Source organism: Punica granatum, chromosome 5, assembly GCF_007655135.1.
Source record: "Punica granatum isolate Tunisia-2019 chromosome 5, ASM765513v2, whole genome shotgun sequence".
Classification (NCBI taxonomy): domain Eukaryota; kingdom Viridiplantae; phylum Streptophyta; class Magnoliopsida; order Myrtales; family Lythraceae; genus Punica; species Punica granatum.
In genome coordinates this window covers 13652319-13721557 of record NC_045131.1, presented here as the reverse complement: position 1 = coordinate 13721557, position 69239 = coordinate 13652319, and the positions used below count along the sequence as shown (strand labels likewise).

Sequence of the window (69239 nt, the reverse complement as noted above, 5' to 3'; positions counted from 1 at the left end):
ACAAACGCCCCAAAAGAATCATCCTATCAAACCATAATTTAAGTAAGAATAGAACATAATGGAGGAATAAATCTACCTCCCAAATGCTCCCTAATAAAATTTCATCATAAGAGATCCTAATATCGTAACTGGTAGAAATAATGTCGGGGAAGGGACATGAGTAACACCGGAAGCCGCCGGTGGATTCACCACTGGGCGGCTACCTGGGGTTGTCGAGGTCGCTGGAGGCGATGGTGGGGTCAGTACAGGTGGAGTGTCCGATACTGGTGGCAGAGCAGGCGGTGGCTCGACTTCGGGAACGGGAGCTGGTGCTGATGCTGTTCGGAGGCAAAGTATTGGAAGAAATTCATTAACTACACCTTAAGCCATATATTAATGCGACTAGTTTTCCAATTTCACTTTTGTAGGATAAGTATCAAGGCTTGAAGCAGTGTATAAATTATGATTACCAGTGGGACTAGCAGTTGGAGAAGCTCCCGGAGCGGAAGAAGTCGGACCAAGTGCCATAGGACCTGTCAATAGATGCGAAATTTAAGGCCATGTAAAATATTTACTCTGCGAATGGAATTAGAGGCAATTTATCATATGCATTAAAAGATACAAATTGTACCTGGAGCGGGAATTGGTGCACCAGAGGCTGCATAAACAAGACAAAGATGGTCGTATTATAAAATCGGACATAATAAAGCATAGGGAAACTGTGTGTCAGGCTAGTTTAGTGTTTAGATAGTTACCCTTGCATTGGACGGGCAAACCGGGCATGTTACAGGCACGGGGCAGGGAGATGGCGAGCGTCCGGTTGATGGGGAGTTGGATGGGCACGTTCGCAGTCATGATGAGGCACAGGCAGCTCACGCTGGTGTTGGCGAGCAACTTGAGGGAACTGCAGCAGTCAGTGGAGGGAGAGATGGTGCCATTGGCGCTGCTGTTGGTGATGAAGTTGAAGCAGGGAGTGAAGCTCGAGATCATTGCCGGGGAACACGGCGTGGAGACCTGGCCAAGGACTGGGAGGACCAGGGTTACGATGGCGATGGCGAGCCCCGAGAGAAACCGCGATGAAGGCATGTTTGGCTTCGATATTAACTTATTCGGGTTTGGTTTTCAGAGAGTAGGGATGATGAAGAATAGGGATGAAGGAATTTATAGGTGAGGGAATAAGGGTTGGTTGCCATGGAGGAGTATCGAAAGGAAATTGGTAGGTTAATCAGTTTTTTGGAGCTCAACTACCTTAACCAAACCGTTTGTAAAAGGATGACGTGTCAGCATTGATAATGTTGTCTTGTAATGTGGCGGCTTGTGGATGTGTCTAGGTGGTCCTGGACCCCACTTCAATTGGCCAACCAAATAAGGCTCAGGGCCAAGCCTGGTAGCTTGTAATGGGCCCCCCAGCCATGTGTCAGAAGATAATTGGTTGAACGTCAAAGGGAGTGTGATCGTTAATTAGAATGGTCAGGTGTTTTGTTTACAGCCGAGGAATTTGTTATAGGGTTCGTGTGCATTCTGCAACATATATCATTGGTTCCTCTGAACATATGTCGATGTTCGAGAAAATATAATAATAAAGGTTAAGGTCGTATTTGTACGGGTACAGTAATTTGTATATTCACGTTAATAACTTTTAGTGTCATGCAACTTTTCCGTATCCATTTATTTTTCCTTTAATTTTTCGCTTAAGTGATGAATGCCAGTTTGTATAATTTTGAGTGTTGCTGTGGAAGCTCATAAAGACTTGATGAGTATTCTTATATAGCAATTCATATAAAGAGTATCCTGTATCTACCCATGATAGTAGGAATCACGAAAATTTTGAAAATTGATAGAAGGTGGAAAAGAAAGGGCGAGCAATCCTGCTTATTTTTACAATCAATTAAGAAGGCTCGTGAAGGGAGTACGAGGTAAAGAGAGAAGAAGTAAAGGGCCACTTGAAGTTAATAAGAATCCAACTAGTACCTCTTAATACGACTCTGACTAAAATCTCTTGATTTCTAAGTGATGATAAATTTCACTTTGATAGACATTTGTGTTATCTACCTAGCTAGTTATTCTTTTACTAATTACATGGGCATGTTTGATTGCAAAATTATATTTCGTCTCCGACTCTCCATCTTTGGCATGAACCTGTAAAGGTTGCTGGAGTGAAATATTTGCGAGCCAATTGGCACAATTATTCTTGCTTTTCCTAGCTAGAAGCATGTTGGACTGATCAGAACATTTCATCTCCATCAGTTGAAATCGAGGCTACCCGTTGCAAAGCACAAATATATAGGTTAGTCCAGTTTTGACTCTCCGCATACCATCGAGGTTGAAATGCCGGTATTTTGCATTGAGCTGGCCTGCGATAAACCTTCCAAATTCACTTCTCAGTAAGGCCATTCCCGGTTTTCCCTTCGCCACCGGTCAGTATTGAACTTTTATCCTACCACTTCTGGGTTGAGACCGACGCACCAAAAGGACACATCTTGTACTTGATATGCTCATCTTCTTCGGAGCTCCTATCAACACCTCCCACATCCCACGAACTAGCAGTTGACAGTCCCTCAAAAGCATGAAGCGCCGTTCAATAATTTCTATCTTTAGATAATAAAATTAACCAAGTATTGACAGCTTCTTGAAATTCCTTGATTAGCTGCCACCACTGGATCTATTTACCTAGGGTCGCCCCATGTCAGCCACCTCTACCGGTACAACAACGTCGCCAGAGGAGGCTCACTCTTGCTGGCTGGTCTACCTCTTCTAGGGTCGTGGTGCGTAGTGTCAAGCCACTCCAATCCTAAACGCAGTGGCGTCCGTGATGGCAGGACTGAATGTTTGATGATTTTGTAAAAATAAGAAAAAGAAAAAATGTTTGTGATATATCGTAAAATTATTTACTGAGACAAAGTCATTTTTCTTTTCGTTCATGTAAAAATGGCACCTAAAAGCTCTTGCTGTTCTTAGGGACGGAGCCAAAATTCAAACTTATATAAGGCAAGGTACTTGAGGAGACGAATAAGAATATACCCTTTCAGAGTTAGGAGAATTTCAGAGTTTGCAAGAAATTGAATGGACAAAGTCGAATTGTATTATTCCATATACTCTGTCTATATAGAGACTGAGTACAACGATGGGATGGGTAAATCCCTCAAAATCAGTGGCTATCTAGCGAAATAGGGATACTATCCTAAGGTGTAACTAATTTACATAATTACAGAGATACACCGAGTATTCTAGAACCGTAATACTCCCCTCAAGTTGGAGCGTGAGAATTACGAACAACCAACTTGCTGAGGAGAAAACGGAATCTGTCCTGTCCTAACGCCTTAGTGAAAAGATCTGCAACTTGATTCTTCGTGGAGACATGAGAGGTCGCGATAACATTGGATTTAATCTCTTCACGGAGCGACGTTCCTTCGATCCAACTGTCTTGGACGATGTTTCAAATTATTGCGTTGATTCCATCCTTCGTGACTCAGTTGTCCATCGACGGTTGCAGAGGTGGGACGACCATTAAGTTTGTAGCACGTGCTTCTCGTGTGTCCGAGACTATTACAACCTCCTCCTTAGCGATTTACTGACTTGTTGTCAGTCGCCCCTTTGGCCAGGAAAGCCGCTACTCCGGTCCCATTTCCTGAGATCGGGCTACAATTCTTTGTCTTAATCACGAGTAATCATTTGGTAAACACGGTTAAGAGAAGGAAAAGGTTCCATATTCAGAATATTTGACCGAACCATCGAAAACTCGAGGTTTAGCCCCATAAGAAACTGATGTGCCTTCTCCTTTTCTCTTTGCTCAATACGATTGAGACAAGCTATCACGTACATGCGCAGGTACAGGTCACGGCCTCCAATAGATGATCAAGCTCATCCCATAGGCTTTTGAGCAGGCCATAATATTCGGACACCGACCATCCCTCCTGCCGCAAGAGGCAAATCTCGCTTTTGAGTTGATATATGCGGCTTTCGTTCCCTTGAGAAAAACTTTAATTCAGGTCGTCCAGAGGGTCTTTGCGTCCTCTATAGAAGCAATGCTCGGCTAGAGGACCTTATCTAACGTATTGGCTAGCCAAGTGACGACAGTGGAATTGACGGTGCCCCACAAAACAAGATTTGGATCTCCTTCTTATGGTTCCGGGAGAGTCCCTTCAACAAAACATAACTTGTCCCTGTTAGGTTTGCAGGAGATCAACTGAATGCCAGTACTGTCAGACGGGGTGACGAAATATGGGCTAGCAGGATTGATAGCAACACTAGTGCCTGTGACCCTAGTAGTCTGACTGCTACTGTCCGTCATGGTCAGAGATGAAGCTTGGCTGAATCAATCAACCAACAAGAGGATGTGGTGAAGCTCTGGTCCCTAGACCAATTGCTCTGATATCATTTGAGTTTGCAAGAGGGAACTGAATGGAAAAAGTCGAATTGCATTATTTCGTATACTCTGTACATATAGAGGCTGAGTACAACGATGAGATGAGTAAATCTCACAAAATCAGTGGCTATCTAAGGAAATAGGGATACTATCCTAAGGTGTAACTAATTTATATAATTACAGAGATATATCGAGTATTCTAGAATCGTAATAGAGAAAGCAAATATGTACAAAGAATTTTTTTGGGTTACAATGAATGTCATGGACTTAGTATAATGAAATGAAAATCTCTAATAAAGGGGCACGAGTAGTCCCACATGAGTATTGAACATAAGACCTCTAAGTCCCAAGGCGAGGACATGCATTGTTGCGTTACACACTGTTTGATAAATACAAAACGATTTCATCATAATTTGAAGAATATTATATAATTTTTCTTGAAAATGTTAAAATTTTAAGGGGTAACTGCCTGCTCAACTCCCGACTCAGTCCATCCCTGACTAAGCTGGTAGACTATGTACATTGTTCTTTGACGTATGCATAGAAGTAAACAAAGGGAATCTCCGATCTCTCTTTGATTGTTCTTCAATCTTGGTCAGCTTATTAACTTAGGATGCTCGCGAGTATGGACTTGGAAGTTGGAACCCATCAGAACTTGTCCACTCGCGGGTAGGGCATTCTAATTCGGTGTTCTCCTAATGTTGGTACGTTTTATTTCTTTATTTCTTTTTTCGATAGATCTGTAAGTTTTATTTCTTAAATAAGGGGGTATTTTGTTGAGGAATCCGCTGAGTGTGTCATTGCCATCCATGGTCTAAACTCTAAAGCATGATTAAAAAAAGGAGAGAATTGGAATAGTTTTCCAATTTCCCTCTCCGACTATGGAGTTAGCCGTTTTGTATATTATGTGCCTTATTATTGAGGGAGAGTCTAAGAGGACTTTTACATATATATATAACAAAAAGGGATAACTCTAATGTGGTTGTGGGGTGGCTCTTTTTTTTTTACAAACGAGATCCAAGGGTCTATTGAGGCTTGTTAAGGCTTAGTAGGCTCAATAACTTTATTTTCGGATCAAAATGGGTAGTGCAGTGGCGCACGCCCTAAACTGATAAACAAAAGGTTTCAGATTTGATACTTAGTGAGATTATCTGTACCTATTTATTAACTATTAAGACTTTTATTTTATTGTACTAGTCTCACGGGCCTTTTTTATAATCGAAAAAATAATTTTATTTTCGAGATCTTAGGCCTTGTTAGATTGTTACATAACATTCGGTAACAAAATTAAGTTTAATTTAATTTGATTTGAGAAAATGAAAGCAAAAGTAGTTGGAAAAAGTATATGAGATAATTTGAAAAAAAAAAGATAAAAAAAGTTATGATTGTGTTGTTAAATTGAGAATATTTTGTTGAAATTGAGGAAAAAAGTGTTGAATAGTTGAAAGAATTTAGTATTACAAATTAATTTAAATAATAGATAAGAAAAAGTATGAGAGAGAATTTGAAAAAAAATATAAAAAGGTAATAATTATGTTGTTGAATTAAGAAAAAAGTAGAGTTAAGTAAAGTTAAGTTAAATAAACATGAGTGTTTCATTTTCTAACATTAGAAACCGGAATTATACACACGGGGTACGACATCTTAAAATTTATCGGATACCCCAACCCCCTCACTCTATCATTCAAATGGGATTTCACTTTAGCTTTTCTTCTGAATAAACACAACGTGTTGTGGCATTCGCATCTATTATAGCATTGTCAAGGGGTAAACATATATAAATTTTCATCAAACTTTACGAAGAATAGAAAATTCTTAATTCCAGCAATATTAGGTGAACAAATACTTCATGATCACCTTGTTTTTCCGTAACCTTACGTTTCGATTGACTTGCGCTAGCTTCAGCCGCAAAATAAATAAAAATAACATAAGTAGATGAAAATAAACCGTACAAATAGATCGCACATATATTTTCTATATATAAGATTATAATATAAAGTTGGAACTTGGAAAGTCAGGCAATTGTTAACTGTGACGGCAGATATTTCATGTGTACGCACACAATAACATTAATAAAGATTATCCCTCTCCTGTTAGACTTACGTGAATTTCGGCCGTGTTCGTTTAATTAATTAATTGACATGGTCTGGCATAGCTGCTGAAGAAATTTGCATGCACTTGCAATATATTTATAGTTAAACTGGCATAAAATTGTCCTATGGAAGTTAGTAGTTACTGTGAGCTATTTAATGTATTTTACCCATTTTTTCAGTTACAAAGGAAATTTAAAGGCCTAACTATAGAGGGAAAAAGAAAAAGTAATTGGATTTATGGGAAATCTCATGAATGAGACTTGCTTTACCTCAAATTGAGGATAATTACCGTTTCACCGAATCCAGTACTCTAATAATTATTAATTATTATTGCACTACAAGAAACATCCTTTTTAGAGAGAAATAATGAGAGGCAGTTTTAACATTAGTCTCTAAAATTCTCATTTTGAGGCAAATACAATAAATGTCTCTTACGTGGATTTTATGTGCCTCTAAAAACACTTAAAGTTAATACTTAGTAAATTACAAATCTATATCAGAATTATTAGCAACAAATAAGTCTTTTGCCTCAAAAGAATAATACTTTTAGAAATATATTAGTAGAGGCATGTAGAAAATTTGTGACTAAATATTTTTTTAGAAAGCAAAAGTATTATTTGCCCCTAATATATTCTTTTAGAGGTAAAATACAATTGCCTCCAAATTTAATTCTCATTTCCCTCCAACTCATGAAATTTTATCTACAGAGTAAGTAGAAAAAAGTATTGGAAGTTTGATGGATTATTTTTGCTTAAACATAAATAATTTATTCAATATGAATTAAAGGATATTCAAATTACTCTCAACATTAGAAAATATATTTTATTTATTGATAAATGTAAATTATCTCATGCAGATTTTGGATTAAATAAAGTAGTAAACTAGTATTCTTTTTGTGTATTTTACTTCATCTATTGTGTTTCTATACGATTTATTACATAAATTTTTGGATAATTTAGCAATCTTCTACTTACCACCCGAGAAGTTAACGATATATATACCCACAATGTTTGATTTAATATTGTATGCATATTAATTATTTTCTTAATTTGAAATAATTATATGAATAAAAATTTTACATGTTTATTGAAGCTTGACAAAAATATTAAATATAAATTAAATGTAATTCAATTCAAAAATGCATTGATGGTGAAATGGTAAAGATGCGAGAATAAAAATACTATGCTAAAAGTCTAGGTTTCGAGACGGGTTCAAGGCACAATAAAAGTATATGAGAGAGATAATAGTCAAATGTAATTACAATCATTTATTTAAAAAAATTTGTTGTTATATCTCTTGATTGGAGGCAAATTAAATTACACTAACAGTACTAGTTAGTGACTTTTATTAATTGTTGTTAATTCGCCTCTATAGATTTAAAACGACAAAAGTAAATAAGGTAATTTACTCTTTTGTCTCTAATATCTTGGCAAATAAATAACTTTTGGAAGCAAATATCAGTGTTTCTAAAATGAGTTTTTCTTGCAGATGGACATGACAGCACTAAGTGTATCAATCAAGAAATCGCCACTAGCTCTTTAGGGAGTTCATGCCCAATCTTAGGTATATATGTATAAGATAAAACGGGACTCTATATATAATGATACTTATACTCGACCTGACATCAAAATATTTTTCCTACATGCTTTTATTTTTCACTCTGTAATTTATTCCTTTTAAAACCCATAAGCTGTTCTCTTGTAATCAAAGAGATTATTAACGCGGGACCCCTTGCAGGACGAGCCAATGGATTTATATGGACATTCAGTGAGTTGAATTATCCATCAGTCGAGGGTATGAACATGTTCCATATACAAAAGCCTGTTGCCGTAAAGATCAAAAGCATGTAACCTCCTTTTTCTCTTTTTCTTTTTCTTTTTTTCTTTTGGGTAGATAATATCCTTTTCTAGTGATAAAAATACATTTGATCTCACAATTTTAAGATTGAGTATTTAAAATTACTCTTCCCAACTTCCCAAGAATTAAACTTGTATTTTTTTCGTTACGGGTAAATTATACCCTTTTTCTTTGCCGAAACATATTGTTCTGGGGAAACTAAATTAAAATAAAGATATATATACCACAACGCTAGGTTAACTGCGGGGCTAATTTTTTTTTAAGGGTTAAAACGGCGGGGCTAATTATTAATATAATTTGCATGATGATAAGCACACGTCTGACCTCATTAAGCATTTTTTAGTTCACCGAAAAAGCAAATATTAAACTAATTGAGAAATATAATATGCCGAAAATCCAACAAAGAGTTGTATATAAATCGTCCATTCCCATGCAAGCTCTTTACTCCAAACTCACACTACAAGCAAAGTTAAAATTCCATACATATACATTACAATACACTACCATTCTTTTCAGGACAACCCAACTGTTCCATCCTAACCTCGATGGCTCCGATAACAAAGGTGGGTGCGGTAGCCCTCGCGGTAGCAGCCCTGCTGTGGGAGCAGGTCGCTGCCCAGTCGAACTGCATGAGCGTGCTCATCGGCCTGTCCCCATGTCTCAACTTTGTGACGGGGAGCTCCTCAACCCCGTCGTCTTCATGCTGCTCGCAGCTAGCCAGTGTGGTCCAGTCGCAGCCACAGTGCCTCTGCATGGTCCTCAACAATGGTGGGGCTTCGCTTGGAGTGACAATAAATCAAACCCAAGCTCTCGCGCTCCCCGGCGCCTGTAATGTGCAAACTCCACCCGTCAGCAGATGCAATGGTAAAATATGGAATCAACTCAATCCTTTACGTCGAGGATCATTGCTTTCTTATATTAATGTATCTTATCTCAGTGCAGTAAAATTCTCTTATATGACGGCCAACAATAAAACACTATAAGAAAAATCCGGATATCATTGAAAAAATTTGTTGGATTGAAAGTAATTATTGTGAGATGAAAAGGAAACTTTAAATTTGAATATTAGTTTGTAAATTGTCGAGGTTTTTGATGCTCATGTATTATTAGCTGGTGCTGGTGGTCCTGCAATGGCTCCTAATTTGGCTTCAGCGGGCTCTCCTCAAGCTTTGCCGGGGAACAATGACACTCCCTCCGACTCCTCCGTCACAGGTTGTGCGTGTACCCTCTTAATTATATGTTCGAGCTTTCTTCGGTTGTCGAAAACTCGGAAAGAAGTACCAGTAATCACATATCATCAGTACGAGATGATATAATAGATTTTCATTAAATCATAACATCTTGTATTTATTTGTTCATTCGTAGAAAGCAATGTTTCTTTCTTCTTCTTTTTTCCCGTTAATTGTAACTATTTTCTATGATCAAATCATATATATTATAAAAGTGTGCATGCGCATGGACGTCTGTTGATTATTGCTCGTGTCCCTACACTGAACTGTCCAAATTATTTAACAATCACACTTATTCATCCGGCATCCCGAATTTGCAGGGGGATCTAAAGCGACGAGCTCTTCAAGTTCAAATGCAAATCCCATGGCGATCTCAGTTCGGTTCATTTTGCTTTCGCTCTTCGTGGCCTCATGCGTGTCGGGTGTCAGTGCTGTCTGACTTGAACTTGGTGAATTTTTCTCGATTATATTTCATATGAAATCATACATTGTGTCGCATGTGCTCGTTCTATATGTAGCATCCTCGTCAATTTATATGCGTGTGGTTTGAAATGTATTGCTTGTGGGAGCAATTAATATCTCTGCTTGTTTCCTATTTGTCTATGATGTAAACCTTCTTGGTTCTATATCCCCTCTTGATACATGAATAAAAACATCCGGTCTTTGCATGTTATGCCAATTCCTTCCCTTAACGATGCTGCTTCATTTTACCGTGTGACTTGTATATATACATGAGCTAGGGATGTAAGTAATCTTATCTTAATCGATAAACTTAGACACATTTGATTTTACCTTGTAACGGCCTCGGTGATAACTCGCTTTGATCAGATGGGTGATCAGGCTGTCATATATAGTTATGTACATGTTAGTTTATTCTTCGACAATATTTGGAGCAATATAAGTTAACAACTACATGGAAAAAAGTGTGAAATCAATAAGTTGTGGGTACAGTTCGTGATACGATGCCCCTCAAAAGACTTTTTGTAGCCATGACATGAATGCGAGTATGTATGAGAAAATGGAATTTCAAAGGTTTTTAGTCTATATATTTCTCAAACGACTGACAGTGGTTATATATTTTGTGATAATTATTATTAGTAATCAATCGGTAAATGATTTAGAATGGATGATAAATAATATTCATAATATCATATATAAAGTATCCGGTCAATGGATTTGAGATATTCCACTGGAACGAAGTTAAAGGAAAATACTATATATATTTTAATTTTTTTTCTTTTTTCCTTTTTTATTTACTCGTACGGACTTTATTTGGAAGAAATTCAATTTCTCACCGTCCATCGAAATTTTCGAATGAATATTTCAAAATTGAGAAATTCGAAAAAATAATCGGCTCTATTAAAAATCCAATTTGCGTTCATGGAGACCGAATCTCGATAAGATTCAATATTGAACCTACGAAACGCGTTTGATCATAACTACTCGATTATTTCCTAACGAAAGGTAATTCGGGACCACTGTTTTGCTCAGAAAAATACGAGGATCAATATTATGTAGAAATATGTTTTTCAGTCCCAAGCATCGTTTCGAATCTCAAAAATAGAAATTGGCGCGTAAAGCCGGAAAATGTATGTCTTACTATGTAAGTTTGATGACTGTTTTGGTTGTTAATACATTTTGGTAGATTAGAGAATATATGCAAAATATGTGAATTTTTGAAGTTTTTGACGTTTTGGTAAATCATGAAAAATTAGCAAACTATCTGATTTTTTAACTTAAAGGATAACCCTAATTTTCCACGTGTGTCGTCATCTCCCACATAGATAGATTTGATGGGCACATCAGCGCCGTTAATGCATAAACTAACGGGTTGGTAGATGGGGAAAACAGAGGGAAATATTTTGATTTTTCGGGTCAAAATTTGAAAATTTGATAGATTCGGGAATTTAAGTAAACTATTTGAATTTTAGGCTATTTCCCCTTTTAAAATCTCTAAAACGTATAATTATTTCTCATAATTTTCTAATATGTGTAGATTTTCTATGAATTGGTTCAAGTGGCTCGACTTTTATTCCACTCATACAAAATCTTGGGTTCGAGCCTCGTGAATAAAAAAAAATTATACTATGAGAGTTTTTACCCCTTAGTAGGCCACCCGACTCAAAATGGATGAGTTGGGCTCCATCAAGTTTCCAAATATCAGAGTGCACACCGAAAGAAAAAGGTTTTCATTAATTAATATATCAGCAAATGAAATTTAGCTAAGAAAGCAAAGAAATGGTGAGATGGAAGAGAGAAATGTGGAGAAATTCGGAACATGAGGGAAGAAAGAGAACGTAAAAGCTAAATAAAGGAATATAAGTAGTTATACTAATAAGAATCAAATCCTGAACTCTTGATTTTTAGTTGATGGCGCATGCCACCGGACTAAATCCCTTTACTCCAACTATCATTATTAATCGAAATTATGTACCGAGGATATTTTGAGAGATCCAAAATTACATCATTAAGGATATCTCCGGTATACATATAGATAGATGTGCTATTGCACAATTTTCTTTCCTAGTGACATACAGGGCCAAAAGCAAAATGCTTAAAGAAAAGTTAGGTAATGCAATGGAGAGCATGAAGATCCCTACAATATCCCCAAATGACAGAAGATCAAGTTCACGAGGCAGTTACTAAGCAGGTGAACACCAACATCACTGGCCAGTATCCTCGGAGCAAATCTCGTGTGTCTTTGACAAGAGCATAATTGCAACCTGCAAATTCTCAGTTCAAGCAAAGGATACCTCGGAGTAGGCTTCGAAGATTAGCTTTCTCTTTCCCAGTTGCCAAGTCGCTTCGAGTCCCTTCTTTACCACCCAAAGCTCAGCTATAGTAGAAGTTACAAACCGGCGATTGATTATTAGTGTTGAAGTGTTCCACCAAATTTCTTCTTTTGACCTGTTCCGTGAACTTTCAAAGTGATCAGGTGGAACGTGGGATTAATCAGGCGAAATCCAAACACTTTAGTTATCGAAAAGGAAAAAAAAATTAATATTGTTATAAAAGATGTCTAATGGTCTAGTAAAAGAATAAGGGAATGGAGATGATGGGGCATGCACGGAAAATCCCAATCGGGAGAATTGAGTCCCTTTTATCCAAACAAAAATAACTATGGGCAATACAATACGCACGTACTCTCTCTTTTCTGCCAATAATTCGCTCCATGAAACTTGTATAGTTATTCCATCATATCTGGCTCCGGTTTACAGTGTTCAACACAGGAATACGATTGGGTCAAAAGTGTTTATTGGCCGGCAGCATGTTACGTTGTGTTACACCAAACTTAACATCACCGAGAACACACATTAACGATCCGCTCATCGAAGAGAATGGGGAAGAAGTTCAAGGGTCCAGGGATTAGCGTAAGGTATGGATGAACTTCACCTCCTCCGGGGTGCCGGTCGCTAGTAGTGCGATCCACGCACATCAACAGATTTGAGAAGGGTGAGACAAAACGGAAGATGCACGGGGTATAGAGACTGTCGTGTTAAGGTCCTCTCATGCACGTATATACAATGATTTTGCCGTCCTTGCATTATAAGAAAATTTGTTACTTAAAGTGGCCTTATATATACGCCCATAAAAGGGTATGTGTGACTCTTAGAGTAGTCACACCTAATACTATTAGAAAAGTTGTGACCTTTCTTACGTGCCTATTGGATTCCTATAAATAAATGAGTTCTCCTAAAGGCAAAACTTATGAATGAAGAAATTCAATGTCCTACCCTACCTTATCACGTGAGAGAGAATGTGTTTCGGTTACAGTAATCGGATTCCCGACTAGTTTTTTACTAAGAATATTCTCAAAGAAGGAAAACTGTGCAAGAGTTCAAAGTACGTGTTTCCGACCGAATATCCTATGGAATTTAATTTATCTCCAAAGGTACGCCACTATCTATCTCATATCGTGCGGGCATTGACCAAAAGACTCTTGTTTTCGAGTATTCTCTAACACAAAGAATTCAATTTTAATTTTAAATTTTTCAATCTTACAAATAAATACTTTGAAACTTGTGAGAGGATTAATGGAAGCTCATCATGAGATTGCGCTCTGAAGTTTATGGCATGCTCTTCCATTTTCCTTTTTCTTTTTACTATTTGTTTGTCGTTAGATTTTTGTTTAACATCTATATATGCTAACAGTATCCTTTTCATGTTTGGAAATTTTTTTTAATAATTCCGTATCATACATGAGTAGGTTTTATCTTTTTAAATTATAGATTTACAGTCAAAAGAGGAATGTAACGCAGTAGCTCACGCTCTAATCTGGTAATCAAAAACTTTGATGTTCGATACTCAATGGAACTACATGTGCCATTTTTTTCGTAACGGAAAAAAAAATTATAGATTTACAAATTTTTGCTTGTGGTCAAGCTTTGAATAGAAACTCGTCATTTCTATTTGGGCTCTTAAGTTTTTTTTTTTAGGTAGGAGGTTTTTAAGTATTTTAATTCGTGGATTGGAGTTTAAATAATGCGACGACCAATGCGAGTTAATCAATTCAAGTGGTTCGCCACATTTTATTTTTTAAGTAAGATTTTTACTTCGAATTTTTTAATAGAAAAAATTTATGATTCTGAGAGGCGGAAGGAGGAGACCAGGGGGTGGTCCCACTGGCGGGATCCCCCTCCCCCCTTCTTTCTGCAATAAGCCTCCTCCCCACGGTGATTTTGCTGGAGATTGCAAACGCTTCCGGCGACCTCCCCAGGGGGCGAGGTGGCCTTCGAGGGAGACCTGTCGACGGGACTCTCCTCCCCTACTTTTCTTTTTCACTTTTTTTAGATTTTTAAAATATTTTTTAATAAATAAAAATTTTAATTGACCAATCAGAAACGATCACGTGGACCCGCTTAACAGTATTATTTTTTTTATTACGGTTTAGGACTGAAAGTATTCAATGGACTAAACAGTTAGGAGTTCTTGAGCCAAACTGATAGATTTAAACTTAAGTTTAACTTTTTGTATTGTTTTAGAATTTTCGCGTTTATTTTTCCAATGGCATATACAGTTGGTCACACAAAGTCAAGAAGACAATGGCATATATAGTTGGTCACACGAGGCCAAGAAGGCAATCGGGGAATCCTACGCGGAGTCAACCTTCCAATCCCCCCAATATACACGTCGAAGCCACAGAGGAGGTCGGCTCATACGTAAAGGAACTTTGCTTATTTTGATTGGACATCGGGTTCTAATATTGCCGGATGGCCATGAGAAGTAATTCCCGTTTACGTGCTTGCCCCGGTGTAGAAGATGCACCACTTTAATGGGTCCGGATAGTAATTTGACTAAACTAAGCCCAAACACAGCAATCCTTATGATGACAAATACGCATTTGAATCTGATTCTTCAGCCCTTTCTACCTTAACAGGAGGAACTCAATTTAGTCGTTCACCAAACTAAAACTGCAGATGCTGCTGTCAAACTCCCATGGACTCGAACTGCCTTATTCAAAGGGCAATTTCGAGCTTTCTAGGCAATTCGAGCTTTCGATTATTTCCTGCAGGAAAAGAAGGAAAAAGGCAACAGCACGGCAACATGGAAAGTTCGGAAAAGAGCAACGGAGAAGACACGTTGAGTTGAGCACTTTCGTCTTTGCTTCTTTGCTTCCCACTGCCGGCTCCTCAAAGAAGTCTCCACCATTGAAACCGTCCAATGAACCACAAAACAAATCCTCTTTTACTTTAATCAGATTCAACAAATTAGATAAATAGATGTGCTGAGGTAGCTCACCTGCAAATACCAACTCAACGGAAGTTTGGTCACCAATAGAATATTTACTTCTCGTCACTTCTTCTACCGTCTCGGCTACTTAAGAGCCCGAACTCCCCGCTCTCCCTCCCCACACTCCACGGTTGCAGGAAAATAAACAACTCCGAATCCAAATACTTCATTCCTTGTCAGTTAAGCAAACTTACAACACTAAACCCCCTGAAATGGCCGGAAGGAGAATGGAGATTGGCCTCGTTGCCGTCCTGGTTGTGGCAGCGGCTACCCTCTGGGCCGGTGCAGTGGCGCAGTCAAGCTCGGACTGTACCAACGTGCTCATCAGCATGTCCCCGTGCCTCAACTACATCAGTGGAAACTCGTCCACCCCGTCCACCAACTGCTGCTCACAGCTCGCCAGCGTCGTCCGGTCACAGCCCCAGTGCCTCTGCCAGGTCCTCAATGGGGGCGCCTCCTCCCTCGGCATCACCATTAATCAGACCCAGGCCATGGCCCTCCCTGGCGCCTGCAACGTTCAGACCCCATCTGTCAGCCTCTGCAATGGTGAGTGAATTGACTGAAAAGGGGCGAGTTCAATTTACCTTCCCTAATAGGTTGCTCCGTCTCCCGTTCTGGCCCGTGAAGCTTAGAACTAGAAAGTACTGTACTTACAAATTTCATATCATGAAGTATTCCTCGTCCCTTTATCCGCTTCCTGACTGAGGTCGTGCTTTTGGATGAACAGGTGCTTCTCCGGCAGGTTCGCCTACTGGAACTCCTTCCACTGTTCCTTCAGGTAAAGAACATCTGTTCTAACCGTTCCCACCCTTTACTACTACTCCAAACTCAAAACAATCTTCTTTACTATCCATAGTGAAATTAAAAAACTTAATAGAGAAACCATATGTAGCTTCTGCCACTAATGACTGTTTTTCTGTGAATATAGGAACTGGATCGAATACTGTACCATCAACGGAAGGCAATGGCTCGTCAGACGGAACCTCTCTTAGGCTCTCAGTTCCACTGTTCTTCGTTCTGCTCTTTGCAGCTTCCTATGGCTCCACCTGGTCGACCTACTAAAATTACACGCACGCACACAGACAGATTATGTCTATGTATTCTTTATTTATTGTTATTAGTTTGAGTTTTGAACCTTTTTACTAGAGTGGTTCATGTATACGTACAATTTTTGGTCAGCCCTTCGAGGGCTGATAAATACACCATATTGTATTGCTTAAGAGAATTTCTTCTCTTCCCATTGCTCAATAAAAGTTTATCTATGGCCATCTGAATACAAATTTTGCAACATGAATTCTACATACAGAGGCTTGAGCAATTGAGGCTTGTACGATAATCAGGTATCCATAGAAGAACGACCGAAATAAAGAGGAGCCTTCTCCTGATCATACATATCAAGGAGTAAAATCACCCACTATGTGCTTGATCAGAGAAGATCATTGGATATGATAAGGAGAATAATGAGCTCCTTTCAGACATGATCAGAACTCATATCATTAATTGAAAGAATCAAAGTTCGCCTCAAGCTCAACCCAACCCAACCCTATCATGCTCGGATTCCAACAGCCTTTACGGTATTAAGACCATTATCACGATTAAACCTTCCTGAGGAGAGCCTAAATCAAAGACTAAGAACATTATTCAACCTTCGGTGAAAGTTTGTCAGAGACTACATCTGAAAACCATTCGGGATATAGCAAGATAAACACCAACAACTTCAGTACTTCTGAGATGTCGAACAGTTTTATTGTTCTCGAGTAACTGTGGGTTAGTCTTAATCTTCAAGCAATTATATATTGTCATTGTCGTTTGGTTAGCACTGATGAACCATTCTTCTTAAGACCAGAACTGGGAGATTGAGGGACACATAGATGATGAAACTTCAAACTAGGTTAAAAATGCTAGCAAAAAATAAACAAGACCAGCAATTCTCAATTTTAATTTATAACGAAAAAATTTTACTGAACATTTTCCTACAAGCAAGACAATCTGAGGTGCTTCTTTCTAACCCAGCTAAACTTTACACATTGCAAAAGACTAGAGAAACTCAGGAAAGATCTGAGGTCGACCGTTCAAATCGCTCTCCTTACAATGGTTTATGGCACATCAAACATGTGATCTTGACTGTATAAAATGTTCAAGCCAGTCCCAAACCTCAAGAGCAGCAGCTCTGTCCTGATGTCTCTTGTTCTTGCTTATCTGCACATCCCATTCAATGTTCCTATCAGAGCTCTATGGAGATACTCACACCACAATACGAGAAATGAAAACCTTAAGTCATCGGATTAAAACATCGAAAAAAACACACGACTTACCGAGACAATTTTTACATTCCACTGCTTCACAGTTTTTGCAGACTCCACACTGTCATCTTCAAACCGCATGAAAAATCCAATAACTGCCCAACATTAAATACAGAAAACATCCTGTATTAGCTGGAATGCTACAATCTCACATAACATGGATCTTTACGCTCCTGAGATTAGTCCAAAATCATTATAGCAATACCGCGGATCAATATTTGGAGATTACTTTCTAACACCAAAGCAATATTAGCTCAACAAATGGAGGGAAATCAACTTACTCTTGTTGAAAATCTCGACGTGGTCCTTAAAAGGCCAATCCTTGAACTGCCATTCTTTTCCCAGTACAAAAACAGCTACAACACGATCCCAGTCTTCTCGCTTCAACGAAGAGGGCTTATCCCTCACTTCATAAGCTGGCAATACCGGATGCCTGCCAAATTTCTTCTGCACTGTGACGCAGTCAGGCTTCGTTCCGTTCATCTGCTTGGCCTTCACATCTGTTGGAATAAAGACCCCATCCTCCAAGAACTCCTTTACATTGTATATTGTAATCAAAGTATGAAACGCACTTGGGACTAGAATTATAGGAACTCCTTCACCGATATTGCCACCCTTTAAGTTCAATTTCGGTTTCAGGCCAGAGTCATTGTAACCTAGCTCGTCACCGAACCCTACTCCCCTCTCTTCTGCGCCCATTAGGCGACTCTTCGCCACCAACCCGTCTTTTCTCTGCTGCGATTCCAGTCTCTGCCTCTCCTCTTCGCGCTTCGTAGAATTAATGAGAACGCTATAGAAATCCCTATTCCTACACTCCAGTAATGCTTCACGGTCCTTCAGCGGCCTCTCTACCGCTCTGATCATCGACATGAAGTCCACGACCGGGGGCTCATCAACAACCCTGGCAGAGAGCATAGATTAGAACAAAACTATGCCAAGTTATCGCTGATTTAGAATCAATCAAAACCTAAGATTGACAACCTCGATTCAAGCTCAGAGGTAAAGCTATAGCAACTCAATTGAGATGAAACGAGTTACCTAGAGTCAGTCGGGGCCGCCTCGGGCATGGAGACGTCATCGGCAGCGGCGGGGGCGGGGGCAGGGGTGGGGGCGGAGGGGAAGAGCTCGATGGCGTCAGTGGTGTCGACCTTGCCCTGGAGGTACTCGAGCAGCGGCTTGCGGTCAATGAAGGTGACAGACGGGATCTGCTGCGTGCGGGCGCTCTGTATGTACTCCGTGTGCTTTAGCTGGTGGTTCTTGACGTAGAAGACGAGGGTTTCGAGGGTGTAGAGGTTCCCTTGTTTGGAGCGGTAGGCGGTCTCCGCCGTGCAGGGGAAGGCGTAATCGGAGCCGAACCGGAACTCGTCGCCGAACCGGACTATCTTGTCGAGCTCGCCGCGGATCGTGAAGTCGCGTAGGGCGGAGAGAGGGTCCATCGCGGAGGCGGCGGCTGTGCTGCGGTGGCTGATTTCGGCGGCAGAGAGATCTCTGTCAAGACCACACCGGAAAAGTCAGCGGTGACACGGAGAAGACTGGGAATGTAGAGTAGACCTGACTGAGATCGGCTAGTACTAAGTGGGCTTTGATTATGGACCTCTATTGGGCCTCGCCCCGCAAAATTAAGCCCATGAACGATTTGGATTTTTGGGGATGGATGAAATGGAATTGGGCTCTGATTTTGGGCCTCTTGCTAGATGACAAAGGCCACTTGCGAAATGCCAATGAAATAGAACTATAGAAGACAATTTTATTTTGGGATAATTGCGAAAAAAAAATGTGCAAACCTTTTCGCCAATGGTTTCCAAACTTTGATAAAACTAGTCGATACCAGCACGTTGAATGGTACAACTTTTATCAATATTTGCATGATTGAAAATAAGAACTAACACATATGATATACAAATAAGTATAGAGAGAATGTAGGAGTTAGGGTGTCAAAAACATTATAGTAAGTAAAAATACGATTTCAAGTCCAGTATTTATAAGGCATTTGGCACATTGAACATGAAAAAATCAAATATCCGAGATTTTTTCTTTTCAGTTATCGAGAAATTTTAATTTTTCAAAAAAAAACTAAAATATATATTAGTACATACATATGATATGGACAAATAACCAAAGTATGTCAAATATGCCGCAAACAATATATTGCGAAATATAATTGAGTAGGAATTAGAAGGTCAATTCAACGTGGAGTATAAGGTTTTATATTTGAATAATGGGGTGCATCCTCTTTTGCTTCTCGACTTTTATATATTATAATTGATGAAACTCTCTTTTTTTTTATGTGACTCATATATTATTTAGTTTCCTTGACTCTGATTTGTCAAGTTTAAATATTTGAATAATCAAGATGGGCCACCTTCAATCATCTTGATCGCTGTGAAATTTATTATCAAGGTCTATTGCCTTCAGACTCCTCTTCAGGTTTTAGTGGCCCAAATACAATTAATATTTTTATTAGACAGGTGACAATATACGTCCAAATTTTTAAAGATTTTCATTGTTTTCGTATTGTTGTGAAATTTACACAGTTCTACATATATTAATTATGTTGAGAAAAGTGATAAAAATTGATTCTTTTTTTACAACAATTAAAACGTTGGAATAGATTTTTAATTGAGAGAAACGTTGGAACTCTTGATTTTTCAATAGTCATTGTGCAATGCTAGAAATGTCGTATATGTTGTTTACAAATACATAATGCCAATGCTCGCATATATTAAAGAAAAAGATAATCTTCTATATATTACATCCCACCCGATGTCGATTGAATATTTATTATTGTTGCAGTGGTTCAGTGGATACGAGGCTGAACATCACCATATCCCTGGTCCTGCCCTTGAGCACACAAATCTTCCTGAGCACGCCTTCTCGGGTTAACTCGGCCTTTGCCAGCACCCACTGCGACCCCACGTTGTTCCCGTCCACTGACGCCTCCACCCTCTTCAGCTCCGGCCGCTCTTCGAATACGGACACCGCCACCAACTTCATGGCCTTGGTAGCGATCCCCTTACCCCAGTACCAGGACGTTAGCACATATCTCATCTCCCCTCGGCATCGATTGTTCATATTCTCGGTCACTGAGATTGCCCTGATCGCTCTGCCTCATAAGCATATTGACGTGAACCAAGGGTGGGGCAGTACCACGTCCGTTTCTGATGTAGTTGGCCACGTCATCCCTGGATTGGTATGGTTCCCATGTACAGAAGCGCGTAACTTCGCTGCCACTGGCCCACACCATCATGTCATCACCATCGTCCAGTGTTTGAGGACGGAGAGTAAGATGGGCAGCAGCGCATCTACTGGCTCTCGGGTCGTCTCGGACTTTGCCGACTGTAGCTCTTCTTCAATTGTGTGCGGGCGGAAGTTATTTGGTGTTTGGTTAATCGAGTGGATATTTGGCCGTTTGGTTTCCCAATTTTTTTTAACTCCACTTACTTCATTTCAATAACACAATTATTACATTTTCAATTTTTTTTCAATTTTTTTATCTATTAAATTTAATTTTTAATACTAAATTTTATCAAATATTCATTCTTTTTCCATAATTCAACAACACATTCATTATTTTCACTCAACTATTCATTACTTTTTCCACAATTTAACAACACAATCATTACTTTATCTCAACTATTCATTACTTTTTCACATTTTTTCTCATAATTCAACAATACAATCATTACAAATCAATTAAAATCAAAACTCAACTCTACTCAACTCTAAAACCAAATTCAACCTGACCTTTTTATTCATATGAGGATTGGCTTAGACCCATAACTTCCAAGAAACTGAGTAGAACTAGAGTTGCACTTACCAATTAATCAAGAATTCAAAGAAGGGTGGTTTGAAAAGAGGTTTCAAATTCAGTACTTGATATGACTATCCGTGTATATAGTTATTATGATTTATATTTTATTATATTAGATTCATGGACCTCCTTTGTAATTACAAGAAAAAGGGGTCGTTCGACATCAAAAGTTAAATTATTATAGTAACTAGCACGTGATCAAAATCATAATTAATAAATTCAAGTTAAAATAAAAAATTACAAAATGGAAATTCAGAAAGAATGAATTCTAATTTGACTGGCGACAAATAAATATATTTGAAATTAGAATATTTGATAAAATAATTCATTATTTAACATAAATAACAATTATCATTAAGATTATTATATTATATTATTTTTATTTTTATTTTTATTTTTATCTTATCTCATCTTATTTCATCTTAAATCTTAAAACATTTAAAATGGGTCCATCCTCACCTTAGGGAGAGTAGCCCATTTTTTTTACTTTCTCATGCCTTTTCTATTCTTTTTTTCAACAGTGGACGGTATCTGAATTTTGCTTGACTATTTCTCACAAGCCTTACGACCACCTTGCAGTCACAATACTACTAATTACGGGCACACATGCCATATAGATGGCCATAGAGGGAGTATTTTCCTGAATATTCTATGTATGCTTTCCATCATTGCTTTAGGGGTGTTTCTTATACTATTCATTGTTTCTTTTAGTATTCTCTCCCTTTCGTATGTACATGTATATGTATAGAGAAGAAACTACTCGCGTTACACGCGGCAACATAAAAGGTTAATAAAAATGACATATATAAATAATAATTAGATGATGACCAACGCGATACGCAAGATTGAAAAAAATATATATTTTATAATATTCTAGTATATATTTTAAAAAATTGTGTTTTTTAATGAGTTAGACAAAATAATTGTTAAACAACAACGATGACCACGACGACAATGATGACAACAACTATATAAACCTAATTACACAAAATTAGATAACAAAATTAAAATTATTTAACTATTTTTATGTAAACATGCGATTACTCATTAAAATAAAATGACAACTAGCGTGAAAATATAAATTTGACAATAATAGAGTATAAAGGGAGATAAGAACCTAAAGAGAGAACTTGGAGATAGGAAACATTACGTAGACTTTGTAATTATACATCACTTTTAATAGGGTTTTATATTATGAGTTAAGAAAACATAATAAACAAACGACATTTACTTAATTAGAATAATAATATATATTATAGTGATATACATTCACTTTATTAATAGTAATAAGAAAATATTATGAATATAAAGGACAATTATATAAGAATATTTTCTTAGTAAAAGAATATAAAAAGAGGGTGCAAGGCAGTGGCATACGCCTTCACTTGTTGATTTAGAGGTCGCGGGTTCAATATCTAGTTGGATTACTCGTACCATTTTATTAGTTATTTAGGATTTCTCTTCCATTATACTAGGCTTTGGACCTCCTTTATAATAGAAAAAAATAATATAAAAATTCCTTGCTATAGATGATAATAACGTGGCAACGCGAGAGAGTTCCGTATTGTATAGTGATACACATTCACTTTCCTTAAAAGTAATAAGAAAATATTATGGATATAAATGACAATTTATTATCAATGACCCATAAGTTTTTCATGGAACAATCTATGTCTGGTCGACCGAATAGGATAAGATATATGAGGATGGGAGAGGATTCAAAATTAAGGATTAAAATTATCCTTATAAAATTTTTTTGCATGTGGAGGTTTAGGATTACGATCGAGCTAAAATGACATGGACGCCCAAATTCTTTTTTCTTTTTAATTTTGAAATGAATATAATAATATTTTGAACCTAAATTAAATTTATAAATATAAATATAATTTTTTTTTTAAAAAAAAAAGATGAACGAAACAGTGAACAGAATCGAGAGAGGGGCAGCGGGGCTCGGGTATTGACCATAGCCTCCTCGGCGAGGTCGCCGCAGTACCCGAAGGCCTCCAATGACCTCACCTATGCGGCCTCAACGAGGTCTAGCCGTCGGGCCTCCACGGCCCCAAGTTTGTCCCCTTCTCTCTTTTCTCGAAGGGAGAGAGATATGAGGGAAAGAGGGGCGGTAGTGGCTCGACACCAGCCACTACTACCCCAATCGAGGTCGTCGGTGAGCTCTAGGCACGATGACCACCTCAATTTGAATGAGACCCGAAAAAAAAATTAGAGGGGTAGAAAATGGGCCCACGTGGCCCTCATTCCCCCCAAGCACCCCATTTCCACCGCCTTTCCCTTCTTCTTTTTTTCCTCTTTTCTGTTTGTTCAACTGAAATAAAGAAGAAAACAGAGGAAATAGAGCATACGAGGGGGGAGAGAGAGAGAGAGAGAGAGAGGGCTGAGCAAACTGAAGAGGAAGGGGAAGAGAGGAACAACTTCGGGGAGCTCCGAACCAAGTTTGAGCTCCATTATCTTTCTTACCTAAATGAAGATTGGAGCAGGTAGGAATTGAACAAAGGAAGGAGAAAGAGAAAGCTGGGCTTGGGTTCTTGAAGTAAGTTTATTCTCCTTACCTTAGACGTTTCTATTGATTGGTCTGGATGCAGATTGAGCAAGTTTTTCTTTACTCTAGCTTGATGTTGCAATTTGAATTTAGGAAATGGGAGAAAGCTTGGTTGAGGCTCGTTAATAGCAGCTTGATGTGTAGATGTTATTAGTGCGAAAATTTGATATGTTTAGACTCCTCTGATTATTTGAATGATGTAGCTTTTTACGGAATTGGATTTTGTTATACGGTTTGAAAGTTATCGCGATTTCAAATTTCTGAAAATCATAACGAAACGTCAATTTTAACTTGCATTTTTTAACAGATTTCTTCATCTTCACACTATAAGCTTTCTAGAGACTCCAAGATTGTGGTATTTGGAGTTTTATAGAGAGAACTGAACCCCCGAAGTTGGGCTATCACACAGTCCGAGAATGTTTTGCAACAGCCCGTACCAGCAACTTCGGGAGGCTTGTCAGGCTCGATCTAACATCGGATTGCAGTGATTTTTTGTTCGTACTGATTTGTGTCTGAATCTACTATTTTAGATAAATTTTCGGGACTTTTCTGAAAATTGCGATATTAATTATTATATTTTCCGTAATGTGTGGATTTATCGAATTTTCTTTTCTCAAGTCCAAAACTGATCACTTTCATGTTCTTTAAGCTTCATCTTCCTTGCTGGTCATATCTGATTTTGGTGCTTGTTAAGTCAATTTATGTCTTCTCAAGTTATGTTATTTTACGAACGTCTGGACTTTTGGACCGGGAAATTCGTTTTAAAGGTGCTGAATTTTTGTTAAATGATTAAAGGAAGGTTTAGGGTTCAGCTTAACGAGAAGGGGCAAACTTTAGTCATAATGTGCTATTGAGCTTTTGCTTTGTTTGATCATATCTTTTTGATGAATTCAGTTCTTTATTGATTGAATTGTCCTATTAACGATCAATGTGAAATCCTCTGTTTAATGAAGGTGTCAAATGGAGATTATTTTAAGTGGTGTTTGAACAAAGATGAGAGAGTTATAAGACAAAATGAATATGAAATAAGAAATTTTGCATTGTATTGAGACAATGGGTTGTAAAGGAATTCGTGGGAAGTATTGGAAGTTCCGCAATGGTGCTATCATGGTTCTTAGAATCATAATTCGAATCGTAGAATCTTACGATTCTACGATTCAAGGGGAGGTTATGCGATTCTGATACTATGGGCTGAATCAGATACTGTTGAATCGCACCTAAATTGGGCCGTGAATCGCGGAATCGCGCCGATTCTGCGATTCCAGATTCGGCCCATACACGGGTGAAGGCCAAGCCTGATTCGGGCCCTCGAGCCAAAGCCCAGCCCATTGGCCCTGAAATGGGCCCGACGGAATTTTTTTTCCCCTTCCTTTTCCCTTTCTTCTCAGGCGCTCCCTTTCTCCCCGACATTGTGCCCTAATCCACTAGACCTCATCTTCGTGTTCTTCGCAGATCCGACTTCCACAATTCCAAGTTCCCACTTCCACGATTTCTTCCGCCGTTCCGAGTTCCGACTTCCGCGATTTCTTTCGCAGTTCCGACTTCCGAGCTTCGATTCATCCGAGTTGATCTGCCCAACCGTCCGAGTTGATCTACCCGAGCTTCGACCTCCCAAGCAACTGCGAAGGATAGCTCATCAACGAGAGTGTCCACAGTCATCGGCGAGCGCTGCGAGCCGCGAGTCTCTTTGATCTGTATCAAAGGTATCAAACTTCTTAATGTATACCTTGTATGTTTGTGATAGCTAGAGCTAAGTATGTATGTGATTATGTGTGTGACTGTGTCTATATAAATATATGGTTCTATACTAGCAAATAGAATATTAGAAGTTATCAAAACATATGAGAATTTAATGTTGGATTTCGGAGACCAAGTGATTCGCCCCAACAACGTAATGTGGTCTGCCCTCAGGTCATCCAGCAACATGTACGTCTTTGGCGACGCCAGATAGTCACTTTCTAGCTTGCCTCCTGGACACAAAATATCAGCTACTCATTCCACACCTATCAACCCAAAGCCATCATCAAATTTCTTAAACGCAACCTTAGATTAATCAAAATCATCATGGAACACTCATCTATGGTACTCTTCTCGCTCAGCTCTCCCAGCCAACTTTAGTTATCTCGGTTTTCCTCTTCATCGGAAAACCCCATAGCACCACCATAGAATTTCCATGATTTGCCAGAACACGGCCACCTAATCTATTAAAGGTGATTTAACGAAATTAATGGTTCAAAAACTTATTGACAAAATACTATGAGAAATTAATGTAAAATTGAGTCGATCCACGATATTTTCGAAAATAAAGTGATCTGTGTAAGTAGACTGAGCAACAATAAGAAATAAAGCCCAATAAACAAAAAACAAACACTAATTTAATTCTTTGCAGGGTAAATTGCATTGATAGTCCAAAATATTTTGCAAATGTTTTATTATGGTCTAAAAAGTTTTTTTCGCTACATGATGGTACAAAATGTTTCAAAGTTGTTTCATGATGGTACAAACCGTCAACTCGAGCTTGACGCCGTCAAGCCGACGCTGACGTGGCTACTACGTGTCACCTCCTTGCTGACGTGGCCGAAAAATTTTAAATAATTCTAAAAATTTTAAAATTTTAAAACTTTTAAAAATAGTTTTAAATTTTAAAAATTTTTACAAATAATTTTAAACTTTTAATTTAAAATATAAAATAATTTTAAACTTTTAATTTTAAATTAAAAATAAATTTATTATTTTAAATTAAAAATAATTTTAATATTAAATTTTAAATTTTATAAAATTATTTAAAATTATTTTTAAAAAATTAAAAAAATTTAATTTTTTAAAAAATAATTTTAAAATTTTCAAAATAATTTTTTTTTTTTTTTTCAAAATTTTTACTCTTTTTTGTATTTTTTTGTATTTTAAAAAAAATTTAAAAAAATTTCAAATTTTTTTTTCAAAATTATACTCTTTTTTGTATTTTTTGCATTTTTTTGGACTTTTTAAAATTTTATTTTCTCTTAAATGACGTGGCGCACTATGATTGGTTCCACGTAACAAAAGTGACACATAGGACGCGCCACGTCAGCAAAATGTTAATGGCGTTAGGGCCAATTGACGGTTGGTACCATCATGAAACAACTTTGAAACATTTTGTACCATCATGTAGCGAAAAAAACTTTTTGGACCATAATGAAACATTTGTAAAATATTTTCGACCACTAGTGCAATTTACCATTCTTTGAAATATTAACAATATTGATTAACTATACATAAGAAATAGTTGTACCAGAGATTTTTGCTATATGGCTATATATCTTAGATAATCTATTTACCTAAATATGTCAAACTTCATCAGTGACATAATTTTGGATCATTAAAATCTTTTCCATATGAGAAATTATAATATGTTTTTGGTCTTTGATATCTAAATGGGGATTATTGATGATACTTGTAGAATGGATCTTTCTCTCACCCTTTCTTGCAACGGTTGGAAGGAAGCAAATTGAAAATAGTGCCTTGGAATCTTGATGGAGGGGTCTTTTATCTCTGTTAAGGACCTCGTGAGAAGAAACAACACTTTGGGGGTCCCATTGACTGGCCTATAATTATCGTTTGTTGGCACTACTTCGGAATTCTTGAAGTTAAACGCCTTTCCTTTATGCAGCAAGGGCTTGAACTTGTTTATGAGATTTTTCCATACAATAACATCAATTGGCTTGACCTGAAAACTTATAAGAAAATGTTATAATGTAGATATGTGACACAATAAAAACGTTAGCACAATAGCGACATCTTCATCAAGTAAGATCATCTTGATGTAGAAATGGTCATCTTCATTATGCGTATTGTAGACGTTCCACATCTGGATGGTGCATGCTCTGATATACCAGTAAGTCTTTGAGGAACGAATGAACTATGTAATGTGCTGTATCATTTTATAACAGTTATAGAGAATATGGTCTAACTGAGGATTTAGACTATTAATACATTAATTGGTGATAATCTGTTTGCTGTTTGTGTGGATGCATGGAGATGGGCATTAATCTTGGAATGGAAGATTTATTAGGAAAACTTATTAAACCAATCATATGAATCATGAGAATTTTGGATTTTTTGGTGTATGTATGTTTAATTTAGATGAGCATTGATTCCACTAAATTTTTTGGAAGAATTTATTGTTTAGTGAATTGATATTAATCATTTTTTGTTTTATTAAATTGTGGGAAGATGTGAAAGAGCGATTGGCTGATGGAGTCTTGTAGTTATGCATGCTTTCTATTTAAACCAAGAACAGACTAGATAGCGAGAACACCAAAAGACATTGCACCACGAGCTGAGGAAACGTCAAAGGAAGCTCTCATCGATGGGAGGGAGCTCTCTCATTAATCGGAGTCTACTTTACATATATAGAATAGATAATGGATTAGTATAATTTTTTAGAAAAATCGAGATATCATATTTTGGTATTACGTAAACTAATTTGATTAGCCAAAAGATTGACAAAAAAAAAATTCGCTGCAACATCGCGTGGGTTGCTTCCTAGTTGAAAATAAAGCAAAACATAAATCATTTTTTTATAAATATTTTATGTATTTCAATACTTAAAACTAAAAATATTATATGTAGATTGTTAAATAATAATTTTATTAGGTTATGCATGGATTAAATTAATATTACGAGTTAAATAATCTTATGTTATTTTTTTAGATTTTTCATGATTTAATTAATAAATATTAATAATCTAATAATTATAAAAATAATTAATGTCATGAGAGTATGTGAGGGTCTCGCAATGGAGAGCCGGGGATTTGAGCTTTTGGCATATTTCAAAGACGACATTAATCCTCTCACAAAATATTGCCATTATATTATATACATATATATATATATATAGATTTACAAATTGAAAATGACTATTTACTATTTCCAACTCGTGTTTAAGTAGTTTGCATTTATTAACTGTATCATATATATTCGCACTTGGCACGGTCAAACAGACAATTTGGCTCACTGGAAAAAGCTCATGATTTAAAATAAGGAGTGTAGCAGAATAACACATATTCACACAAAGGAATTAATTCATGATTTAAAATAAGGAGTGTAGCAGAATAACACATATTCACACAAAGGAATTAATTCATGATTTGATTTCCGGTAACGAGACTTCTCATGCCATATTATTCAACTTTTTATTATTTTTTGTTTAAGCTATAAGGCTTTCTTATAAAAAGGAGCATATTATATTTGTATGATAGTACCATATATGTATATATATAGATATATATATTTAGCTTCTAACTTATTATTTGTCTTCGATTAAAATGATGTAGTCTACTCTTAGGTTCTTCTCTCTTTAAGAAGGATGACATAAGTTTCATCCCGAAGAAGCGCAATTATTAGGAGACATAATAAATTTTAATACTCGATCTCTTGGAATAACGAGAGTAAGGTCTCCCTCAATTATAACTCAAGGATATATAGAGCTACGACTTTATCAAATCTTCTACTAATTTCTCAAAATATGTGTAACTAATTTGAAAAATGTGTTATGTACTTACAATTAAACTATTTTACTTTGATTTGTAAGTAATTTAACATATGCATGTTATAATTATTTTTGAAGTGATTACACCTTAGGTCGTAACCATGTAGTCAACTCTGCATTACTTGGATTGGGGAGCACGGCCATGAGGTGGGTAAAAAGGATACATTCTTTCACCCGAAAATGGAGAAAATTCTTGGGTCACGTGGCTAAATTTTCAGTTACGGGCTAAATACAAAACAAAAACTCTTGTTGCACAAAAGTTTTGGATTTTGTACAGCTTGTACAATAGTTTTTGTACAAAACTAAAAACTCTTGCATTAGGTTTGTGACTGAAAATTCAGGCACGGAATACAAGCATTATCCTAAAAATAGGGAATTTAACACCATATATATATATATATATATCATGATTTGACTTTTTTCGTAAATCTATCGCATAGTTTTAGAAATACGTAAAAAGGCCCGTGGTTTGTATTTTGTTCAAAACATATGATGACGTTAAATTTCTGCCAATCATTGACAGAGTTACTGACATGACCATGCTTTATGTGTAACGGCGCTTCCATAGAAATATTATCGACGGGCCACGTTAATAATTCCATCAATTATTGATGGAAAATTTCACGTCGGAATATATTTTGAACAGAATGCAAACCATGAGCTTTTTTATATATTTTTTATTAGGCCATGAGATATATTTGTAAAAAAATGTAATAATGATATATATGGTGTTAAAATTAAAAACAAAAAGGCCAAAAAAAACATTCACCTCGCCTTAAGCTGGCCATAATTGACTTTGACCAGACCCATCTTCTCTGTTTTTTTCTTCTTTTTTAAAATTTTAAAAAATTTAACGTCAAGCAGTTCTCTCATTGATTTATAGCCAAAAACAATTCTTTTATTGATTTATCGAAAGATAGGGACCCCATATCCATGAATCCTCCATCTGTTAAAGGGGTTCTGCTTCTGCAGGGAGGCCATCATTTCCTAGCAAGTCCTTCATCAACTTATATAGTTCATTGGAGAACAATTCCATCTTCAAGATGGACCCATCAAGAATCTCTCTCCGCCCATTTGCACTCTCCGACGTCGATGACCTCCTCTCATGGGCCGGCGACGACCGCGTGACCCGTTTCTTCCGTTGGGACATCAGGACGCGGGAGGAAGCTCTGGCTCATCTCAAGAATGTCGCAATACCCCACCCCTGGCGCCGGTCCATATGCCTCGACGGCCATTCCATTGGGTACATCTCAGTGAGGCCGGGGTCCGGCGATGAACGGCACCGGGCCTATGTCAGCTACGCCATAGGGGCGGATCTCTGGGGTCAGGGAATAGGAACCTTCACGCTGCGATCAGTGGTCTCGGAAGTGTTCGGTGAGTTCCCTGATTTGGTGAGGTTAGAGGCTTTGGTAGACGTGGAGAATAAAGGGTCACAGAGGGTTTTGGATAAGGCTGGGTTCTTGAGAGAGGGTTGCCTGAGGAAGTACAGCTATTACAAGGGAGAGGTCAGGGATATGTTCATGTATAGTCTCTTGTCAACCGATGATAAGGTTGTTGTGCATCGTTGATAGGAATCGGATAGTACAGTATTGACACCACATTACCGGAATTTCAGATTTTGATTTTGAAGTATACTTGCGTGGATTTGGTTAATTTGCTCATTACTAGAGTCGATTGTCGTAGATTCTCCACATGAAATCTTAGAATTTGTCGCTGCCGATCGGTTTGAACAGCATGGTTGGGATATAAGTATTCTCTCTAAGAATGATATAATACTTCTTGTTGTTGCTAGATTATTGTGTAAGGAAGATATTTACCATATTCTTTCTATATAAGACTGAGAATCAAATGATCAGAAATTGCAAATCTTTATGGAAGCAATTCCATCTGGAGCTTAACGGACAAAAGTATTCGAACTAGTCTCAATACTTTTGGATTTTGAAGGAGAATACCGGCACACGAAGTGTAGCAGTTTGAAACTCACTAATTAATTAAACTCATGGAAAAGAAATTAAAATCAAAATGATTGAAGTTTCAAAAAGTTCATTGCGAAGTCTGTAACATAGGCAAGGGGAAAAAGGAAGTCTCTGCCTAGTTCAAGTTGTATCAGCAGAATGGACTTATCCCCATATCGGTCACATTCCATCTCAATTGCTTAGAGCGTGGAACGATACATGAAACGGAACATGATCTATGCGAGGAGAGAAATGTCGGTTTACCTCTGGGAGGATCCGCAAGCACACCTCAGGCATTGCCCATTCGCAAAATGCCTATGAAATAGAAGACGTTACTTTTCACTTATTGAACCACACAGAAATGCCAAATCTGTTTGCAAGACACAATGCCTATGCAATAATTAGTGGAGTTGGTCATTGGACAAACAGGCTGAACATCACCATGTCCAGGGTCCTGCCCTTGAGCACACAATACTTCTTGAGCACACCCTCTCGGGTGAACTTGACCTTCACCAGCACCCCCTGTGACCCCACGTTGTGCACTTCCGCCTCCACCCTCTCCAGCTCCGGCCGCTCTCGGAAGACCGATGCTGCTGCCAGCTTCACGGCCATGGTGGCAATTCCCTAGCCCCAGTACTGTGATGCCAGAACATAATACCCCATCTTCCCCCTGCATCGGCCTTTACCCCTATTCTCAGTAACTGTGATCGCCCGATTGCCCTGCCTGCCTTGTAGGCAGATTGCCCATATTCTCAGTGAATTCTGTGGAATGATTTTTGTTTTTTTAATGCATGGTGAAATTATTTTGATTTGTGATGGAGCGTCAAAAATATAGAATGTTTGTATCGTAAACCGTTATTTTTCCATAAGTAAATACGATTTGTCTTTTTCCAATTATTATCTCCACACTTAACTCGTATTTATTTTTCTTAAGCAACATTTCATATTCGAGTTTTATAAATGGAAAAAATCCATGTTATCAGAGTTTTACGCAGGTCGACCCGGCTCGAATTAGATTAGTTGTCTTTTTGGGCTTCAAAATACCAATGTAAAAAAGAAGGAAAACTCGTATTTATCAAGTCGTTAAAATCAAAATAAATTTATAAAAGAGACCCACGTATGTTTGTTCAAGCGATTCAGCGCTTGTTCCCCATAAGCAGGGTTTCAAATTCGAGTGTTGTAGATAGAAAAAAATTCACTCTATGAGAGTTTTACCCCAAGATTAGTCGGGACCGATTGAGCTTCTGAATATTAAGTTCAAGCGGGGAAAATAAATTTATAAAAGAAAAATACAGAACGAAAACGGTACTACCTTGGCCACTATATTCTAACATGTTGATGCCATTGGTATGGAGATTTGCAACTTGATCAATTTGATTAACTTGGGTTTTCTTTTGATTGTCAGACTTCAATGATCATGAGACGCAGGGCGATCTTAAGAGGGCGTTTGGTTTCAGAGTTAAATTATGATTTCGTTTGATTTTAAATTTTAAAAAATTAAAATATAACCCATAAATTTTTAATTTTTTAAAAAATGCCCCAAGCTCTCTCTCTCTCCACACTCAACTCTCTCTCTCCTGCTCTTCCCATGCCCTTCCTCCCTCGATCGGTGAAGCTGGACGAGGACCAGATCGCGGAGCTCCGCGAGATCTTTCGCTCCTTCGACAAGAACGGAGACGGCAGCCTCACCGAGCTCGAGCTCGGCTCGCTCCTCCGGTCGGTCGGGCTCAAGCCCAGCCCCGAGCAGCTCGAGGCACTCACCCAGAAACCCTAAAACCAACAACGGCCTGTGGAGTTCTCCGAGTTCGTGGCCCTCGTGGCACCCTCAGTCCTCCCCAGCCCCTACAAGTCTCCCTACTCGGAGGAGCAGCTGAGGCAGATCTTCAAGCCGTTCGATCGGGATCGGGAAGGGACGATGAACAGTGTGGCTTGAGGAGGAAGATGATGAATAGTGTTCTGGAGGGGAGAGAAAGGGTGGGGCAAAATTGAGAAATTTTAAAAAGTGAGGGTTGTTTTGAAATTTTAAAAAATTTAGAGTTGAGTTAAAATCTAGATTTTAAAATAATATCAATAATCCAAACAGAGCATAAATTTCATAATGACAAGGGTAAAGGTGGAAAAAAATTGAATATCCAATTTTGTCAAACAAAACATTTGGATGGACGGGTTGTCAACTCGGGTCGGCGTCGAGAATCAGCCGGAAGGGGTAAATTACACTATTAGTACTAATATATCACTTTGGTACACACTGTTAAAAGTTTAACAATCGAATATAATTTTTTTTTTAAATGTAACAATCGACTACATTCCGTCAATTTTGAGCTAATGGTGTTAACTTTTACTGAGGTGGCAGTTATCGTGTAATGATTTGTGGACGTGGCTCTTATGTGGAGGACAAATGTAATATTTCTAAATTATAAATAAAAAAGATTAGATTTCAAATTAAAATATAATAAATTTTAAAAAGGTAAATTGCAATAAGGAAAAAGTATACTTTTAGTCCATTAGCTTTCACTTCTTTTCTGTTTTGATCCACTTTCTTTTACTTTTCTTTTTCTATTTTCATCTAGTACCTATCTGTACTTTTGTATTTCCATACTTCAGTCATTTTTCTATTAAATATGCTGACATGTAATATTTTAATGGTTCACATAAGCAAAAATTAAACCATTTTGGGTCGACTGATAAATTGAACCAATAATCTATCATATCAAGTCTGAGTTTTCTTTTTCCATTTTGATGACAAACACAAGAGTATGTATCTCGCGTTCTCCTTAAGTCTTATTTTCCCTCCTCAGTTTCATACCTCGCCATCTCCTACATTGACAACCATCGAAAGCAGATCAAATAGAGAGAGGTGCAGAGAAGACAGATGAGGCTAAGAAAGAGAGAGATGAAGAGAAAGAGAGACGCATATAATATGGAAGGATCTGTAAGGTCTTTTGATCTACCCATTGTTTTCCTCTGAGGACTTCCTCTGCCACGACCAATTACTTCAATCCATGTTCGACTTCAAGCACTTCTATCCAAATCTATCTCCCTCTTCAACTATGTATCAAACACATAAATAAAATCTCACTCCAGCTAGTAAATGAAACATTTTTCTTTTATTGTATGTTGGATAAGTCAACAGAAGCAATTTAGTTATGAAAAAAGACTAGCATCCTAATAAATCCCAAACTAGTCGAAAAACGTAAGTTGAACTACTCGTTTTGCAATTGTTACCTGTCCATTAACTAAGTCCCTTGTTCACGCCATATCCTTTAAAGGCAGAAAGAGAGAGAGAGAGAGGTGAAGAAAAAGAGGAAAACAAGCCATCAGAGAGGCCATCGACAATACACCCAGAATTGATGTCCAAAACTTCTATTGGCTCTTTATTTACACTGGGTCTGAATTTAGACTCCTAAAAACCCTAACTTCTCCTATAAAGCTCCAGAATCTGTTCAAAGCAAGTACAGAGAGAGAGAACAAGAGAGAAGGCACCCGTATCTTCCCAAAATTCACACTAGATGAAACGATGAAGATGAGGAATGCGAGATGACATAGTATAACTTGTTTTCTTCGACTACGATGAGAGAGATTGAGCCTTTACATCAGTGTGATTTTCTTTCCAACAGGTTTGAGGTGTCGGTTTTAGGCCAAAACTTTTAACTCCTACTTTATTTGGTCTACATATAGATGGAAATTGCCATGTGTCATTTAATCCTGACGTGGAATACAAGCAATTCATCCAAGTAAGCATAACTTATCGAAAATGTACTAAAGGATGGAAAGAAAAAAGTAATGAAAGACAGCGGACCAAAATAGAAAAACAACGAAAGCTACTGACATAAATAGACAAAAATAAGAAAGTGGACAAAAATAGAAAAATAATAAGAGATAATGGACAAAAAGTATACTTTTCCCTTACAATAAACGGTAAAAATAATGTTTGAAAAATTATAATCAAGACAAAATAACAAATTATTTTTAAACTAAACATAAATAAATAAACATGAATAAAAATAAAATATATTTATAAGATTTCAAATATAAAAAAAATTAAATTATTAATAATAATAATAATTGAAAAAATAAGTTATTTTAATTAAAATACTCAAATAAATGAAAAATATCTAGAAAAAATAATGAATAGTTGAGAGAAAGTAATGATTGTATGAATTGTGAAAAAAAGTAATGAATAGTTGAGAGAGTTATTATTAAAAATTGAATTGAATGATAATTAAGATAAAAAAATAAAAAAAAGAAAAAATAATTATTGTATCATTGAATTGAAGGTAAATGAAATTAAGTTAAATATAGAAAAAAAAATAAAAAAAGTCCATCCTCGAACAAATATTGACGGTGCGTTTGGTAATGGAGTAGGGTTGTGATTAAATTTAACTTTAAAGTTTTAAAAATTAGAAACTGAACCATAATATTTTTATTTTTTCAAAAACTCCCAACCCTCTCTCTCTCCACTGAACTCCATCTCTCTCCTCACTCTTCCCTCTCTCCACCTCTCTCCCTCAGCGTTTCCGAAGCTTGAGTTTTTTGATTGGATCTGTCAAAATTGGAGATCCATTGGGGGAAAGCTTTGAGCTTTGGATGGGGGAGGGTTCCTTTTTCACATTTGGCTATTTAAGAAATTTCATCCAAAACCGCGATAAGGGGCCACGGCTCCGACTGCCAATTGCGGTGGAAGCTCCCGTGACATTCTTTGGTGGTTAACCTGCGCGACGTAGTTTTCCCATATTTTCGGTTGATCAGATTCATCGTTCTGTCGCTTCCACGAAAGATTGAAGATTAATTCTAGGTTTTGGTTGTTTCCCCGGATTTTGATTGCAAGATTGCTTTTTTGGTCGATTTCCGTTTGTTGGGTCAATTTGGGCCCTGAGATTTGAGGATCTCTGAGATTTTAATAAGTTGAGAGTGAGCCTGGGAGGAGGTTGCGAGATTAGAGCTTGTCTGCCATTTCAGGTGGTGAGAGCCCGAGGAGGTTTGTGCTCTGATACTGTGTGAGGTTCTTGGGCATTTATCAGATGAAAAGGATAGCGCATGCGAAAAATGATTCAGAGGCAGAAATGTCTTAGAGGAGTAGGCTGTTTCCGACTTTCTCGGCTGCCTCGAATGACAGCAGCAAGCCTTCGATTGGACGACCGGCTCGATGGACCTCTACCTTTGCTCGGGAGGTGCTTGCGGTGATGGAGAGAGGAAGAAGATGAACAGTGCGGTGATGGGGACGAGAGAGAGGAGCGGGGCATGTTTCTGAATATGAAAAAATTGTGGGACTATTATTTAATTTTAAAAAGTTTGTGCCAAAGTGTCAGTTTGGTAATAAAGTTTGTCCCAATCGTGCAATTTACCCTGGAAGCCGTCGTTGCCTCTTCATCAGTCTCTGCTGTTGCCGCCGCTTCCTCGTCGGCGGAGGTACCGTCCCGTTCTCTCCTCCACGGTTCTGCTCAAACTCTCTTTCTGCTTGTGGACCCTTTTGACCAAGAAGAACGAACACCGACTGAACCGGAGGTGAGAATCACTCATTCCCGGTGAAATTTCGTCTGTTAAATTTCATATGGGTCGGTGCCCGTGCCCTGTTCTTTTGGCTTCTGGGTTGATCGTGTCTTGTTTCTGGTCTGATGAATAACTGCAGTCAGCTCACAAATGGCGGGTCCTAAAGCTAAGAAGAAGAAGCAGCAGCAGCAGAAGCATGGCGTCGACTTCAAAGTTAGCTCCTTTATCTCACTCCGTTGGTTGGTTGCTTTTTATACGTTGCTATCTCTCTAAACCTTTTGTACAATGATGCGTGAGTTGCAGAAAATAAAGAGGAAAGTCGGGAGGAAATTGCCGCCCCCGAAGAATGCCACCAACATTCAAATCAAATCTAAAGGTGATAAATTTGTGATCCTTCTGCTTCATTCAGTGACTGCAGCCTCTGACATGTCTTCGAATTCGAGTGCTTTCTATCGGAAGCTACGTATCTTATGCTATAACGCTTTTCTGCTGCCTTTGGTGGAGTTGTCCTCTACTTTTTTGGCGGATTGTTTGGTTTTACATCTATTTTCATGTATTATATGAGAAACAAAGCTGTATTTGATGAAATCCTTAAATTTTCTTCTGTACAGCAATCATTCTTCCTGAGCAAAGTGTGGCAATAGAAAAGGCAGGATCAGCTACAAGCAAGAAAGGATTGGTCTTGGATGATCTTCTTAAGCAAACATCACACTACAATTCGAAAGTTCGTCGAGGTATTTGTCTCATCACAATGTAAAGAGTATGTCGAACCTCATGAATTACTATGAGATGCTAATCAATATCACAGGGAGAAAATAAAAAAAGGAGTATTCCTGTGATGACTTTTTGAAGAAGAGCAATTGTGAACATCTTCTGTTAATTCACCATTCTTAGCTCTTTTATGAGAAGAATAACGGCATACTGAAGTAATACCCGCATTAAACATGAAAGAGAACTTGAAAGGACGGGTGCACTTAGCGAAAAACTATCAGCATTTTGATGACCTTCAGTGATAGAGTCGGGAAAATACATTATCTGAAGCAGAGAGTTTACAGCTAGGTCTTTCTTGAATCAGTTGCTTATTCATCATTCCATTGTCCATTTTCAAGTCATATTTTGATATTTGTTGATGCTGTTTAATAGAAGTGAGTAACTTATAAAGAAACTCTTATCCGTGAAGATGCATTAACTGGCATAAAGGAATTAATCCTCAAGCATCCAGGAGAGCTGAAGGCTCACAAATTTGCTCTGATAGAAAAATTGAGTCAACGAATTGGTGATGAAGATCGCATGGTTAAAGAGACACTGTATGAGCTTCTTAAGTTGGTAATATTCCCTGGTTGCAAAGAGGTATAAGTCTTCTTTTTGTATCGTATTCTTGAATATGAAATAGCTTGCCTTGTAGTAAGACTATACCACATGTAATAGTTCAGACGGATTTTTTAATAATAGTTGAACTTCTTTTCTTCCATCACGTCTCTCATTTTGCTTACTATATAGAGTACTTGATCAGTTACTACCGTAAGCTTCCTTCCACCTGGTTGATATCATTTGCGATAATGAAAATGGGACACGAATGTCAAATTATTGGAGGATCATGGAATCACTTCTGCATTATTATTTTGAATGTATATATGTTTCCTTTGGCTTCCTGAAGGATTTGCTATATCTTAGAACTGAAATATCTTGCCCTATTTGCTTATTGTGCACAGTAGTTTCTAGGCTTTTGACCTGAAAATGGAAGAAGAATATCACTGAGAAGCATCTATTTCCAGGCTTCTGGATAGCTAGGATTATAGGAAATACTTATCCCAAAAAAGATGTAGTAACCTAGTTCTTTCCTAAAATCGTTAAATCCTCTTTCTTTTTATGAAAGCACATTTAGGCAAGGTCTGCATCTAGCTAATTAAAGTTTATCTGCCAATGTGCAGGACATTCAAGGCTCTTTAATATTGAGGATGATGACATATATCTTTAGGGCAATGACACATTTTTCGGTGGAAGCTCGGTTAATGGCATTCAAGTTTCTTGACCTTGTTGTGCAGAACAATTCATCAACTTTTCTGTTCTATGCCGAAAAGGTATGTTCTAAATGAAAAGTGTCTGGTTCTTATTGGGGAATTCGCTCTTTCTATATATCAATGCATGTTCCGACTCTTCTGACCTCAATACAATCATTAAAGGAAATTGATATTCTGTTCTCTGCTAAAAGGAAGCTGATATTGGCTCCTCAAGATATTATTTTTTTCAACTGATTGGTAACCTGTTGAATTTAGTACATCTTCTTGTATCTTAGAGCATTGAACAGAACAACTAAACTTGCTTCAAGAAGCAGGAAAGTGGCGCATATGACGTATTTTGCGGATGTTCAGTTTCATTATAGTTAGAAACTATGGTCTGGTATTCCCCAATGTTTTCATGTTTACTAACATGATGATAGGAAGTCGCTTTTGCATAATAATTATAAGGGGATATCATGATCTTTACTAGAAAAAATGATGCTCCCTACTTTGAGATGAAGTGGCAAAGTGGGTCTTCACTCATAGGACCTCTTTCCATTTGTACTTTTATGTTGATATTATACTTCTAATTGGATTTTTGCCTCCCTTGTCTGCAGATTCTTCAAAATTATGAGGATATTCTTCGCAGTGACCTATTTAATATGCAAGACAAGAGCAAGGTCAAAAATGCTCTTTTGGGTCTGGTCCGCTGCTTGTCGATCCTGCTATGCAAAAGCCAGGAAGATGGTTCTCATGACAAAGTACCTTCTGCTTATCAGCTTTGCATGCACCATTTTGTTTGGCTTGGACTATTTTCAGTGGTTTTCTTTGTTAATTGTGGTAGTACAAGTTCTACAGTGTCGCCACAATGTTACTAAATAAAGTTCTTTGTTTTTGGATTATGCACATGTCATGTCCGTATATAAGATTAAGCATCACTCTCTTGGTCACTTTGAGCATGGGCAGTGTGGGTATTCACTTTCATGTCTATATGTTATTCTTGATGTTTTATAATGTAGTTCAATTTTGTATTCTGCACTTTTGTGGATGGTTAATGAAGAAAAAAAGATACTTATCAGTCAAAGGGTTTTTATTCTGCTAGCATAGTGCCAAGATGTGCAATTAGATATGATAGAGGAAACACATGATAGACATTCACATATATTTGTTTTTGGTTGCATATTTCCATGTACAAATATGGGGTGCATTTTCTAGAAGGTCTGGAGATGTGCGCATGTGTATATGGTATGGAGTCAATTGTATGTGCAATGCATATGATAGCTCCCAATAATATGCATACAATGTTTTGGCCCCTCAAAAACAATATACTTTTTCCTTGTAATGTTTGTGCTGTGTGATTATGGTGGTGCAGAAACCATTCTCATCCAAACCATTCTCAATTGACTTTGGCAATTTAATAGGAAACAGTTGGAGAAGTTTTATTGCATGCGTACTGGCTCAACAGTCCAAAAAATTCAACAGGTAAATAAACAAATCTTTGCTCCAACCCGCTTAACAAATATTGTGTGCTGTATAACTTGTACAAGATATGACATAGTTGTACTTAATTTTGCTCTGAGTCGCATGAGATGATGTTTGGAGAATTAGACGGAATTGGTGCTTAAAATGTCTAATTGCAAAGTTGGTTTTGTAATATTGGCAATAGATTTTTTTTTTGGGCATCTTTATACGGAAACGATCACAATTTTGACAGTGTGGATACATATTCAGATGAGTAACAATTTGTGGGATCTTCTGTTGTAACTACATTTCTTCTGTGTTGTTGTACTTTTATTTCTTGTTCCATATTTTCTCCTTTAGCTCCTCTTCTGGCAAAATAGATGGTATGCTCTATATTGGTAAAATTAGTAAACTGTGCCAATATGGCCCTTTGTGATGTTTTTGGTTCTCAATTTTCACACAATTTTGCCTTTTTGAGTAACACCATTGTCTAAGATCAGCGTTGTTTTTATTGTAGATTTTTCTCTCGTTACCAGGAAACTGAAGGACCTTGTGCCAGTCCTTATAACTCGCCTCCTGGAGCTTTTACCTTCTCTTCGTTCCATGAATTCCATGGGCTTGCAGTTACTTGATACTGAGCTGTATATACTTCAGAGCATAAATCTTGCTCTGAAGTTTTTCATTACGAAGTTTCAGAAGGAACAGAAATCTTGTCATTTGCAGTCTGAGAGGGATGAAATCAGGTCCCAGCCTGACATGGTAATTTGGGATCAAACTGTATCACCAGCATTGATGAAGCTGCTGGCTAATTTTCCCCTTCATTCAACTGACCAACTTTCGGCCAAGGTAAGACCTGCATTTAAAGAATCCCAGGTGTCTATGTTCCACAAATTCTGCTTCATTTTAATGGTATTCTTCGGCATGCTTCAATGTCGGGCTTGTATTAGTATATCAGAATTTCTGCAACGTGCCCTGGCTTCCTGTTTCTTGCTATTCCATTTGTTTGAACCTGGATTTGCAGTTATTAATTTTTGGTAGCTACTTTCCTAGTGAGAGCCTGCCCTAGTTGGTGCCAGTAGAAGATCCGTCTGAAAGAATCTTTACTTTGGAACAAGAAACTGTTCTTTAAGATTATTTTAGATCATATATAATATTATGATATTGTGTCACAGAGCGATGTCTGCTCTGCAGTGTAACAGATTTCACTACTTAATGAAAAATGAACTTGGCCGAGTGATTATATTTCATAAAATTAAAGAAACAATGTGTTGGCAAAACTTGCATTCTTCAATTGAACCCTACCGCTGAATTCTTTTAACTACCAATGGAAACCTAGTTGTTGTGAAGATATAGGATGCAAGTCATGCTCAGAACTTGATTAAATGTTTTGAGAATCTTTATTTTTTATAAATCAATCAATGGCTGAAATTTCGTCCCATCTAAGCCATTCTGTTTTCTTCTTTTCTTTTCAGAATCAGGAGAAGCATTCCCTATTGGATGCGGAGATAACAGAAATATTTTTCAACTTTCAAGAATGGATTGACCTTCCCACTGCTATAACAAATAAATTTCTTCCGTATATAGAGATGTTGCTGGTTGAAAAGGTCTGGTTCTTGCTCACTCATTCTAAATGTTCACAAAAGATTAGGATGAACTAGCATTTCCATTTTTGAGATAATTTTGTCTTCTCGTTCTGGAACTCACACTCGAAAAGAAGCTGACATTCAGAAGAGGGACCTTCCACTTGTTAAATTGTTCGGTTGCCATAATTTTGGCATAAAACAAATCTGAAAGGCAGCACGGTGAAATTTTGTTGGGAGGGGAGCCCATTAATAGCCTACATAAACATCAAAATATTCCATTGCTGGCATTTTGATTTGGATGTCTTCATGAACAAAGAAGCAATCCATGATTTTGCAGACAAGTGATGGAAAGCGGGTTCGTGCAGCAATTCGAGAGAAGCAATTGCTTTCATTCTTCCCATATATCCCAAAGCTACTGTCACAGCACGTCTCAGACGATTGGAAGTATTCTCTTCTTCAGGTTGCTAGGAACTTCGCTCTAGAAATTCTCTAATGATTTAGATTGCTTTCCCATTGCAGATATTTTATTCTCTGCTTAGGTTTCCAGATTTTGGTTTACTTTGCTATTCAAGTCTACAGATTCCATGAGACTATTTGAAAAAGAAAGCTACAGTGACAGGTTTGATGAATCCTTGTGATTCCAGGCATTTACACAGGCTTTTATGGATTGCAATCCCGAGTCTAAGCTGAAATTCGCATGCATCTCCATCCTCGAGAAAATGCTAATTCATGTGAGTTCTCCTTTATTCCTTTTATAGTTTGCATGTTGAAGGTTCTCTCTTTGAATATGTGAACTTATCTTCTGCCATGGTTGATAGGGAACAGAGACATTCCTTGACCCAATTGACCCAGCAATTCTGGACCATCAGATCACATGGATAAGAGAGCTTCCTGAATTGTTGATAGCATTAGGCGATAAGCACCCATCTAGTTCCAAGGTTTTCAGCAATGCTGCCGCTTGGCCATTTAACTGCAGCTGTATCACAAAGTTTTCTTACTGGGGTGATGATAAATATTTTTTTCTTTGAAATCAATGGCAGGTAGTTTTGCGACTGATAAATCACCTTGGAGGATCTGCTACCGTGCATCCTTCCTTCTTGTTGGAATATGAAGGCCTGAAATCTCCATTTCAAGCATTCTTCAGTATGAGTGATGGTGAAGGTAAGTAGTGAATTTTAACGTAAGAGAAAACTGATGATTCAGGGAATGAACATGTAAAGTGATCATAGAAGCAACCAAAGCATACAGCCGCTATTGCGAAAATATATGACTGGAAAATGAAGGAATGATAATACTAAAAATAAAGAAATTATTGTGGACTAAATATTCTCTTGTGAGTTGCTACATATTAAGCATCGTACTTTGTGATGCAGGAAATATTTGTTATGGGCCTTTTGTAAGGCTTCCCCGAGATTGTCAGGAGCTCTCTTTGGCTTGCATTTCTCAATTCTCTTGTGCAGATGTTCCTCTATTGAAGGCAATAACTAAATGCTGCCTATGTGCGTACTACACTCTTCTCTGCTAAAAGTAGCTCAATGATGGGATTTTAATCAACTTTTAAGAATCACCTTTGCTTTTATCTAAAAACAAGGGCAATATAAATTCTTTTGGTTTCTTTTGGAGGCAGTTTTTAGCTGATTCTTTCCTGCTTGTTTTAGGTAATGACTTGGATCCAAATCTCCTGTTCCGCATTATTGAAGTTCTCGGTCGTGCAGAAAATATCCAAATTGCCGACCGCCTTGGTTTCTTCGTCACACTACTCTCACATCTGAAAGTTATTCCTGGTACTGCAGGATCTTTTTACTCATCTTTATCAGCGTAAACTGGTTATTAAAGTAGTACACAGGGCTTAAGGAGCATCTTACCAACATGCTGAAGTTAACTTTGTTTTCCGTGCTTCAGTCATCATTTAATTTCTTGCATTATACTATAGTGCTTGTTTTGCTATTTTTTAATTGAGGAGCTACTGTTTTTCCCACAGAAAACGAGCCGATTGAAGAGACACAATTGAAAATCTCAAGTCCCAGAACCCTTCACAAAGTAACCCAAATCGTTTGCAGATGCCTTTCAGTAATGGGTGATATTCTGCTGCTTCTTCAATTGCTCGAGGGAATTATAGTCAGCCAGTTGGTAGGCCATCTAATCCGTTGTGTTTTAATGTATCTGATTATGTAATCTTCCATGTCTTCATTGTTCGCTGAACTAACACCTTGATCTTAACTTCCAGCAATTAAAACCAGACGTCGAGAATGCACGTGCATTACTTCAAGTCATTTGCACCCTAGACTCCGAACCCACAAGACTTTCTGAAGAGAACCTTGCTGGGCTGAGTGATTCCCTTTCTTCCTATCTGTTAGATATTGTTCATGTGAGCAACTTTCTTCTATCCTCTCGTATTGCTTGTTCTTCCAGTTAAGATCCGATTGTCATTTACAAAGCAGTGCATGCACTATCTCTTGTTTCTAATCGATGTTTATTGGCTGTCGTGCAGCGAACTCCAATAGGTGCCAATGAGACTGCTGAGTCTACAGTTCTTCTCGAGAAAGCTCGGTTTTACTATCTCAAACCGTGCTATTTCTTGTTCATTAGAAGTCGCAGACTTCTAACTCTGGTCTTGAACGTGATGAGGTCACTGGTGGATGACTCGAGCAGGATTTGTGCGATTGCGGAGCTCTTTCTTTCGATGCACAAAAATGCCGATATGTGCCAAACTTTGTCGCAATTCCAGCAGGAGATCGGCTCGATCCTGCTGAAGGTATCTCATCTGCAGGTTTTCCTCTGCACCTCAGTACTTTACCAGTTGGCACAAGTCATCAACCAATTCAAACGGTCTCGTATATCGATTCATTCGTGTGTTATATGATCTTTGAATAAACTTGTCTCTTCTTTTTGCAGGCCTCACAGGAAAACAAGATGACCCTCGTAGAAAGGCACAAAATACAACGTGCATTGGATCAACTGAGCAATCTATCGAGTTAGAAGCAGATGCCGCCGGTCCTTTGCTTTTCTCACAAAAATTTTGCATTATAATTATTCTCCGGTGGCGTTTGCTCTAAGGTTGTAAATGAAGACGAATCAAATGAGATGAAATTTTGCAGTGTTAGAGAATTCAAAGGGTCTAACCATTCCCTCCTCCCTGTCACTAACCATTTCTCGTTATGCAGTAATGGAAACCAAATGTCAAGAGGCTGGATACGAGGCATGAAATCGGTTTTTCCCGAAGTGAAATTTAGGATTATATTCGTAAGATAAAGAGTGAGAACTGAGAACCATAACCTATGATTCGAGAGCGCGTGACCCCTTCTTGAATCCCATTTCTCGCTTCACAGTCGCACGCGAGGTCCGACAAGAATTACAACCACGGAGGTGCATCCACCGGAAATTTATTTGTCCGGTAGGAGTGGACACGTTCCACTTAAGATTCATTACATCCTATAGCAAACTAGTCATATCACCCGTGCATTTTTGAATTTATATATCGGATATACATTGTTAGATTTTTGTTATGAGGTTCCGTTCAAGTTGTCCCATAATAATTATTTTCCTTAAGTAAGCACGATATAATAAACGTAATTCATATCCTGAAAATATTCAATCTTCTTCTGAGTGTGGTTAGTGGGGATGTTTTGAATTGTTTGTGCTTTCATGTAATTCATACTTTAATAGACACCTTGCTATTTTTTTTTCAATAAATGCGCTTTATTCCATCGAACTATATACAAAGGTTCCTCGAACATTTACATCAACTCTGATGAACGAAAACTCTAAACCAAAGGACATGCTCCAACTTTGGTACTCAATCTTGGTAAAGAGCTAAGTCTCCCTCGAACCATTTCTATAATCTGCTTCTGGAGAGCGACTACCTCAGTGTTCTTACCTTAAAAAAATCTCTTGTTCCTTTCTCGTCAAATAAGATCAACTGAGCATATGTCCATGTCAGCCTTCGAATAGTATGCTCCAAGCTTCTGCCCTTCCATTTCATTGCAGCCGCAAACTCCGAGTCCCAATCACTTATAGGAGAGTCAATCAGCAACAAATCCTTCATGCCCCTCCATATTTCCTTAAGAGGAAGAACAAGTAAAAGATAGGTGATCGCGACTCTCTATGCTCTCATTACAAGAGACACACAGTGCTGAATCAATGCAACCCCATTTTTGCAGCTTTGTCTCTTGTAGTCAGCCTGTTGAGCATGTAAAGCAACTAAAGAAGGACGCACGAGGAGGTACATGTCCTGGGAACAATACAAGTTTCTGCCATGTCTCCTTCTGCTGTCGAGTAGGCTTGATATCTTGCCACACCTCTGCTAGGGAGAATTTTGGTTCGTAATTCCTCAAGAGCAAATCCCCTGCTACATGGGATATAGACTGAGGCACTGCAGATTCCTGGATGGCAAGAGCCTGTTCATCCCTACTTCGTGGCCATACCACCGCCCATCATGATAGACGAAGGATAACCTCTGATCCTGCTGAATGGAAGGGAAACAGTGAAGTCCTCTCGAGCAAAAATCAATCAAAGGCCCACCTTGGAACCATTTTTCATACCAAAAGAATATATTCTGACCATCTCCAACACTGCAGCTAATATTGGGCCTCGCCATGTCTCTGAGCTTGAGGAGTTTCCTCCAGCTCCAAGAGCTGTTGCTTTGTGGCTGAATTCTCCAAATGGTCCTTCCTCTAAGCATATATTGCTTGACCCTTCCTAATGTTTTTGTTTTTTGTTTTTTGTTTTTATATTTATTTTTTCTGTTTCTGATAAGCATGAATAATAATAATAATAATTTCATCGGCAATTATCCTATTTAAGTGAATAGTAACTATATGGATATATAGTTTTGATGATGATAATGATAATAACAATAACAATATTTCAATTATCCCATTTGGCTTAATAATAATAATACTAGTAGTAATAATAATAATAACAACAACAATAACAATAACAACAATAATCTCCCTAGCAATTATCCCATTTGATTTAATTGGCTTAACCATAACTCCATATATCAATAAGCAAAAAAAATCTGCTTATGTAAATCCTAACTTGTTAACTGTACTATTTAGCGACTCATGTTAATGTTGCATGGGCAGGTTTGGACTGAGAGGGACAGGGTAAGAAATCTGCTTAATATGGTGGGAAAGGAGGTGAAGATGGAGGGGTTCTTCATGGATACATACTTCGACCGGTTCGAAGATTTCGTAAAGGACATGGAGCGTTATGTGAAGGAAGGCAAGATCAGATCGAAGCACGGGATCAATCACGGGATCGAGAGCTTTATCGATAGCTTAGGATCAATCTTCTCCAGCTCTAACATCGGGAAGGTCATAATTCAAGTAAATCCATAGATAAATGGATGCATAACTATATATAGCTATATATATATTGCCGAGACAATACATGTCGAGAGTAGCGGTACTCATGAGTGTATGGGACGAGACTATATGGGGCATTTTATATTATATTATATTATATAAAGAAACTATCACGGCCACAGGTCCTATTGGAGCTGTGTTGGTGCGGGGAGAGCTTTTTTCCACTGGCCACTTCCTTTTTTCTAAAAAAAGCTTTCATTTACTTTTTTTTATAATTTATTTCCGTCGTTTTTTCCTCAGTGTTTTTTAGATCCGCTTGATAAGATATCTAGTGACCTGATTAACCACTCAACCTGAATGACCATTATGATTAGACCAATTATTTCAATGAACATTTAATTTCACCTTTTCTATAAATAAATTTTCTCTTTTGCTCAGTAATTGTAAATCCAACTTGGACAATATAGTGGATAACCATATTAAACCTTCAACTAAATGACCCCTCGTCGTGGTTGGATTAGTGTATATTTTTCCCCAATTTTTTTTAGCTGGAAATTTTTATTTTTAAAAAAATTACGTCGAAAATGTTAGATATACAAATTAGCTTATATATAATGTTTTCTTTTTCAGATTTTAGATCTACGTTACAAATTGAAACTTTCCGGTCCTTTTTTAACTTAATTAGAGGATTAATTTTGGAATTATTTGTGTACCTCTAATATCCAAAAGAAGGCAATAGAGTTGTATTATTTCATGTTCATGCTCTAGTCGACCTATTAAAGGGTAAAGCTCTACCAATCATAGATTTCCTTTATTCATATCATCTATTCATAGGACTAAAACTTCATATCTTATTTAAGAAAAAGAGACGTCAAATATTAATTTTGAAATTTATACAGAAGAAACTCTTACCCCGTTTCCTTTTCCTTTCACGATTTTTGTTTTCTAGGCTGTGGGGCGTCGAAGACCTCTATTATTTTTGTAGAGTCGCCAACAACCTATTGAAAATATTCTTTTGGAGCCCACTCAAGCACATGAAATTGTTAAGTGTCATGTTGGCAAATCACACTAAATTTAAAAGCGAAATTGACATCTCACTAAACGTGATATAAAATCGAAAATTTGCATATTTTCATGGGATCGGCATTAAGGATTAGCGAAGAATAAAGTAAGACCAATTTCAAATGTAATCATAAAGGACTCTAAATAATTCAATTAATTAACAACAATAAAATTATAAGCAAGTTGAAAGTAAATTAGCAAATTTTATTCATAAATAATTATTTGTATTATTTATTTTTGTCTATATGCTACCCACATTATTGCATAAATTGATATAATACGAATAATAAATAATTAAAAAAATTTCTAGACCTGCGGCATTGAGCGGGACTTCGCCCTAGTATAAAGAATGGAGCTAGCAAGTAAGCTCGAAAATAATGAAAATTAAGTGTTATAATGTAAGAATATCCACAGTGAAATTCGGTCGAAATATGGAGGACCGGTCTCCCCGACCCCCATGACTCATTCCCGAAGACGGGCATCCCGACATGCGTCCACAATCCCACAACACACTAACAGCATGTTTCGATGGGCTTTTCCTTTTCGAACCAATTCCATATGGAAAACGCATTCCATGGTTTGGTCGTCAGTACCATTATAACAAATAACATGCCACGTGAGATTTTACGTCCAAAATGGATGAAATGTTGCCACGGAATCGTCTGATGTGGCTTTTTATATTGTTTCCTCCCTTAAGCATCTTAGGCCTTGTTTAGTAGCTGACCCAAACTTTTTATTATTTTGAAAATGTGTCACACCCGGTTACTGTTCACCATCTTTTTCTTTCCCTTTCTCACTTGGGTATTGTTCATCATCTTCCTCTCAGCGACTCCACGATCTTCTCCGAATCAAACTTTGCTGGGAGACCCCGGTACTGTTCACCGTCTTGATGAAAACGGGTATTGGGAGATTGTTCATTGTCTTGAATAGAGAGAGAGGGAGGGGAAAGAGCCGAACTCATAAAGTTGAGTTGATCACAGCTGATCTGGCAAAGTAAATAAAGGGGATAAATTTCATTTGACAATAGAATAATTGTTCTAGAAAACACCAACATTGCCACAAGAACTCGCTTCTCCGCAAGAATTAATTCACAAATCAAGGAAACAAGAGCTGATTGAAATAACTATTCCACATTTCCATCCAGAGATTAGTATCTGATAAAGCAAGAAATGGTTGTTAGAGCTTTACGTCGGTGTCATCGTAGAAACCATCCCCCCTGGCTCCATGATCGTCGACGAGGAGAACCCTTTTGGACACGTGTCTGTTCCGGGATAGCAAGGAACGCGAGAGCTGAATCAAAGGGTCGACTTTCCGTGCTAGGACGGTCCCTGAGGATGAAGAGAAGAGAATGAGAGTGTATACAAGGAAGTGGGTCGCAGAGTGAGGATGAGAAAGATCTGGGGCTTCTCATGTTATGTTGGCGAAAGATTTCTCAAACCATGGACTGACAATGGTTATATATATTGTGTGATTGTTATTACTTGTAATCCACTGGGTAAATAATTTCGAATGGACGACTGACGGTATTCATAATATTCATCATACGATGATACATAATAGTATTGATCAATAACCAAACCCGAGTTTCATCAGATAATGATACATAACAGCATCGGTCAATTACTGGCTATACGATTTCTTAAAATTTCGAGGAAGTAGAGGATTTCGTTGAAGTGTTCTCCTAACCTAATCTTGAAACCCTATAAATCTCTCAAGCCGGGAGCCATCTATAATGTTTTCAATACAGTCGGTCTAATATTGCTGCTCTTGTTAGTGATATGATAATTGTAATGTACAAGACCTGTATATTGACGCGTCATAACTTTTATTTTTTTGCCGTTTTAAAATTTCTAAAAATTATAATTATTTCTAATAATTTTCTACTGCAGGTTTTAAAGCCATTAAAAAAGCTCTCATTAATTAAAATATTAAATACTGAAATTTAGTTAAGAAAAAAAAATGAAATTGTGAGATTAGACAGAGAGAAAATAAATGAGGAGAGATTCGGAACCGGGAGGCAAGGGAGAAAATGGAAAGTTAAATAAAAAGGTACATATACTAATAAAAGAATGCCTGCGAGCCTTCCTCTCCCTTCGCCCCCTCCCCTTCTCCCTTTCTTTTTCCGATTTTTTTCTTCACTCATTAAAAAGAATGATCTAAATTGTTCATTATTTTTGGAAATATTTTAGACAGAAAATTGATTTTTGGATGGAAAATTGGATGGCATGACTGAAGTGAACAACATGTGCAAAGTTCAACAAAGAGTTGAATGACAAAAGACAAAAGTTTACGATAAAATTGAAAAAGTTATGTAAGATTGAGGATTAAAAGTGGCTCTTTTCTAGAGAAAAAGATTTCGAAATAAATGCATGAAAATGAGCATATGATAGAAAATATAAAAACATGGTAGTATCATGAAATAAAAGGTGAGAACCAAACTCAAGTTATCATCACCAAAAAGTTATGAATATCTTGATATAAAGATATTAGTTTAAAATATGTAATAGAATCTTCTTATATATAATGAATTAAAAAAAATTGTGAAAATACCTATAAAAAAATGGTAGTGTGAAAATGAACTAATTAATTAAAAACTGTCCAACTATATTTTTTTCTATTGGGATTTTGTTAAGGATGCTTTAGTTATTGAAGCTTTCTTGCAGATTTCTTACATCAGCGATTTCCTTTCCCTATTTTTCCTTCGAACTTTCATTATTTCATTCACCCAAAAAATTTATATTTCTCTTTATTTTCCCTTTTTTACGATTTTGGTATATGCTCTCCAAGATTTCTCCAACATTATCACAGTAAATCTTCTGTCGAAAGCTTAGTAAATTTCACTTACCAATTATGGAGGACGAGGGCTCGCTGTGTCATCCATGCTCTATCGACTGTTGAAGCATAAAAGAACGAGGCGTTCACCGCCGTGGTTGCGCTCACGCTTCCGGCACCTACCCCAGAAATCGAGCTTGGTCTATGTGATATATCGACAATGAACTCCTAGATCGGGTCGGGACAAAATTTTCTTGCCATCTCAATATCTATTAGTTAGTGATCGCCGAATACTTGAGCACCTCTGATCGCCTACCATGATTTGCATGTTATTTTAGAGAAGGTCTATGTTACTGTGAATTTTCAAGGTCATATCCTTAAATTCTTTTCCCTCTTAATTTAGTGATGCATATGGCAATGGATCATTATTCATGCATCATTCGAATGGAAAGCCTGTATGGATTAACTCGGTGTAGGAGCTCTGTATGACTTCTCTGGATCTCCTCCACAGTTAATAAATTCATTTCAAATTGATGACTTAGGCCCCGTAAAATATTGAAAAGTGTCCAACTAATTCTATCACTAGAAATGTATTTGCTGCGGTTGGAGCAATCCAGCCTCAAGCACGTAAACAGGATTTACTTTTCATGGTTGTCCAGAAATATTCGAACTCGACTATACTAAGTCCAAGACGTCATGATCGTTATAATGAAAGATACGCATTTGAATCTGATTCTCCAGCCATATCTCCTTCCACAAGAACTCAAATTTATTCGTTCGCCGATCTAAACCACAGAAAGAAAAAGGGAAAAGAAACGGCAACATGGAAGGCTCCGAAGAGAGACATGGACACGTCCAAATGAACACTGTTGTTTGCTTCTTTGCGTTCCCACTGCAGGCTCCACAAAAGGTCTCCTCTTTTGAAACAGTCCAATGAACCACAAAGCAGATCCTCTTTCACTTTAAACAGATTCAATAATTAGATAGATACATGCGCAAAGGTAGCTCACCGGCAAAAACCAACTCAACAGACGTTTGATCGCCCATAGAATGTTACCTTTTGTCATTTCTTCCACTGTCTCGGCTACTTAAGAGCCCGAACTCCCCGCTCTCCCTCCCCACACTCCATGGTTGCAGGAAAACAAACAACTCCTAATCCAAATACTTCATTCCTTGTCAGTTAAGCAAACTTGCAACACTAAACCCCCTGAAATGGCCGGAAGGAGAATGAAGATTGGCCTCGTTGCCGTCCTGGTTGTGGCAGCAGCTACCCTCTGGGCCGGTGTGGCGGCGCAGTCGAGCTTGGACTGTACCAACGTGCTCATCAGCATGTCCCCGTGCCTCAACTACATCAGTGGAAACTCGTCCACCCCGTCCTCCAACTGCTGCTCACAGCTCACCAGCGTCGTCCGATCGCAGCCCCAGTGCCTCTGCCAGGTCCTCAATGGGGGCGCCTCCTCCCTCGGCATCACCATTAATCAGACCCAGGCCATGGCCCTTCCTGGCGCCTGCAACGTTCAGACCCCATCTGTCAGCCTCTGCAATCGTGAGTGAATTGACTGAAAGGGAGAAGTTCAAATTAGTTTTCCCAATAGGTCACTTCCTGCCATTCTGCCCCGTGAAACTTAGAATTAGAGTGTAATTTATCATATAGCATTTTATATCATGAAGTACTTATTCCTCGTCCCTTTTCCTGCTTTCTGACTAAAGTCGTGTCTTTGGACGAACAGCTGCTTCTCCGACCGGTTCTCCTACTCGAACTCCTCCCACAGTTCCTTCAGGTACAGAGCATACTGTTCTAACTGTTCCCACCCTTTACTACTACTCAAAACTCAGAGCAATCTTTTACTATCCCTAGTGAAATGAAGAAACTTAATAGAGAAACCATATAGCTTCTGTCACTAATGTCAGCGTTTCTATGTATAGGAACTGGATCGAATACTGTTCCATTAACAGAAGGAGACGGCTCGTCAGACGGAACATCCATAAGGCTCTCTGGTCCACTCTTCTTCGTCCTGCTCTTTTCTGCTTCATATGGCTCCACCTGGTCGACCTACTAAGATTGCACACTTGCACACCAACAGATATGTTTATGCATTCTTTATTTATAGTTAGTATTAGAGTTTTGAACCCTTTACGAGAGTTGTTGATTTTGTACAAATTTTAGTTAGCCCCTTGAGGGCTGATACATACACCGAATTGTATTGCCGAAGAGAATCTCTTCTCTTCCCATTGCTTAATAAAAAATTTTCTATGGTTGTCTGAATACATATTATGCAACATGAGTTCTACACAAGAGGTTTGACAGCAACTGAGGCAAAAATAACACAGAAATCATGTATCAATAGAAGAACAATTAAGGAGTACAGATCACCAACCGTACGCCTGAACAGAAAAAATCATTGGACAAAGATGGACAAGATAAAGAAATAAAAGCCCCCTTCAGACAGGATCAGAAATCATTTTGTTAGTTGAAAGAATCAAACGTTGCCTCAAACTCAGCTCAACCCAACCCAACCCAACCCTATCATGCCGAGATTCCAACAGGTTTTTCCAGTATTAAGACCATAATCATGATAAAGCTTCCTGGGGAGAGCTTGAATCAAAGATTGAGAGCATTACTCAACCTTCTGTAAATGTTTGTCGGGGACTGAATCTTCAACCATTCAGGATGTAGCAAGACAACACATTGAAAACTTTCAGTATTTCTGAGATGCAGAATAATATTCTTATTGTTCTCGAGTAACTGTAGGATAGTGGAATCTTCAAGCAATTACATATTGTCAATGTTGTCTGGCCAGTACTTAACGAACCATTCATTCCCCTCAAGACCAGAACTGGGAGACTGAGGCGCATATAATATTACTGACACAGCTGCACTTTACATATCGCAAAAGACTGGAGAAACTCGGGAAAAATCCGAGGTCGACCGGTCATATCGCTCTCCTTATAAAAGTTTATGGCACGTCAGACATGTGATCTTGACTTTATCTTATCATTCATTGAAGGATATGGAAATGCCAAATATATACATCTATATGTATGTCGTTTACAATACACAACGGCAATGCAACAGTTGTTGGAGTTGTTCAGTGGATAAGAGGCTGAACATCACCATGTCGCGGGTCCTGCCCTTGAGCACACAATACTTCCTGAGCACGCCCTCCCGGGTGAACCCGGCCTTCGCCAGCACCCTCTGCGAAGCCACGTTGTCCACGTCCACCAGTGCCTCCACCCTCTCCAGCTCTGGCCGCTCTCGGAAGACTGACGCCACCGCCAACTCCACGGCCTTGGTGACGATCCCCTTGCCCCAGTACCGGGACGCCAGCACATACCCCAGCTCCCCCCGGCATCGGTCGCCGCCCGTATTCTCAGTCACCGATATCGCCCCTATCGGCCTGCCCCGTAGGCAGATTGCCCGGATCCATGGGTGAGGTAGGACCACGTTTCTGACGTAGTCGGCCAAAGCGTCCTGGGATTGGTACGGTTCCCAACTGCAGAATCGTGCAACCTCGCCGTCACTGGCCCACACCATCATGTCATCGACATCGTCGAGCGTTAGAGGCCGTAGCGTTACGTCGGAGAGCAAGATGGGCAGCAGCAGCTCATCTGCTGGGTCTTGGGTCGTCTCGGGTTTTGCCGATTGGGGTTGGTATTCTGCCATTACGTGCCGGCGGAAGTTCGAGTTTCGATAATCGGATGGATGTTGGAGATTGCCGGGTTTAACGAGCAGGCTAAGATGTTTGAGTCATTTTATACTGAGGACTGGATGGATATGACCTAAGCTTCCAAGAAATTCCGTAGAAATAGAGAGGCGTTTGCCAATTAATCAAGGATTCAAAGACGGGTCTTTTGACATCAAAAATGTTTTTTTTCTAACCTTTTTGGACCATTAGATAGGCTCATCAGCCTAATACCAAAAAAAAAAAAAAAAAATTTGAACACAAGTAGTCCGACAATAAGTATAAAACCTAAAATCTCTTAAATAAAAAGTAAAATTGTGTGTCACTCTGTTAAATCCTTTTTAATTGGCATTCAAAAGCTAACCTTGCATTTGGTTTTCGAGCTGAATTATGATCCAACTTAATTTGATTTCATGCAATGATTGTAAGTGTTGACAAATATATTTAAGTGTGCGAATAAATATAAATATGTATATATAGATGTGAAAGTATATGAGGAATTTTTTAATAAAAAAATTGATTATGATAATGGTTATGGAGAAGTATGAATGATAAATTATTATTAAATATAAGAAAAAAACAAAGCATTAATTATTATATTGTTGAATTTGGGTATAATCGAGTTGAATTTGGTAGAGTTGAATTATTATCCAAATACCAAACGAAGCCTAATTATTATAATTACTGGAACCTTGATTTTTCATTCATTGATTCTTTGATCCAAATTATAATTAATAAATTTGTTAAGTTAAAATAAAAACTTACAAAATTAAAGTTAAGAAGAACGAATTTTGATATTAGATAGCGACAAATAAGTATATTTGAAAAATAAAATATTTATAAAATAATTCATCATTTGATATATATAAACAAATAAGAATTATTATTGGCAATGATGATAATAAAAATAATAATAATTTTGCTAGATATGGCTTGAAATTTATTATGTCTCCGGTGAAAACAATGTAAGCTTATGTAGTCAACGGTTAGGCTTCTGCCTCCTTGGACCCCAAGGATACAGAGGCAGGAGGGCATTGAAGAAATCCTGTTCAAGCAAAGGTCGTAACGACGTCGTCCACTCCGCATGACTTGGAGTGGGGAGCACGGTCGTGGCATGGGCAAAAAGCACATGGCGAAAAGGATACTTTCTAGCCCCCCCGCCTTGAGCCGCCTATAATTGACTTTCTGACGGACCCCATCTTCTCTGTATTTTTTATTTTTTTCCGATCAGAAACGAAACTGATGAACGTAATACAATAATAACGAACAAATTTGAAAAGATAATATAAATTTCACTATAAAACCAGGACTTTCTTGATTCTGAACCTCTTTATTTGTGTCATTACACCGAGATCTCTTTCTCGAATTTTTCTTTCTTTAAATTAACATCGAGTAGTAGTTTTAAATCCCAAGTAAAACATGAATTTAAATTTTTGAAAGTGCACTTCTTGATAGGAAAAATAACTTTATGATCTTTTGAAATTATAAGAGCACCGTCTGCCATAATTTTCTTGAACATCAATCTATTCATTCGTTGGTTTTTATCGAAAGACAGGAACCCTATCCCTGCGTTTAAGGGGTTCTCAGGGAGGCCATTATTTCCTAGTAGACCCTTCGTAAACCTATATAGTTCATTAGAGAACAGTTCCATCGTCAAGATGGACCCATCAAGACTCTCTCTACGCCCATTTGCACTCTCCGACGCCGATGACCTCCTCTCATGGGTACTTGCATGAGTTCGGTAATTTTCTCATCACTAGGGGTCCATTGTTGTAAAAGGGTGCTCTTTTGCTCCTATCATGTGATTAAGTTGTTATAAAACACAACCGCAGTATTACTTTAGTTCAAGCGAATCAGCAGAATGGACTTTTTCCAAGGAATATTTCCCCCAAGCTCGATGACTTATGGGTAAGTATAGTGTTGGGAAAGATGTACATGAGATGGAACATGATCGATATGGGGGGAAAACATCGGTTTACCCAGCTCGGGAAGGATATGCATCCACCTTATGACCCATCTCATATGCATAAATGGAACAATCTACATTACATTGGCTTCGACGCGGTCAAGTCTGAAGATGCTTGATATTGGCCCGGCATAAGGTGGCCTCTGTGTACGAATCGTGGGATTGAGGCTTAGTAGCGTATGTTGGGTGTGAGGCCACACTTCATGGAGATAGAAGCTTTCTTTCTTTTATGTGGAATGAAGAAGACAGCAATGGAGAAAGTCTAATCAAGTGCATTTAGGGATGTTCGGTTTCGGTTTGGTGAGGTTATTAGCTCAAACCGCAACAACCAAACCTAAATTTGATTTTTCAATCAAAAACTCATTTAACAAGGACCTCCGGATGATCGTCGAGGTTTAAGGAGAATCTGTCGAGAAGACGAAATCGACTCTCGGAGCCAAGCTGGACAATAGAGTCTGCCTCGGCATGCACAAAAGGCTCAGAATTATTGTTCTGCTGAACATCGTAGTCTTTTTACTTTGTTGAAAATCTTGTGAATTACACCGGCAGTTAATGTTGAACTATTCTTATCGGTGTCAAACAAGAAAGGAACCCTAAAATCTTAATAATATTTCTGCAAGATATCTGAGTGAATTTCTCTTCTACATCTTAGAAGTGAGCTCTTTCCTCTCTGTCTTGACCTTAAAAGGGGAACTGTATATCGCATATCTTATAGTTACCTAGGCAGAAGTAAAGAGAATCCACGTCCTATCGCATTCCATTCCGAATCGACTCACAAGTCGCCCGCGATTGGAAGCTACCCGGTTTCCTTGAGCAGATACCATTACGGAGGTGATGGAAATCCAATGCATTGCAGGGAACGGGCAATTTCTTGAACCGTCGACCGTATTCATGGACATTAATGACTCTTATTTGGCATTAATTTTTTTTCGCCCTTACCCAACACGAATAACCCTTCCTTAGTTAAATCATGAAAAGATAGGCCGAATATTAAAATTTCCAAAATAAAATTACAACCAGAAAAAAAAAAAAAAGTAATAAAGGGACCTCACAAACATATATTAGTAGGACGTGATCCTGCTGTTCTGTAACCTCCACAAACTCAACTCACTCTGTTGAACTTCCCCACCCTTCCTCCCCAGTCGACATAGCTCCATCAATGGCAGTGCTCTCCAACGTTCACCTTCCCCTGCTCCTCCTCATCTGCATAGGTAAGATACTCAATACACCTCTGTGGTGTTTCATTTTTCGGAGGAGGTCGCTTTTGATGCGTAGTATTAGTACGTAGGATCCATGCTTTAATTCCTGACTGGTTTTTGTAATGCAGGCAATGTGGCCTCGGGTGTGGTCTTCACCCTCCAGAACCAGTGCGGATACACAGTGTGGCCCGGGACGCTGTTGGGGAACGGCGCAGCGGTCCTCGGGGATGGTGGATTCGAGCTGCCACCGGGAGGTTCGGTCCAGTTAACTGCCCCACCGGGGTGGTCGGGTCGGTTCTGGGGCAGGACTGGCTGCTCCTTCGACCCTGCAACCGGAGCCGGGAACTGTGCCACTGGGGACTGCGGCGGGCTCAAGTGTCCTGGTGGCGGGCAGCCGCCAGCCACCCTCGTCGAGTTCACGATCGCGTCCTCCTCCGCCGACAAGGACTTCTATGACGTCAGCCTCGTGGATGGGTACAACATTGGGATGAGCGTGAAGCCGACTGGAGGGGTCGGGGACTGCGAGTTCGCGGGGTGCCACGACGACCTTAACAAGAACTGCCCACCCGAGCTGAGTGTCGTGGACGGGCCAACAGGGAGGGTGGTTGCATGCAAGAGCGCGTGCGAGGCCTTCAACACTCCCGAGTTCTGCTGCACCGGGGAGCACGGTACCCCCCAGACCTGCCAACCCACCCAGTACTCAGCCCTATTCAAGAACTCTTGTCCAACTGCCTATAGCTATGCCTACGACGACGCCACCAGCACCTGCACCTGCTCCGGCACAGACTACATCATCACCTTCTGCCCGTCCAGTTAAGTAAATCCTCCAGTCACTTCGAATTAGAGTGTCATATACACATAATATTGTATCATATAGCATTACATATCATATCATGAAGTATTAATCCTCCGTCCCTTTTCCTGCTTTCTGACTAAGGTCGTGTTTTTGGATGAACAGCTGCTTCTCCAGCCGAATCTTCTACGGGAACGCCTCCTCCCACCGTGCCTTCAGGTAAAGAACATCTGCTCTACCTTTATTACTACTCAAAACTATCCATAGTGAAATTAAGAAACTTAATAGAGAAACCATATAGCTTCTGTTACTAATGACAGCATTGCTGTGAATATAGGAACTAAATCAAATACGGTATCATTAACAAAAGGACACGGCTCGTCAGACGGAACATCCATAAGGCTCTCTGCTCCACTCTTCTTCGTCCTGCTCTTTGCAGCTTCATATGGCTCCACCTGGTCAACCTACTAAAATTGCGCACTTTCATACCAACAGATGTGTTTATGCATTCTTTGTTCACTGTTAGTTTGAGTTTTGAACCTTTCTACGAGAGCTAGTATGAGTTATAAACCTTTTTACGAGAGTTGTTCATGCCGCAATTTTTGGTTAGCGCCTTGAGGGCTGATACATACACCTTATTGTATTGCTTAAGAAAAATCTTCTCTCTTCCCATTGCTTTGTAAAATTTTATCTATGGTTGTCTGCATACACAAGAGGCTTGAGCCACTGAGGCAGAAATAACACAGAAAAAATGACGTATCAATAGAAGAACGATGCCGATATAAAGATGCACCTTCTCCTTCTCATACATATCAAGGAGTACAGATCACCAACCGTATGCTTGACCAGAAAAAATCATTAGACAAGATGGAACAGGTAAAACTTCGCCTCAAACACAACCCAACCCAACGCAACACTATCATGCTGAGATTCCAACAGCTTTTTATGGAAATAAACCTTCCTGGGGAGAGCTTGAATCGATGATTAAGAACATTACTCAACCTTCCCTAAAATGTTTATTTTCTACTGAATCTTCAAGCATTCAGGATGTTGTTCTATGGTTCTCGAATAACTGTACGGTGGTTTAAACTTCAAGCAATTACGTATTGTCAATGTTCTTTGGCCAGTACTTAATGGAACGTTCCTCTTCAGATCAGAACTGGGAGACTGAGGCGCACATAGATGATGAAACTAGGACAAAAATGCTAGCAAAGAATAAACAAGACCGGCACAATACTTCTCAGTAACAATTTATAACGAAAAAATTTTACTCAACACTTTCCTACAAGCAATGGCAATCTGAGATGCTTCTAAGTTCTAACACAGCTACACTTTACATATTGCAAAATATTGGAGAAACTCAGGGAAAATGAGTACATAAGTTTCACTGTTGAAAATTAAATTAACAACTTTTGGTTCCGAGTTACCAGTTGGTGCCTCATGCTACTATACCAAGACCCCTTCCTCACACTCGCTGGATATTTAGTTGGATGATAAAGCTGACTTGCTAAGTGCCAATGGAAATAAAACAAAATTTTATCTTCTCGTTCACTGATGAGGTATGGAAATGCCAAATATATATATCGTGTCTGTGTATGTTGTTAACAATACACAATGCCAATGCAACAGTTGTAGGAGCTGTTCAGTGGATAAGAGGTTAAAGATCACCATGTCCCAGGTCCTGCCCTTGAGCACACGATGCTTACGGAGCATGCCCTCCCGGGTGAACGCGGCCTTCACCAGCCCCCTCTGTGACGCCACCTAGTCCACGTCCACCGATGCCTCTACCCTCTCTGACATTCGTGCTCAGATCGCTGGTCTCAAAAGTGTTTGGTGAGTTCCCTGACTTTAGTAGAACTGGAGAACAAAGGGTCACAGAGGGTTTTGGAGAAGGTTGGGTTCTTGAGAAAGGGTTGCCTGAGGAAGTACGGCTATTGCAAAGGAGAGGTCGGGCACATGTTTATGTGTAGTCTCTTATCGACATATCATTGTGATTATGGTCCTAGTATTTGGTTGATAGGATAGTTCTGTTGACACCAAATTACCGGAAATTAAGATTTTGATTTCGCAGTATACTTGCATGAGTTCAGTAATTTTCTCACCACTAAGGGTTGGTTGTTGTAGAATCCACATAATCGAAACAATTCATATTTCCGAAATCCTATCTGATGTGACATAAGCAAGGAGTAAAAGGGCACTCTTTTACCGAACACAAAGAAAGTATCTTATCATTTTAGTTATCTAACATAACCATAGTATCCATTTAGTTAAAGGGAATCAGCAGGATGGACCTTTTCCAAGGAATATTTCTCCCCGGCATTAATTAGACCATCTCTAATGCATTGCATGCCTCTTCTCCAAGTTACACTCTCAAAAAAAAATAAATACCACACTCCAATGCAATTCCCTCTATCCAAATCTCTATCGAGAACCCACATACACGTTCTATTAATTAAATAAATGTAAGTAATATTACATATAATTAATATATATTAATTATAGCTTAATAAATTAATTAAATTAATATTAAAATAATTTAAAAGTTAATAAAAAATATTTAAATCAATAATAAAAATTTATTTAAATTAATTGAAATTCACTGCAATAAAATTTATTTAAATAATGATTTTTTAATTATTTAAATAATAATTTAAATTGTCTAAATCATAATTATATAAAAAAAAAAAAAAAAGCGGCAGCCACGTTACAGCCGCTCATTTGTCTCTGTGCAGAGGAGCGGAGCGCGTCTTCCTTGGCCACGTCTCCCCGCTCTACAGTGGAGATGGTCTTGGTTCACACAGCATGCAAGCTCGATGACTTATGGGTAAGTATAGTGTCGGGAAAGATGTACATGAGATGGAACGTGATCGATATGAGGAGGAAAACATCGATTTACGTAGCTCGGGAAGGATGGATATGCATCCACCTTACGACCGGTCCCGTATGCATAAATGCATTACATTGGCTTCGACATTTTCAAGTCTGAAGAATGCTTGATATCGGCCCGGCATAAGGTGTACCCCCCCCCCCCCCCCCCCCCCCCCCCCGGCCCTGCCTATGAATCACAGGGGTAGGGGCTTATAATAGTGTATATTGAGTTGAGGCCACATTTTCATGGAGATAGAAGCTTTCTTTTATGCGGGATGAAGGTCAGGGGAAGGAAAGAGTAATAGAGTGAGTTTAGTCAAGTAATAGGGGAGTTCGCTTTGGGTTTGCTGAGGTTATTAGCTCAAACCCAACCAAACATAAATTCGATTTTTCAAAAATTGGAATCGTGTCCATAAATATATATTCATATTTTTTAAATTAGACTCAAATCATAAAATTATTTTTTTTCAATTTGGTTAACCGAATAACTAAATACTCTTTTGGACTGTATTGCCAATTAAATCCTGAATTTGGTCATAGTCAGACCAATTTTATTTACTGAGTAATTCAAAAGATATCATGCATGATGAATCCTGACGAATTTTATATAAGAGGAGGAAGAGTTGAGATATAGAGAAATATAACGTGGTTGGTCATGGACCAAAACCAAACAACTTTATTAGAATACACAAACTCGAGATACGACTAGCTAGCATATTTATAGGCTTAATGAAATGACTCAAACAAGAAATGATGAACTCGAATAAACCAGACCAAATCACAAATAATACTCAAAAGATAACTTTATTTACTTGAAAGTCTATATTCAAAAAATCATAAAATAAATCAAGCTCATAATCCACAAAGTAGCATAACATATTCAAATCCATAACCCTATACACATAAAAAAAATCGTTTAGTGGTAGAGGTCGTAAGGCCCATGAAAGAGCAATCATATATAAAGTACATATATAAGTCAATGGACCTTATTTGTAACAAAAAAAAAATACATATATGGATTGGCTCAGTCTTTTCAGTTTTTAACTATAAAATCGAAAATCAAATCAAATCTAAAAATTTCACGAAAAGAGTTACCATAATCGAACCATATTTTTAGATATTCAGATTATCGAATAATTAGTTTCGATTCCATTGTTTGATTATTTAAATATTTTTTAGTAGTTCTAAGATCATTCGTCCAGAAAAGTTATTTATTACTCGTTCCATCATTTTATAAAATCTTTAAAGAAGTTCTTTTTTAATCATATTCCTTCATGTTTACTAGTCAATAAAAAGCACAATTTTTCTATGATATAATTTTATATATATATATATATATATAATAAAATCTTGATAAACAAGTTCTGTTTTAATCATATTTCTTCATATTTACTGGGTGAAAATAAGTGGATATGGGTTCGGACTAATTCTTTTAGAATAAAAAAACTACCCAAAAACCATTTGGGAGTTAAAAGACCCTGTCCATGATTTCCGTTTTTTCGGTTTGACTTTTTCAGGGATTGAAAGTGGAAAAATTACCGGAGAACAATTGAAAAAGCTTCAAAAACGATCAAGAATCTCGAAGAAAAGATTGATAGTTTTCTTTTATTTTTAATACAAATGAACTAAGATGTATAATAACACTACAACATAATTCTTTTTCAAAAGATTGGACAATCTATCAATGATTTTAGTGAGAATGTGTATGAATTTCCGGGTGGATTCGGGTATACCCAGTCAGGTTCCCATTTTTTTACGGTGGATTTTCCACACCCTTAAATACCACCCAAAAAGACTTTTAAGTTATTCGGATTTAGTTTTTTTTGTTAGAGTAGTTCGGTTTTTCGGATTTTTCCTTACACCCCTAATATTTACAAGTGCGATAAAAGCATAATTTTTATATGGAATAAGTATAATTATATTTCACTCTATGAATATTATTACATTCACTTTAACAACTGTGAATTAAGAGCAATGGTATGCCTAAATCTTTATTACAATTATAAAGTCCGAAAAACTCTTTTTGTCTCACTTTCACTTTTCGAAAATACCCTTACTAAAATAACTTCAGTTAATAATAATAATCATCAGGTTAAGATTACAGTCGTAATTTATTTAAATAACTATCCACTTCAGCCCTATATTTACTCTTTCACTCACCCACTTTCACCCCTCTCAACCTAAAAAAAAAAAAATTAACCCTATTTTTACTCTTTCCCCATTTTCATTTTTAAATTTCTTTTGCAAGTTATATTTTATTAAACTATCTTAACTACAAAAATATGGCATCATTCAAACCTTCTCGAATTAGGCAAGTTGATTGGACTTCAACGAAAAATAAAATTTATATTCTCAACTATGTATTTTTTTTATTATTTTAATTTATAATCTAGTTATTAAATTTAATCATCCATGCGTAGTACGGGCATACTTCTAGCATTTATATATCGTTAAGTGTTATTTCAATATGTATAGGTCGCTAAGTTTGTATCTATAATCATGAGCATGAGGCACGCTTTCTTGTGCCAACATATGCTTAATCATGATACACCAATGTGATACTGGGACGAAGTCATCGATCAATCTGTAGGCACTAGTCGCTGTTTGGAACAACTAGCAACGTAGCCGGGCCATAGCCTATCAATGCTTCTTCTAGAAGGCAGCCGTTTCATCAGGGCAATAGGAGGAAGGTCTATGGACACGTTAATCATGTCAAATTCATGTCAAGTTCTTATCATGTGATGGATACTTTGTCGTCCATTAGACCCTTTCACTTTCATATTATTCGAAATTATGGATACTTTTCAATTTTCATCAATCTAGCTATCTCCACTTGCATTTGCTTGCTCCCTTTATTTAATTTATTCTATATTCAATTAAGCTTTTCCGACGGTGCAAGAGGTACATAATAAGGGAATAGATATATACAAAATTACAAATACATGAGTGAATTACAAATACATAACTTGAATTGATCATCAATCCTATTTTCCAATCTTATCATTCGGTTCCATCATTCGATACAGAAAATATCTCCAAATATGTTTTTGCATGAACTAATCCAGATAGCCAGCCAACGTAGACCGCGAGGTTTATATGTATGCTTTGATTCTAAATAATCTGGATTACATAGATACTGGGTCATTATAGCTAGTGAATCGATTACAGTATGCTACGTCAATCAGATCGCGAAATAGATATTGGAAAGCATAATCTTTCTATAGTACTCAGAGAATAAGATGCCAATTTGATCAATCAAGCCATAGACATTGTCATTTTAAAGATCGTGACCGGTCGGTTACATCGATATAAGAACTGCATTACATCAAATCAATTCATACAGCAAATAATTGCAGCTCCAATGAGATTTAAATACTTTTAAAGGAAGTAGGTTTAAGTGAAAGTTCTCCACTTTTTAAGAGGCAGGTCATATCATCGTGAGTCGTGACAGGGCCATCTATCAAGAGGTCAAAACCAATAGGCCTACTACTTCTCTGCATTCCAAACGATGATTTGTTATTATTACTTTTTTTTTTTTAGTTCTCTATGTATCCGAAATTCAATTGATTCATTTTAATTCAGATTCGAACTCGATCGATTCATTAAAAAGGTAAAAAAATTTCAATGATAAATTTTCTCCATTCACAAACATCTTGAATTCGAAATGTTAGTAAAAAGAATAATAATATCAAATCACTTAAATCAATCCTTTTTTATTATTATATTGCTTTTACGGTGAAATATGTATATATATATGGGAGTATAAATAACCACCTCATTGAGAAAGTGGTTGTTGTATAGCTGGCCGCACTTATCCTCGTTCGAACAAAAAAGATTTTTATTGATTCCATCAATGTGATTTTTCATATATCTTTTTATCATTTTTCTACTTCTTAATATGTTTATGACATTCTATATATATATATAAACAAAAACAAAAACAGTAATTTACAATACTTGAAATTGAGCATACTGCACAACCGAAAAGAAATTGAGCATACCGAATGAACCAAACTACAAATATCACCATGTTGTCGTCATGGATTTGATAATGCGGGAAATAATACGTTCTTTTTTGGGATATATGCACGTACAAAGACTTTAATTTGTAAGAAGACATCTCTTGCACGTCACTAACTCATCATCTCATTGATGTGAACCATAATTTTTAAAATTTCCATGTGTTATTATTTAACAGGTTATATTGCTTTTCATTTTTGTTGAAATTCGGGGCACAGATTATATATCTTTTCTTTTTTCTTCCTGAAGCATTGGTATATCTCTGTCTGATCAATAAAAACAAATAATATAATCGAAACAGAGACTCGACATTATTTCCTAGTTACCAATCCATTGTGTCTCAATAAGATCACGAGGTATAATTAGTTTATATCATTAAATCTAATTTCCGTTTAGATATCGGCTTTACCCGTCATGGAGATTTACCAATCAATTTGATCTTTTTCGATTCTCACCTTTCGATGAAGCTCCCTCTTTCGCTGCAAATGAAGGAAAGAGGGAATCTTGAATGGTGTAACAGCGAGAAAATATAGAACACTGGACAGTGAGAGTTTGTGCAAAACCTTTCCTCGAGATATGCATATACGTTATGTCGTCATTTTTTGTCTATCAAGATGCCTCGTGTATGGCTAATAAATTAATAAATGAAAAGGCCTAAAAAAAACAGAAATAGAATTGCAAAATACCAATAAGAGTTTATTCAAGCAGTTTGACGTTTATTCTCCTTAAATACACTACAAGAAACACCCTTATTAGAGATAAATAATGGGAGGTAATTATAATATTAGTCTCTAAAATTCTCATTTTGAGACAAATACAATCTTATGTGGATTTTATTTATCTCTAAAAGCACCTAAAACTAATACTTTACTAAATTATAAATCTATATCACAATTATTAGCAACAAATAAGACTTTTGCCTCAAAATAATAACTTTTAGAATTGGTGGAGGCATATAAAAAAATTCGTCACTAAATATTTTTTTAGAAAGCAAAAGTATTAATTGCTTCTAAATCCAATCTTATTTGTCCCTAATATATTCTTTTAGAGATCAAATATAATTGCCTCTAAATCTAATTCTCATTTGCCTCCAACTTATGCAATTTTATCTATAAAGTAAGTAGATAAAATGTTGAAATTTTGACGGATTATTTTTACCTAAACATAAATAATTTATTCAGCATGAATTAAAGGATATTCAAATTACTCTAAACATAAGTAGAAAACATATTTTATTTATTTATAGATGTAAGTGACGTTATATATGCAGATTTTGAATTAAATCAAATAGTAAACTAATATTGTTTTTGTGTATTTTACTTCATCCATTGTGTTCATATATGATTTATTACATAAATTTTTGGATATTTTAACCATCTTCAACCTACGACCTGAGAAGTTAGCTATATATATATGCGCAATGTTTGATTTAATATTATGCGCATATTAATTATTTTCTTAATTTTAAATAAGTATATAAATTGAAATTTTACATATTTATTGAGGGTTGACAAAAATATTAAACATAAATTAAATGTATTCAGTTCAAAGATGCATTGGTGGTGAATTGGTAAAGATGCAACAATAAAAATACTATGCTAGAGGTCAATTGTTTCAGTCGAGTTCAAGGCACAATATAAAGATATTAGAGAGCTAATAGTCAAATGTAATTATAATCATTTATTTTGAAAAAACTATACAGAGGCAATTATAATTATCCAAAATAATAAATTTAGTAACAAAATTTGTTGTTATATCACCTTATTGGAGGCTAATTTAATTAACACTAATAGTAGTAATTAATGAGTTTTATTAATTGTTTCTAATTTGTCTCTATATATCTAAAACGACACAGGTAAACGAGACAATTCACTCTTTTGTCTCTAATATCGTTAGAGGTAAATAAATAGTTTTTGGAAGCAAATATCATTGTTTCTAAAAGGAGTTTTTTTTTGTGATAAATTCTAGGATTCGAGTCTTATGAAAAGAAAATCATTGATTGGGATAACTTTATCCCGCAATGGGTTGATCCGATTCAAATTAGATTAGTTAGGACCCCTTAGAATTCCGAATACCATGATACACACCGAAAGAGAATTGCAAAATAGATGCCTCATGTATCTCATCTTCCAATTGAAAAATTAGAGAGTATTTCTCATGTTAATGTGAATAAAAAGAAAATTTTGATGCTATTAAATACTAGATTTACTTTGCAAGGATATTATTTTATATATTAGTGTTGATCAGTGCTATGCGCGGAAATTACCAGTTATTTACATGATGGAAAATCGAATGCAATTCGTTATAGACTATATATCTAAATAAAATAGATTTTGAGTTATATATAAGGCTTTAATAATTGTAATCCAATAATTTAAAAAGTGGTTATATAAAAAAAAGTGATTGCATCATAAAAGTCTCCTTCAATTTGTATCAAGGCGTAGGGATGACCATGGGTTTTTATACTGGTATTTCCCCATCCCAACCCCTGATAAGTGATTTACGAATTTTACACAGTGAATTGTGGAAAGAATTTGGGGATTTGATGGTCAAAAGTCCATATGTTTGGAAAGGGTTCAAGATTTTTTTTCAAAACCCGTTCCAAAACCATTAAGTGTGAAGTTTCTAAATTTTAGAGTTAAGAGTTTTAGGACATGACAATTCATATCTACTTGTTCTAATCAAACCTGGTTTAATTTTATGTCATTAAGTGACTACAATGTTAACCTACAAGGTGAGCTAGGGTTTTTCCGAGTCGGATCGATCAGTTCGGTGAGCGGGGGATGGGTAGCTTGGTCAGACCAATCCGACCCAGGTAATAGACATACACAGAATATTGTTTTGTACTACTAACCAAAAGATGGGCTTCCATACGGAATTGACCTGAAAACCTAAGCATACCCACTCCTCGCTATTTATGAACATGCCATGGTTATATTTTTTTATAGCAAATATTTTACTCCTTATATAAATATGTAAGATTTAAAAAATTTGGAGTGATATATTTACCTTCATGCAAATATCTATATTCTATCGTTATATAGTGCCGACGGGGTCTATGTAGAAACGTTGTAGGAGGTCATGAACAAGAATTCAATATGAAGAATGATTTCTACAATTATATCATGTGTTAATCGATGTGTTTTACATAATTATTTGCTTTAGTCCTAGTGGATTTACCGATCTTCATGTTTTTGTAATTATCTCTCTTCGGCATTTTCGCCTTTATCTTATATTTGATTTTAGAGAAAACTATCACTGCCATCCCTTAATTTTCACTTTGCCACCACTTAAGTCCCTCATCAATTTTTGTCATCAATTTGTCTTAAACGTTGGGTTCCGTTAATCAATTTGGTCCATGTCGTCAATGCCACTAACGGATGTCTGACGTGGCTTCCTTGTTGGACAAAACGGTGTCAAAAAAATAATTTTTTAATCTGACTTTCCAAAACTATCACTGTCATCCTTTTACTTTCCTCAAACCACCACTTTAGTCCCTCCTCGATTTTTGCCACCAATTTGGCCCAAACATTGGGGTTCTATCTATTAATTTCGTCTTCGCTGTCAATGTTGCTAACGGATGTCTGACTTATCTGCCTTATTGGAGAAAATGACGTCAAAATATT

The 69239-nt window shown here is 37.4% G+C and overlaps 9 protein-coding genes and 1 pseudogene across 11 annotated transcripts in view; 6 read left to right on the top strand and 4 right to left on the bottom strand.

Moving 5' to 3' along the window:
* The window catches only part of LOC116207211 (sulfated surface glycoprotein 185-like), a 1274-nt gene extending 154 nt beyond the window's left edge, over positions 1-1120 (bottom strand). The window contains exons 1-4 of the mRNA XM_031540099.1: positions 735-1120; positions 611-637; positions 450-512; positions 1-317 (exon numbers count right to left, since the gene is read on the bottom strand). The exon at positions 1-317 is cut by the window's left edge and continues 154 nt beyond it. Coding sequence (XP_031395959.1) covers positions 91-317; positions 450-512; positions 611-637; positions 735-1065 — 648 coding nt within the window. The 5' untranslated portion in view covers positions 1066-1120 and the 3' untranslated portion in view covers positions 1-90. The remainder of the gene's footprint in view (positions 318-449; positions 513-610; positions 638-734) is intronic.
* A 7620-nt stretch (positions 1121-8740) lies between these two features.
* On the top strand, positions 8741-10197 carry LOC116207188 (non-specific lipid-transfer protein-like protein At2g13820). Of its 2 annotated transcripts, none has more exons than XM_031540071.1 (3): positions 8741-9159; positions 9448-9507; positions 9845-10197. In XM_031540071.1, exons 1-3 carry the CDS (start codon positions 8841-8843, stop codon positions 9961-9963), a joined length of 498 nt encoding a protein of 165 aa, XP_031395931.1. In that variant the 5' UTR covers positions 8741-8840; the 3' UTR covers positions 9964-10197. The 2 variants fall into 2 exon arrangements, with proteins under 2 accessions (XP_031395931.1, XP_031395930.1); XM_031540070.1 differs by having other exon boundaries at positions 9406-9507.
* A 5045-nt stretch (positions 10198-15242) lies between these two features.
* Positions 15243-16534, top strand: LOC116208597 (non-specific lipid-transfer protein-like protein At2g13820). The gene is made up of 3 exons (XM_031542125.1): positions 15243-15800; positions 15982-16032; positions 16183-16534. The coding sequence occupies exons 1-3, from the start codon at positions 15467-15469 to the stop codon at positions 16314-16316; spliced, it is 519 nt and encodes a 172-aa protein (XP_031397985.1). The 5' UTR covers positions 15243-15466; the 3' UTR covers positions 16317-16534.
* A 592-nt stretch (positions 16535-17126) lies between these two features.
* LOC116208596 (protein CDC73 homolog) lies at positions 17127-19099 on the bottom strand. Its single transcript, XM_031542124.1, has 4 exons — positions 18596-19099; positions 17839-18458; positions 17570-17652; positions 17127-17453 (listed from the first exon to the last, which is right to left on the bottom strand). Exons 1-4 carry the CDS (start codon positions 18991-18993, stop codon positions 17361-17363), a joined length of 1194 nt encoding a protein of 397 aa, XP_031397984.1. The 5' UTR covers positions 18994-19099; the 3' UTR covers positions 17127-17360.
* Positions 19100-20338: 1239 nt separating this feature from the next.
* On the bottom strand, positions 20339-21003 carry LOC116208994 (annotated as a pseudogene).
* Positions 21004-30350: 9347 nt separating this feature from the next.
* LOC116207181 (uncharacterized N-acetyltransferase YoaA-like) lies at positions 30351-31243 on the top strand. Its single transcript, XM_031540063.1, has one exon. It carries the CDS (start codon positions 30496-30498, stop codon positions 31018-31020), a length of 525 nt encoding a protein of 174 aa, XP_031395923.1. The 5' UTR covers positions 30351-30495; the 3' UTR covers positions 31021-31243.
* A 4629-nt stretch (positions 31244-35872) lies between these two features.
* LOC116207036 lies at positions 35873-45088 on the top strand. Of its 2 annotated transcripts, none has more exons than XM_031539888.1 (20): positions 35873-36912; positions 37037-37110; positions 37201-37273; positions 37509-37631; positions 38078-38247; positions 38829-38978; positions 39515-39658; positions 40319-40379; positions 40876-41204; positions 41831-41962; positions 42279-42401; positions 42586-42672; positions 42760-42879; positions 42982-43102; positions 43315-43440; positions 43600-43725; positions 43923-44071; positions 44169-44309; positions 44433-44711; positions 44837-45088. In XM_031539888.1, exons 2-20 carry the CDS (start codon positions 37048-37050, stop codon positions 44918-44920), a joined length of 2601 nt encoding a protein of 866 aa, XP_031395748.1. In that variant the 5' UTR covers positions 35873-36912; positions 37037-37047; the 3' UTR covers positions 44921-45088. The 2 variants fall into 2 exon arrangements, with proteins under 2 accessions (XP_031395748.1, XP_031395749.1); XM_031539889.1 differs by having other exon boundaries at positions 35874-36912; positions 44433-44696; positions 44837-45087.
* Positions 45089-52107: 7019 nt separating this feature from the next.
* LOC116206632 (non-specific lipid-transfer protein-like protein At2g13820) lies at positions 52108-53352 on the top strand. Its single transcript, XM_031539417.1, has 3 exons — positions 52108-52630; positions 52815-52865; positions 53011-53352. The coding sequence occupies exons 1-3, from the start codon at positions 52297-52299 to the stop codon at positions 53142-53144; spliced, it is 519 nt and encodes a 172-aa protein (XP_031395277.1). The 5' UTR covers positions 52108-52296; the 3' UTR covers positions 53145-53352.
* Positions 53353-53793: 441 nt separating this feature from the next.
* LOC116206631 (uncharacterized N-acetyltransferase p20-like) lies at positions 53794-54854 on the bottom strand. Its single transcript, XM_031539416.1, has one exon. It carries the CDS (start codon positions 54746-54748, stop codon positions 54134-54136), a length of 615 nt encoding a protein of 204 aa, XP_031395276.1. The 5' UTR covers positions 54749-54854; the 3' UTR covers positions 53794-54133.
* A 3038-nt stretch (positions 54855-57892) lies between these two features.
* Positions 57893-58750, top strand: LOC116208993 (pathogenesis-related thaumatin-like protein 3.5). Its single transcript, XM_031542569.1, has 2 exons — positions 57893-57944; positions 58061-58750. Exons 1-2 carry the CDS (start codon positions 57893-57895, stop codon positions 58747-58749), a joined length of 741 nt encoding a protein of 246 aa, XP_031398429.1. The 3' UTR covers position 58750.
* The last annotated feature ends 10489 nt before the right edge of the window (positions 58751-69239 follow it).

Coding starts and splice junctions, on each gene's coding strand:
- LOC116207181 (XM_031540063.1), top strand. CDS start 30,496: ATGGACCCATCAAGAATCTCTCTCCGCCCATTTGCACTCTCCGACGTC.
- LOC116208993 (XM_031542569.1), top strand. CDS start 57,893: ATGGCAGTGCTCTCCAACGTTCACCTTCCCCTGCTCCTCCTCATCTGC. Junction 57,945..58,060: donor GCTCCTCCTCATCTGCATAG/GTAAGATACTCA, acceptor TTTGTAATGCAG/GCAATGTGGCCTCGGGTGTG.
- LOC116207036 (XM_031539888.1), top strand. CDS start 37,048: ATGGCGGGTCCTAAAGCTAAGAAGAAGAAGCAGCAGCAGCAGAAGCAT. Junction 43,726..43,922: donor ACATCTGAAAGTTATTCCTG/GTACTGCAGGAT, acceptor TTTTTCCCACAG/AAAACGAGCCGATTGAAGAG. Junction 44,072..44,168: donor GAATTATAGTCAGCCAGTTG/GTAGGCCATCTA, acceptor CTTAACTTCCAG/CAATTAAAACCAGACGTCGA.
- LOC116206632 (XM_031539417.1), top strand. CDS start 52,297: ATGGCCGGAAGGAGAATGAAGATTGGCCTCGTTGCCGTCCTGGTTGTG. Junction 52,631..52,814: donor ATCTGTCAGCCTCTGCAATC/GTGAGTGAATTG, acceptor TTGGACGAACAG/CTGCTTCTCCGACCGGTTCT. Junction 52,866..53,010: donor TCCTCCCACAGTTCCTTCAG/GTACAGAGCATA, acceptor TTCTATGTATAG/GAACTGGATCGAATACTGTT.
- LOC116207188 (XM_031540070.1), top strand. CDS start 8,841: ATGGCTCCGATAACAAAGGTGGGTGCGGTAGCCCTCGCGGTAGCAGCC. Junction 9,160..9,405: donor ACCCGTCAGCAGATGCAATG/GTAAAATATGGA, acceptor ATGTATTATTAG/CTGGTGCTGGTGGTCCTGCA. Junction 9,508..9,844: donor CTCCGACTCCTCCGTCACAG/GTTGTGCGTGTA, acceptor CCGAATTTGCAG/GGGGATCTAAAGCGACGAGC.
- LOC116208597 (XM_031542125.1), top strand. CDS start 15,467: ATGGCCGGAAGGAGAATGGAGATTGGCCTCGTTGCCGTCCTGGTTGTG. Junction 15,801..15,981: donor ATCTGTCAGCCTCTGCAATG/GTGAGTGAATTG, acceptor TTGGATGAACAG/GTGCTTCTCCGGCAGGTTCG. Junction 16,033..16,182: donor TCCTTCCACTGTTCCTTCAG/GTAAAGAACATC, acceptor CTGTGAATATAG/GAACTGGATCGAATACTGTA.
- LOC116208596 (XM_031542124.1), bottom strand. CDS start 18,993: ATGGACCCTCTCTCCGCCCTACGCGACTTCACGATCCGCGGCGAGCTC. Junction 18,459..18,595: donor GCGGCCCCGACTGACTCTAG/GTAACTCGTTTC, acceptor GCTCTCTGCCAG/GGTTGTTGATGAGCCCCCGG. Junction 17,454..17,569: donor GGAATGTAAAAATTGTCTCG/GTAAGTCGTGTG, acceptor TGGGATGTGCAG/ATAAGCAAGAACAAGAGACA.
- LOC116206631 (XM_031539416.1), bottom strand. CDS start 54,748: ATGGCAGAATACCAACCCCAATCGGCAAAACCCGAGACGACCCAAGAC.